Below are 72,089 nucleotides of genomic sequence, written 5' to 3' on the forward strand. Positions count from 1 at the left end.
TGCTAATGAACTAAACCTCTGAAAACATGAGCCACCCCATTTAAATGTTTTTCTTTTATCATAGTTGCCGTGATCATGGTGTCTCTTCACAGCAATACGAGCCCTAACTAAGACACTATGTCTGTGAAAAATGACATTGATATTTTGATGGAGATTACATTAAATCTGTAAATTGTTTTTGGTTAAATGGCCATTTTGGCAATGTTGATTCTACCAACCCAAGAACATAGGCAGTCTTTCCTTCTTCTAGTTTCTTTGACTTCTCTGGAGTGTTTTAAAGTTCTCATTATACTGGTCATTTGCTTCCTAGGATAGGTTTATTTGGGTATTTTTAGAGACAACTTTGAATGGGATTGTTTTCATAATTTCTTCTCCATGTTATTGATATACAGGGACAGATTTTTTTATTGTTGTTAATTCTATATTCTACCACTTTGCTTCAAGCATTTATCAGTTTCAAGAGTTTCTTGATGGAATTCTTAAGGTCTTTTGTATACAATCATAAAGCAGATTTTTTTGTTTTGCTTTCTGTTAATCAATGATGAACTAGTTACATGTTGGAAATAAGTAGTTAAACTGAGTAACTGCTATGTTTCAAATATTAAGGAAGACATGATCCAAATTCTACTAAGTCTGATGTAAGCTATAGATTTTTATCCAGGTGCCTTTTACTTTACTGAGGAAGTCCTTTTTAATCTTAATTTTCTAAGTGAGTGTATATAAAAACGAGAGCTCTTTTGTGTCTCTTGGGTGACTCTATGGCTCCTTTTTCAGGGTCTGTTGGCACGGTGAGTTAATTCAACTGGTTTCTGAACATTAACTCTAAGTTGCATTCCCTGCATTAGGAATAAACTCAAAAACTGGGCGGTCGTGGCGCACGCCTTTAATCTCAGGACTCGGGAGGCAGAGGCAGGCGAATCTCTGTGAGTTCGAGGACAGCCTGGACTACAGAGTGAGTTCCAGCAAAGCTACACAGGGAAACCCTGTCTCAAAAAAAAAAAAAAAAAAAAAAAAGAATAAACTCAAGCTTACCCGGACAAATTTTTTGTGTATGTTGTTGTGGGATCCAGTTTGCTAATATGTTATTTTTGTTATTTGCTTATATTAGTTTGGAGATTGAGTTGTTTGTTCTGTTAAACCTTTTATCTTACCCCAGTGCAGTTATCTCTTTTTATAGGATTTATCCTAATACTATCTACTCAGTCTTCTGGGGTAAAACCGAGTGATCTGAGCTTTGCTCCCTTCAGGCTTTGGACTGAGTCACCACTGTGTCTGAATCTCGGCGTAGGACAAGCAGTCTGTCATTTCAAAATGTAGATACCCATGTCCCCAGAAGATAAGGAACCCGGTGCTAGGAAGCACAGAAATACTAAGCCGTACTCGTCTTTCAAGGAAAACTTTTAGAAAGATTAAGGAATTTTAAGTCGCAGGTCTGTTTTCCCACTCTGCCAGTCTCTTCACTTTGCAAAGGACTTAAACCCAAGTTCTTCGTGTTGCCGGGTGAAGTCTCCAGACCAGGTAGCAACGGTCACACAACGCTGGTAACTGTTTAGATAAGGCGTGTTGGGGGGATTTCAAACACAGAAAAGTGCACACTGCTTATTTTCTCCATTTAAAATCCCCGCAACTCTGCCCGGTCCTGCGCACAGGCTCAGGAGGAGGTCCGGTCACTAGGAAAACCTTGCCCCGCCCGGAGGAAGTGGGCGGAACCTGGCGTGGCGTCTCATTTGCTGCGGTTCCTCCGTACGTCCTACGTCACTGCGCCGCGACCCGGAAGTGGGCGTGTGGCGGGGCGGTGAGCGAGTCCGCAGGCCTTCGGCGAAGGAATGCTGCGTTCCTAAGGTACCGAGTCCACCCCCCGGTACCGCGTGCTTCCGAACGCGCCCGTGGGAGATGGCGGGAGGTCGGAGGTGCTCCCCTTCTTGGCGACGCCCGGTCTCTTCCCTGAGCCGTGGGATCCCGGCGGTTTTCAGAGTTGAGCGAAAAGCAGGCGTTTCAGACCCACGTGGCCTGCTCGAGCGTAGCTGTTCCCCGCGGCGCCTCCCTTTCCTCGGGGTCCTTTAAGAGCTGCCGTCTCGCGGAGATCGAGCAGAGGGCGAGAACTGCCGAGACAACCCCGCCAAGTTCCAACTTGGGAGGCAGTACAACCCTGAGGCCGACGTTGGGTGGGGAAGGAGGGTGATGAGCACATGTAACTGACGTATTCTGGAGACCTCGCTGTACCTGCCAGTCTAATGTTTCATTCTCTGGGACTCTCATCTCCTCCTGCTTCCGATATAGTAAACGTTATCAGGAGTACAGAACTGGGTAGCTGCCACCCGAGAGGTTTAGCGTGCTTTAAAGGGTCACTTCCAGGTTCTTATCAGGAGAGATGAGTTTGCTAGTGAGCTTTCTGACAGCATTTATTGGTCTCATTTTGAAGTTTAATTAGCGTACCCATGTGTTTGCCTTGTAGATGTGTGGTTGGTGACTGTCTCCAGATGCAGAGGTGCCTGTATCCCTGGCACAGGCAGGTCCTGAGCTGTAGTTGGAGTAGATTGTGCCTTCTAAAGCGATACCTATTTACAATGAAGTTGCAGTCTCCAGAATTCCAGTCACTTTTCACAGAAGGGTTGAAGAGCCTGACAGGTGAGAGCACAGCTTTTCTATGTCTCTAAGGAATCCCATTTACCATACATTATGTAGTGAGACCCAACACCTCTAGATGTGTGTTCTGCACGGAAGAGGAATCACATGCTTAGGAAGTGAAGTTCCTTATTTCCCAAGTAACTAACTGAAGGAGTTGGATTTCAAATTTGCAGTCTGGTGTCATCCAGTTTGTAAACAGTGAAGTTACGTTTCCTTTGTATAATTGCTTTCTGAGAGAACAGAAGGAAATAAAAATTGTTTCCTCTTTTCCCTGTGTGCACCTATAAAGCTTGTCTTGGAGGCAGACAGAAAATTGCTGTTGCCACAGTTTTGTCAGTGTTGGTCTTTCATGTGAGCAGATGATGTTGAAGTAGTCCACAGCTGCAGTTGAAAGCCTGTGGGTATGTTAAGAATGGCTTCCAGCAAATACACTGAGTTGTGGGAGTGTAAATCAGCTAGGATGTACTTGAGGTGCCTTTATTATTGGGGATGAGCAGGGTGCGTGTTCTGTGTTGAGGTCAGAAGAGTACTTGTAGAAGTCAGTAGTCTCCACCATGTGTGTTCCAGGAATGCAACTCAGGATATCAGGCTTGGTGGCAAGTACTTGTCCCCACTCAGACATCTCACAGGCCCTTGAAGTATTTTAAAAACATAAAAGCTGGGATTCTGTTCTACATCCCACTGACTCTCAGAAGGATGAACCTCTATAGCTTTTGTTCTAACTCCACAGACTAATTCTGTTGAACAGACTGGGGGAACCATTGCTTTAAAATTACTGTGTTATTCCCAAGAGTACTTTTGTGTTCTTCACATGAGATGATGGTATTTTAGGTACCTACTGAGGAAACACATCCTTTTAAGTTCTTTAGGTGAAGTAGAGGATTTAAATGCAAGTTTATGGTACGGTTTTCACTGTGATTTAATCAGTGAAAAATGCTAGAGATTTGCTGTCCAACAGAAATATGTAAACCTGATAAGCCTGCATATGATAACCTTTTCTAGTTAGATTATAAATAAACTAAAAAGAAATGGGTGAAATTAATAGTTCTCCAGGTGTTATATTTAACCTTCTCTAACTTATAGGAATATGATTTTTGTGAAAATGATTATTCTTGTCACATTTATGCATGTAGGATACATCTAACAGGTACATCATGTCTATTCAGACTCACACATTTCAAATGCTCCATAACCATAAGTGGCTATCCGCTGCTGCTTGAGCACTGCAGACCTAACAGCTCTAATTGGGGCTGATTGAACCTGTTCTTTTTCATAAGCTCTCCCAGTCCCTAGTTTCCCATTCTCTATCACCCCTCCTTATAGAAACAATATTTAAGATGTCAAATATTATAGTTTCTTGAATATCTTTTTTAAAAGATAACTTTTATCCTTTGAGAATTTCCTACAATTTGATCATAATCATCCTAAGTCCTCTAGTTCCTTCCTTCACCTTCCTCCTCCCCCAGCTTCGGTCCTTTTTTTTTTTTTTTTTTAAATATATATAACCCATCAACTCCAATTTGTGCTGCCCATACATCCCTAGGTACAGAGCATAGTGAGCTCAGCCTCTGAGGAGTCACACCCTTAAAGCCCATTTCACTGCTGTCTGTAAGCATTCTTTCCTAGTTGATGGTACTGGACAAGAAGTCTGACCACTGGCCAATGAGCTGGACTGAACATAATGGAAAGGCACTCGGAGTGATGTGCTCAGTGCAAACAATGGTGGAAGTAAACTTCAGGGAGTTTGGTGGAGGCAAAGATTAGAGAGAGATGAGACAGAAGTTAGATATGGGGCCTTTGTGTATTGTGCTAGAGAATTTGGACATTGCAGTGCAAGTCTGTAGGAGGAGACATTGCCTAGTATAATGTATTCTGGTGCGTTAGAGTGATCCAGCTATGGAGGCTGGATTTAAGGGGCCAGTGGCTTGGTACTGGACAAGGAGATGAAGACACTCGAGAGCCCTGTGTCAGAATAAGCAGAGTTTAGAGGCCTGGTTTAGGGTTAAAGGAAATAGATCCCAGTTTGGGTAGCTTTTCAGTTGTTTGGGACATGGACTCTGCTTAGTCTTATGAAAGTTGTGAACATGATTTTTATATTTTAAAGACCCTTAACAGCAGTATTTGTTGGGAGACTTGATTAGAAATTAAGGGAGCATGAATGCTTATTGGAGAGGGCTTATGGAAGTGGTATCTTGTTCAGGAGCCCACGTTTATTCAAGGCAAGGTTGCTTAGTCGAGCCATTTTAGACAATCTACAAAGTGAGACTGCTCAGTTTGAAGAGAGTAGGTGGAAGGACAATATGGAGGAAAACAAGTTGAGGATTACATTTTGAGTTGTGACTAGGGATGGATTTAACTGAAGGCATGATCCCCAAGGACACGCCAGGCTGCTCTATTCAGTAAAGGAAGAATATTGCCTATGGAGAGCCCTGCGGCCTTGCCACAGAGGGCTTTGGAACTGACTTTACAATATTAGGGCCTGGATTAATGTGTTTTGGAGAGTTGAGGAAGTGGGATCTGAAGAGGATTGTATGTTTTCAGGAAGAAGACATTATGCTTTGGTTATCAACTTTAAAACCTCAACTTTCATCTTACGGGGAGCCATTTGAGTGCCCATAGCCCAGGAAGACAGACTTAGGTTACCTCAGATTCCATTTTCCAATGTGAAAGCAGTTTCATTGTTTTATAGAACAGAGAAAGTCATCAATCAACACAAGTTTAAAATGCATTGGTGTGGTACATCAGAGAGATAGGCATAATGAAGTGAGCTCTTCTGTAGGACTAAGTTGCTATCTGCTGGCATTCTTAGCCTTTGGACTGGTAGAAGCTAGTTGCTTGCTAGGTTTTCTTAATTTGTAGCTAAGAACACAGACTGAAACTGACTGGAAAACAGGGTTCACATTCATGAACTGTGCAAGGCATGCCTTGGATAGTGTTTATACTTTGTATAGCACAGATTGAAATTGGTTTCAAACAATATATGCAGTTTTGTCTTTTAAGAGTTCTTGGCTATAATATTTATCATAGGTTTCATGCATAAGTATACTGTCTTTACATTTTTCCCAAAGAAATAGAACAATCTCCATTCTAAAATATACACATACATCATAGAGAAGCAAGCAGAATTGTTCATTGCTTTCTTTTCTGTTGTAATTCATACTTACAGTGATGATCTTAAGGCATCTTCGAATTCTGAACTATCTGCTGGATCAGAAAGAAATTCTCAAAGTTCTTAGGGCCAGTCTAGTGGAGGAGACCCATTTCAGATGTTTGGACTTTTTTTTGTTCTTTTGAGACAGGGTTTCTCTGTGTAGTCATGGCTGTCCTAAACTGTGATCTGTAGACCAGGCTGGCCTTGAACTCACAGACATCTCCCTGCCTCTTCCTCTTGAGTACTGAGATTAAAGGTGTACACACCACTGCCTGTCTATTGTTTTCATTCTCATATAGGGCTGCTCAGTGATCTCTACTCTCTGTAATAGATGACAAGACCTTGTGCTTGTCTCAGTTTTAATCTTCAATCACATTGTGTTAAGAAACAAACAACAACAAAATCTTCTTTCCTCAGAATTATTTGCCAAAGAGAATCATGAATTAAGAATAGCAGGAGGAGCAGTGAGGGATTTACTAAATGGGGTGAAGCCTCAAGATGTGGATTTCGCCACTACTGCCACCCCTACTCAGATGAAGGAGATGTTCCAGTCAGCTGGCGTTCGCATGATAAACAACAAAGGAGAGAAGCATGGGACGATCACTGCCAGGGTGAGTGAAAGCTCTGCAGAATGCTTTCAAACAGTATCAAATTTTTAAAAAGTATAACTAGAAATGTCAGGACCTCCTACCCTCTGAAATCTTGCCTGTTCATCCGTTGGAGCTACTTATATAAGTTTGGTACTCACTTTTACAACTTGTGAGGTAAAACCAAGTAAGTCCTCTGTTGTAGATTTTGTTTTTAATTTGCAGGTTTAAAGAGGTTCTTGATTTCTGTGATTCAGCTTCCTTGCCACCCCTCTCCACAGCAAGCCTAGATACTTCTCATTTCCCCATCGTTCCAGGGTATGATTAATACCATAGTTTTTTGGTTAATTCACGTTCAGTGTTTGCATTTCGGACTGCATCATTTATACAGTGTTCTGGGAGTGTATTTGACCAGATTGAGGCAGGTCTTTCTGGATATACTCCACGAGGTACTACCCTTGTCATGGAGGAGACCAGCTTCACATGTGCCACTCGGTGAACTTGCCAGTAGGATAAGGTATGGGGTGGATCCTCACTACCCCCTCTCTGGTAGAATTAAACTAATTTGTGTCTGGTTAACAAAAAAGTTTTTAAAAAGAGTAATATGATTTACAACAGGATATTAACTATTTTATAGCTGTATCTTATGTTTCAAATGTTATTGTAAAAAGTTTAAAAACAATTAAATTGTTAATGAAATTGCCTAGCAACAGATTTCTTAGAACATACCTCCTTTGTTAAATGAATGACATGTGACTTACATTAAAATAACTATAAATGAGTATGATAAATACAGAAACTAGTAACATAGTTGTTTGTTATCATTAGTAAAGTATGTCCTGCATGTTACACTTTTGCCACAGATACTGTAATATGTGTATAATATGATATACCAAGCAAGGTCCTTTGTTAAAGTGTTCTTATATGGCATAGGACTATATTTCTTTTACAGTGTTCAGTTCTTGTTTCAGAATGAAAAATTTTCTTTTCCATAGGCTATTAGTTATAATTATTTTGACAAAGTGTTTCTTTTAAGTATTTTCTGTTTGTCTTAATGGTTTTCCTTAAATGTGCATATTCTATAGCTTTCATTGTATTTGGATGATGCTCTTAACGAGGCCTGGCCTGGGTCTCTTGGACATGTGTCCCCAGACAGCAGTGAATGCAGTCCGTCCCATTTGCAGATGACAGTGTCATGTCACAGTGTTAAAAGGTTGTGTACTCATGCTCCCAGTATTCAGCAAATTGACCTATGGTTGGTAGTCTCTGAAAATGTGAGCTAGTACTCCTGATGCCCTTAAGAGTTTTCAGTAATGATCAGAATTCCGCAGAGTTGTGTGCCAAGGGATAAGCTCAATTGTGTAATATTTTGAAAATCAAATGGGAGAAAAGACAAGGCTTGTTGATTTCCACTTAATCCTGTTTTCATTGTGGTGTTTCGTTTCTACTACCAACAGTTTCTGGTGCCCCAAATCTTGATTATTTTTGGTCCACCCTGGTTTTACATAGGGAGGGAAAGTATGTTGTTTCTGATAATTTCACATAGTTTTCCTACTTCAAGTCCATTTCTTTTCCTTTCATATGTAATTGTATCTCAGGAGCCTTAATTTATAGTAGGATTATAGGTACAGCTTTGTGTCTGGAAAAGTATGTGAAACTGTGATGAATGCTAGAACAAACTTCACAGTGAGGAGGTCCTAAACTCCTCTTCGATTGGAAAATCTCTGTGCTGACTATTGCTAATATGGCATTTGAAATGTGCTTCTTCTCACATCTCATGTCCAGCTCCTTCTTAATGTTCGGCTCACATCATGTTGTTACCAGCCTTTGCAGCTGGAGGTGGTCTCCTTTCAGGATACACAGTACTTCTTTCAGCAGCTGCTGCTCAGTGGTGTATGTTCCAGAAACTGGTCTTTGCCTCTCTGTAGACTGGAGCTGTTACAGTGTTTCAGAGACTAGCTTGCTCTGAAATGGAGTAACTGGAGCCCAGTGCATTGAGTGCTCTTTCGTACCACATACTTCTCCCAGTTAGACATTTGTCTCTGAAACCGATCTTAATCACAGTGGGTATTTTAAAGAAACTATGCTTTTGCATTTTGTTTTTTTGAATTGTATGTTTCTGTACAAAGTTATATGTTTAAACTCATGGACTTTAAAAGACATACAGTAATTGGCAGGTATCACAGCTTCCTGCCTTAATGAAGACAAGTTTTTAAAATACTTGGTGATACTAAAAACTAATTAAAAAGAAAACAAAAAACTTTGTGGGGGCTCAGTAGGTAAAGACACCTGCTGCCCAACCTGACAGCTTGAATTTAGTCCCCAGAACTACAATAGTGGAAGGAGACAACAGACTTGGGCAAATTGTCCTTGGCTGTGGCACACACATGCACACTCATACTTGCTAAAATTTAAAACAACGAATTTGTGTTTAATTGCAGCTTCATGAAGAAAATTTTGAAGTTACTACACTCCGGATTGATGTCACCACTGATGGAAGGCATGCTGAGGTAGAATTCACAACTGACTGGCAGAAAGATGCTGAACGAAGAGATCTCACCATAAATTCCATGTTTTTAGGTAATCTCTTGAGGATGAGATAGCATGTTAATTCAGTCTATTAGAGTGTTTCCTTTTCTTGGTAAACTTGTGCTATGGAAATGTTGTGCACCCTTTAAGTTGCACTAACTTGGGAGAGCCAGTATATCCTGTTGGCTGGCACCAACATCTCTGGGCTCAGATTCTGTGTTATGCACTAGCTGCCAACGGGAGTGTTTGTCAGTTTCCCTTGTTCTACTATAGTGATGATTAAGTGTGGGGCGTTTACCCACCACCCCCATAGTTCCCCAGAGTTTTCTTGAGTGCGAGCAGCAGGAAATATTAGATAGAAGGATTTATTGCGGAGAATTTTGCGGAGATAAACAGATAGAAAATAAAGGATAACCTCGAGAGGGCCTGGAACCTTTTCCAACGGGCCCCGACTGTCTCTGCCCCAGGGTTTTTATAGAGACGCCAAGGGGTGGAGCAAAAGACCTCCTCCCCCAGCACAGCCAAGTGCAGACCATCTCAGACACCTGCACTCAGGCCCGTGGTCTAATCATCCTCTATGCGGACCTGCTGGGTAAAGCCACGAGGAACCCGAGAACGGACTCCCACAATTAAGGGGGTAAATAACGCAGTGCTAACAGTAGTGCTGACACATTTGCACATTCAGGCTGTTAACTTACTGTATCTAAACAGTGCAAGAGAAATGTGTAACACGCCCCCCCCCCCCCCCCCATATCACTTTCTCTCTGCAATGTGTTTTATACACGTGTCCAAAACTGTTGTATAGAATGGCAAGTAACTATCAGATCTTTATTACCGCCTCTACATACAACCTCAAAATCTCTGTTAGCATCTATCTTAGGAAGCAGCAATAGAGTTATCCTAGATAATGAAACACCTGTCAGCTTAATCTTCTGTGATATTAAAAGTGAGGAGAAACATTAGGACTTGGAGTTGTGATAGTATTTTGGTACATCTCTGCTACACCAATTTTTATACTTTAAATTTTACAGTCTCTTTGTGTTTGATTATTACTTCAGAGAGAAAGTAAGTTTAGGCAAGATGGATATATAAAGCTGCAGAATGCTAAGTGCTGTAGTTCAGGTTAGTGAGTGATGGTGGGAGCTTCCAAAGCCTAGACATTTATGACAGTAAGGAGCCCAGAAAATGAATGCTCTCTCTATAAAATATATAGAAGTGTTTCTTTTTATGTAATTCAAACTGAAACTACTCCAGCTGGTTTAATAGAGTCTTGTCCAACAGGAATATTTTCAGTATACTTCACTAAAACAGAAAAAGCAAGTCTTTAAAATAGTATTTCACATAAAACAAAGCTACTCTTGGTGCTGTTTTGCCAAGTTTGCTGAGCCTTATCATGTGCCCAGCACAGTAAGCACATTGAGTAAATTTAATCTGCTCAACAGATCTATGAAGCCATTTAACTCATGGTAACATGCCTGATGTGTGGCTTGGAAATGGAACAGTTAGGACTCTAGCTGAAGCAGGAGCCAGGCTGTTTGTATCTTTAGTCTCTCTCTCTCTCTCTTTTTTTTTAATATAGTAATCAGCAAAACAATAACAATGCTTGTATTAGCCTAGCTTTCTCTTCAGTTGTCCTTGAATTCTTACTGGTTCAAGCACCTCCCCCTTTTTGCAGTATTAGAGATGGGAATGAAGGGATTATACATGGTAGCTGGGAAGAGTTAGCCATCCTGCCAGTCTTGCATTAGAACATGATCTTAAGAAAGATACACTCTATAGTCTTATTTTGCTTACTTAGCATTCTTCTCTTTCTATTTTTGCTTCGTTTTCATATGGAGCTTTTGCAAATTGTCATATAAATCGAAATTCTGGTACAGTAGTTCGCTTATGTATAGATTCAAAACAGCTTGGAAACACAGACTTAAGTTTGAGCTTGCCAGTGTTGTTCCTTTTAGAATAATCAAACAGCATTTAATGTGAAACAGCTAAATTGACAGTCATTTTCCAAAGGTGGTAGCAGTTTCTCTTGTTCCTGATGGCACAGAGTGAAATATCTTACAAGGACTGGCCAATATGCTTAGCTAATTGATTTTAGCATTCAGTTTCTTTTGAGTTCTTGGGGTAAGTAGCTATCTATGTGGGTTTGCGATTTCCCCTGGAAGGGGAATCAAGATGAATGGTTCACTCTTAATACTGTTTCTTAGCTAGTTAGAGTACTTGACCAACCTCCCTCCCCACTTTTTAGTGACAGAGCCATCAGTGGGTCTTGTTACAGTGTGTGTGATTGCATAATCAGCTCACAGAGTCTGGTGTTGGCCCAGAGTAACAGCTTTGCCACAGTCTCTTGTTACCAGATAGATTTTACCCAGTCAGAAAGAAATCTGAAAAGTCTTTCAAAAACTTGTGACTAAGGTTGAAATGTTATTAAGATTTCTGGATTTTATTTTGTTAACCTGTTTTTTTATTTATAAGGTCTGCTTTTTGTTTTGAATTTATGTGTTCAGGCCATCCTAGAAATGCTTCTCTTAGTGTCCCGAATGCTGAGGTAATAGGTACTTTACCATTTTGGGTCTCTTTATTTCGAAACAGCTTTTGCATATTAGGGAAATAAGCCATTAGTTTCTTTTGGTACTGACATATTTTTCCCAGAATATTATTGAAGCTTGTAATTTTCTGCAAGGTGCTTGCTTGCTTTTTTTCTTGCCAATAAGCACATTCGTATTTTCACATAGTTTCTGTCTACTATGTCTGTTACTGTGCTTTTGTTTATTTATTTTCTTATGTCTGAATGTATGCACAGGTGTGTGTAGCTTGAGTTTTCCTGCCTGGCCCACAGTCAGTACAAATCTCTCTCACCTGCCAGTCCCACAGCCGTCAGACCCAACCAAGTAAACACAGAGACTTATATTGGTTACAAACTGTATGGCCGTGGCAGGCTTCTTGCTAACTGTTCTTACAGCTTAAATTAATCCATTTCCATTAATCTATACCTTGCCACATGGCTTGTGGCTTACTGGCATCTTCACATGCTGTTTGTCATTGTGGTGGCTGGCAGTGTCTCTCTGACTCAGCCTTCCACTTCTCAGCTTTATTCTCCTCCTTGTCCCGCCTACACTTCCTGCCTAGCCAATGGCCAATCAGTGTTTTATTTATTGACTAATTAGCAACACATTTGCCATACAGAACATCCCACAGCAGGTGTGTATGCATGTACATAGAGGCTGGAAAAAGGTATTTAGTGTTCTGTATTACTTTCCATCTATTCCTTTGAGGCAGGGTCTCTCCTGCAATTCTTATTTTAGGAATATATGTTTAGAAGATTATCCGTTGCTGTTGCTGTTCTGTATTGATATGAAAATCAGCTTGTCTGGTGTCTTCCCCTCCTTCCCACTTTATACAAGGGCGGTAAATTAATTTTGTTCATTTTTCTTACACTTGTTGAATTTTTACTGTGTGGTAGTTTTCAGATGATGCTTTTTCCTTCCTACTAAATCCTTGATAATGATTTTTCTCCCCTTTTTTCTAATGAATAGGTTTTGATGGTACCTTGTTTGATTATTTTAATGGTTATGCAGATTTAAAAAATAAAAAAGTTCGATTTGTTGGACATGCTAAACAGAGAATTCAAGAAGATTATCTTCGAATTTTAAGATACTTCAGGTAAGAATTTATAAATTTTAACAGTAGAAAACTCCAGTGTTTTTTCCTGAGCACAGTCCTGTTTTGTGTCATACACATCAGCAGAAATATAAAAGAGAGACAGCCCAAGTACCTATCTTTAGTCATGAGGTAGCACCCTTTGACTTTGAAATATACATAATTAAGTCATTCTATAGAAAACCTTTAAATTACTAATGTATTTTCCTTCATTGATCCTGTGGTTTGAGTCCGTCTATGTACTGGGCTAGGTGCTCTGATCACAGTGAGGAATGATTTAACGTGTCTGCCTTCACAGAGCCTAAGAGTCTGAGATGCTCTGGAACATAATCTGATCAGATGCCTCAGCACAAAATGACACACTGACAGAAAATGCTATTAAATGAGTGGTAAAACAAATCAGAGTATAAATAGACATACTTAAAAGGTGGATAAACTTGGTAAGTTTGAAATGCATGGATAGATTTGTGGGTGGCAGTGGTTTTCATTTTTGCTATACATGTAATGTTAGGATACATTGTAATTTAAGGTAGAGCCCCTATCTGCCTCAAACACTTAGCATGTTTGTGATAAAACATTCAATCCCCTTCAAGCTTTCTTGTTACCTGTGTCAGATCATTGAACAGTCATCTCTAGCTTTGTCTACTGTTATAATTGACAGGATATTGCATCAAGAGTGGTGGCATATGCCTATAATCCTAAGACATGAGGGAGCCTAAAGCAAGAAGGTCATGAGTTCAAGGCCAGCCTTGGCTAACCACAAATTTGAGCCACTGTACCATATGTTCAGTGTGCTACATTTTCTGACAGTTGATCAGCAGTTTATTTTCAAAAGTGAGCCACAGTGAACACAGTGAACCTGATACTGACCTGACTTCCTGTCTGGTCTTCCAAGGAGTCTCCCCATTTCCACAGTGCCTGTACTATTTTATTTCTGCTTAGCTGTACAAGTGTGTTTCTGTATGGCTTCTTTAGCACTTGTTACTTTTGATAACAGCCATTCTTACTGGAGTGATTCATGTGCATTTCCCTGGTGACTAGTGATTCTGGACATGTTTCATATACTTTTTGACCATTTATACATTTTGCAGTTGGTTTTTTAATTTTTTCTGTAATCTAATGCTTCATCTGATATACCATTTACAAATATTCTGTAGGTTGTATCTTGATAGTTTCTTACCAGTGATTTAAAAAAAATCAAAATTCTAACCTTAAAAGAAAATAACCCTACCTGATTAGTGTACATCTAATAACATTCATTGTTCACTAGTTGGGACCACTGAGAATACTGTGTAGCAGAGCATAAATATTTTGTCAATAAACCAAGTTTTCTAAACAAGTATATGCAAAGTCTGTTAAAAAGAGACCAAACAGCACTGTCCATGCTTTGTTGATCCATCACCTAGATGTATATGGGACAACCCTAGTAGAAGTGGAAGATACTTTATGTGGTGATACATGCCTGTATAGAAGTAACAAAACTCTGAGGCTTATCTTGCAGGGTTTTTTTTTTTTTTTTCCTTAGTAAATTTAAAAAACCTTGAAGAAAAGAAAAAGTCACATGTCAAATGTCTTACAGGTTTTATGGCAGAATTGTCGACAAACCTGGTGAGCATGACCATGAGACTCTAGAAGCAATTGCCGAAAATGCCAAAGGTTTGGCTGGAATATCAGGAGAGAGGATTTGGATAGAACTGAAGAAAATTCTTACTGGTGACCATGTAAACCATTTGATCCATCTGATCTATGATCTTGATGTGGCTCCTCACATAGGTGAGAGGTTATACAGTTATGTATGAGTTTCTAGCAACAAAATACCTAGTTTAAAGTACATGAGGTAAAATGTTTTGTGTTACATAGCGAGGGAATTTTACGTGGGGAAGTGAAATTCTAAGATAAGCTCTGGATTAAGGATTGATCCATCTGATCTATGATCTTGATGTGGCTCCTCACATAGGTGAGGTTATACAGTTATGTATGAGTTTCTAGCAACAAAATACCTAGTTTAAAGTACATGAGGTAAAATGTTTTGTGTTACATAGCGAGGGAATTTTACGTGGGGAAGTGAAATTCTAAGATAAGCTCTGGATTAAGGATTAGGACAGTTTATGGGTAAAGAATAGTGCAGAGTGAACACTTGGATTTGATGAAGCTGTGCCACTTACTGGCTTTGCAGGTTGGGTGGGTTTATCATCACAAAGGGTTGGAAATAATAGCAGATAGACCTAGTTAGCACTTCTACAAGAATACTTAATATGTAGGAACGAAGTCAGTAATTATAGCTAATATATTCCAAACAGGAACACAAAATTACTGAGTAGGGAATGGGTGCAGACAGGAGCGTGACTGAGAAGGCATCTGCTGTGCACTTGACATGACCACAGCTCCTCAGCCTCCTGCTACATCTTGATGCAAGAAACAAGAATATGATAGGGTTTCCTTGGAGTTAAGGGAGTGACAGATGGGCTGATAATAAGCAGTGGAGAAAGAACACTACACATTCTTAAAAAACTGCATGGTATGAGAGACAAGTGAGGATTTTATAATTAAAAACAATTGACCTTTTTTTTTTTTTTTTTTTTTTTTTTGGCCATACAGGTTTACCTGCTAATGCAAATTTAGAAGAATTTAACAAAGTCAGTAAAAACGTTGAAGGCTTTTCACCAAAACCAATGACTCTTTTGGCCTCTTTATTCAAAGTACAAGATGATGTCACAAAACTGGATTTGAGATTGAAAATTTCAAAAGAAGAGAAAAACTTGGGTTTATTTATAGTTAAAAACAGGAAAGACTTGATTAAAGCAACAGATAGTTCAGAACCATTGAAACCATATCAAGACTTCATTATAGATGTAAGTATGTATTAGGTTTGGTCAGAAAAATAGTTCACTAACTGGAGAAGCAATTTTTCAAACTGTAGACTTTATATAAATATTTAAGTGGTAGAATGAAATTGTGAGTGTTTAATATGTGAAAAACTCTGTCACTTAGTCAAGGGAACCAGATGCAACTGCCCGTGTGTGTGAGCTGCTCAAGTACCAAGGAGAACATGGCCTGCTCAAGGAGATGCAGCAGTGGTCTGTCCCGCCCTTCCCTGTGAGTGGACATGACATCAGGAAAGTGGGCATTTCTTCAGGGAAGGAAATCGGGGCCCTGTTGCAGCAGTTGCGGGAACAGTGGAAGAAAAGTGGTTACCGAATGGAAAAGGATGAACTTCTAAGTCACATAAAGAAGACCTAAAATGAGCTCCCCAGGAAACAGGAACGTCTTGGTAAGACTGGATTTCTTTCTTCCATTTCTTACTTAAATCCTAAGAAATAGCAGCAAGAGTAAACTCAGTATGGATGTATAGAAAACTAAGCAAGTCTATGTCCTCTTCATATAGGTTTAACTCTGAATTTTCCAAGTCTGTAGGAGTAGTGCCAGTGAGAAAAGTGTAGCCGTCACTTCTTTAGACTGGAGGGGGTAACTCCAAAAGAACACTTGTGTGTGCTAAACTAACTAACTACTTTATGTTGCCTTAGCTGATTGCTGATTTTAAAATTAATTAGTCCACAACGCCATTCATTTACACTGGACTTTGATTTCCTTTTGTGTGCAAAGCTTAGATTGTTACAGGAATAACTGAAGGGCTAGCGTTGAGAGTGCTACCAGGTACCACAGAGAGTGAAAACAAGTGTTTATTTTACTAATTAGATGGATACAGCTTAGATTTAAACACTTGGTATCCATGTACCATATAAGCAAACAGCAGCTTGGAGTTTGATAAAATCACCAGTGATGAAGCCCAAATAAGAGGAAGATTAAACAGGGTTATGTTGCAAAAAGGAGAGCTCAGAACTCCTTTACACAGGTTAGTAAATACCTGAATTTACATCATTGAGTTCCTGCTGTTGTCATTCCACCTGCATAAATAGCAGGAAGGATACAGATGGAGTGATCTCAAAGCTGCTGTGTTGTGTGAGATTCCTATAAACATACTATCTGCAAGGAATGGAAAACTGTGTGAGTCATGAGATTACACTGCCTCACTGTGACTGCAGCTTGAATGAAATAGAAGTGGAACTTAAAAAAAAAAATGACATTGAGGAGTTAACATTTCTGTACTTCACTTTAAATTTTACTTGATTACTTTGATTTTTACATAATTTAACTAAATAGTGTAGGTTTGGACATAGATATTAGTTTGGTAAGTTTTATTTAAAGATGCCCTTCAATTGCTTTATTTCCTAAAGGGTATAATCCCAGAAATATATACTGTTCACTTAAATGCAAAATGCACATATACTATTATTTAAAGGGGTCTTACACATGACAGCGTTATCAAATAAATAGTGCAAATACACAAAATGCTATTTTTCCGTTCAAACTGCTTATTTTACTCTTTAATATTTTCAAAATTTACAAATCAGTATCTCAGACAAGCTAAAGAAAATTAAAAGGACTTTGTTCCTTTCAAAGTAATATACACTGCTTTGCCTCTGTCTTGTGCTTGCCAACCTAGCTCCTGGAACATTCATCATTTAGAGCAGTGGTGCCCTATCCTGTTCCCTAGCCTTTCTCATCATTGCAAATGGTGTTTTCTTATCCTGTCAATGCCACATATTCACCAGGATAATTAATGGCACCAAGCTACTGAAGTGGTTACTTCTGAATCCAACCTTGTGTTTTACACTGCTTTCTCATCCTCTGAGCAAGTGTGCTCTTGAACTTGGTAGTCAAATGCTGTAACCACTATACACATACATCAGAGGCAGTGATGTCTGGGGCAGATCTGACTTGAGGAAACAATCTGTTACACTTACAAACAAAGTATTACTTTGTCTGGACTTATTTCATCTTCAGTTTCTGGAATTGTGGGTAACAGAGCAGAGCGAGTTAAGCCCCAAAATTTTTGAGGTGACATATCTTTTTTGGTGGCTGTAAACTTCCATCCAATATGGCTTGCACAAATCTTACACTGGGCAATGGTCCATGCATACCTGTAAAATGAAGGAAAAACACAAGCTAAGAAAACCTATTTTATACTTTTGATCTAGGCTTGTGTAATTTCTCTGAAACCTCATAAATTTACAAAACTACCTTCTCATAATTTGATACTGTATTGATACTATGTTTTGACAATTTTATTACTATAAGCTTCTTTATATTGCTGTTTGCCAAAGACTACATTGCTCCAGCCTTAACCTCACTGCCTTCTACTACATTATTGTTAGAGAACAGCAATCCAATCTTGGAGCTATATAGATGAGGTAGAGGAAGGAGAGCATGAACTCCTCGAAAACAAGGCACTTCTGTTCTCAAGTTAGCAAGTTAGCATTTTCCTCAGGTAGAGCATTCTGCATTGAGTGTTTACATTAACATACTTTGTTAGTTTTACAGTCTTCAGAATGATGTCAAATATGAGGATTTTTTTAAGTGCAGGATAACAAGTAAAATTACTAATCCAATTTCAAAGTAAAAAGGTGACCCAGAATAAAGCAGGCTAGATATAGCAAGATTTACTAGTTTTTACATCTTGTTATGTCCCTGTTTAAGGCCTCTGATCCACATATTAGTAGATCAACCAATAGTTGTAGTTACAGTACATCATAAAGTTTTACAATGAGCTGACAAATATTTCAGTTTTTTGCTCTAACATATGCAGTGATATACACCACCACCATTCATTTCTACCTATTGATGGAATGAAAATTAGTTAAAATTATTCCTGTCCTGTTTGCCTCCTATCATTTCTAGAAGCTTCACTTAACACTAAAGGAAGAGTCACCAAAAAAACTGAACACAACCGTATTACCCAGGAAACCAGCTGTGTACTGTAGAAGGTCGACCTATCAGATTCAGGTTGGAAGCTTTATACACAGTCAGTGTCTCATGTACATATCCATGAGGATTCACATATGCTGCCATTGGACCACATAAGGATAAACTGCAACAAAGAAGCAATATGGAGAATAAGAGAATAAAAAGAAAAACAGTAATTCTAATTTTTTTTCTTCTTTGGGGTATGTTTTTCTAATTTTTGAATTTTGTGTCAGATATAAGTACAGGATACAGGAGGTTGGCAGATAACTCTATTTTTGCTTGAGAATTTTCTTTGATGAGTCCAAGGGAAACACTATTGTTTAAAAAGCCTAATGAAAAGGTCATGTTTATTCATCTTTAGACAGTTGGCTGCCTTGCAGACACATCAGTTTCCTTATTTTCTTGATTTACTGTCTTGTTTTATAAGTCTAATGAATTCATCAAAGTGTTAAACTGCTGTATCACAGCGTTAGCACACATTCAGAGATATGCCCTGTTTTGGTCCTGTCTAGCATAACTATTTGAAAGGTAATGCTTGAAGCACTCATTATGTCAGAAAATAAAATATTAAACAAAAATTGAGGAAAAACATATTGTATAGACATTGTGGATATTTCCAGCCTGGGAGACAGCCTTACCCCAGACCTGTGCTTATTTTCTTAATTGAGTATATTTTTTAGGCACTGGAGGAAAAATTCTGTAAGTTAGAAATGTATTGAGAGAGATATACTAAATGTAATAAAGATCTTACCTAAATATTTCATTCTTGGTTGTTATTTCTGTTTCTTGACATTGTTTACAGCAAAGGGAAGTACACTAAAAGTTGAAGTGGAAGAACAGGTATGTTACCCAAACCATGAATAAACTTCTCGAGGGTACAAATGTATATCACACTTCCAACTAGATAAATTTAGATGAACCTAGGATTAATATTTAAGGACTATAAAATTTCAAATTTTTAGGTTGAATATACCTTATTCAAAGGTATACACACACACACACACCCCTCCAAGACTTTACTGTTAAAACATTCGTAATCCCCCAAATTTGGAATGGTCTAAATTACAGAGCATTTCAGATTAGAGAGAAGCTTTTTAACACAAGTCAGAACAGGTAACCAGGTACTTCTCCAGTATATGACTATATTACTATAAAACAGAGGTATCTCCTGGTCTCAACAGTGTGTACTGTGTAGCCTGACCTACAATCTACACAACAGACATGTCATCTTTACTCACTTTATTCATGATATCTAATTCACAGCGAAGTCGTTGAATAGCACTACCAATTTTAAGGAGCTGAATTCTCAACACATCATCAATAGGAAGACAAGCAGCTACTCTGTAAGAAAAGTCTTAAAAGACAGGGTGAGGTTTGCACGCTTTAAACTTAGGAATTATTAATATGTACTTATATTCCAGTTACCTTCCTTTAAGTCAAACATATACTTGAATGAAGTTGACTTACAAATATAGAGATGACATATAAAACTAAGTTCTGGAGCCAGATTCACTTGTAAAGGCTCTATAAAGAACAGGAAGTGTCTAATGCAACTCAACCACTTCTGCAATTCTAATTTAGTTATTAGAAAATTAACAAAATATGAAGACTGTTGCTTAAAATACTAATTTCTTGAAAAAAAATTCAAAGTAAAAGATGCAAATGCCTTTTCAGAATTCAAAGGTTAGTTTAAACTGATTAATATTGAAGCGCCTCCCCCCACCCCGCAACATGCCACAGCTTGCTGTATTTGCCATACCTATTGGATTCGCAGGAAGAGAATCATCTTTGAGATTTTCATCCCATTCACGTAGCTGTTTCTTAATTCTATCCATTAATGTTTCCTAGTTTAAAATAAAAGTAGCCACAATAAGGTCCAGTCCCTTTAAAAATCATACATTGGTACTAAATCTGAGACCAGGTACAATGTCTGTTAAAGGCAGAACTGGCTGACTCTTAACTCCTTTGACTAGCAAGCAGGTCAACTTCCCAGGCTTCTCACTCTTGGCTATCTATCCCAAGAAGTATGTGATTCTAAATGCCTCTGGATGTTTAGGATACTCTTCTAGGCTGCTGCTTGAACTGGCCTCTCTTCGGACTTTTCTCAAGCCCTTTTCTGGCTCATTGCAAATGGTGGTGTACCCCTGCATTTGCTGTCTACACACCTCACTTAGCAACTAGTTTGTACAGAAAAACTGCTGTCTGTCTTTTTCCAGGCATTAACACATTTTTACAGTATGCATCTGTGTCTTATAAGGCTCATGAACTGCTGAAGGACAGAGGCCAACTGTGTTTTTCTTTTAGTCGTACATACATCATACATGCTCAAATTACTTGTTTTATTTTTTCCAGTTCTTTAGATTTCTGGGCAGGAATTCACTAAGAAATACAACTAGTATTTGTTTAATGTTTACTATGTGCAATAGCTACTATTATACCCATCTGCCTCAAACCACAGAGTAACTGATAGAAATTGGGTTTTGAAGACAGTCATTGTACTCCAAATCAAGATTCTTTAAGTTAGCCTAGTACTGTCTTTTGTGATTTTGTTAGCAGTGAGAGTGCACATACTTTTAACTGATAGCACAAGCCTGTGTAGATGCATCACTTAATAATGCTAGTGATGCAGAGATACATATAAATGTACTTGTTTGGAAAACAATATTGTGATGTTAGAATTCTTAGCTATAGTGCGACTTTCACATGACCCTTCATAATTTCAGTAATCAAAAATGTGTCAGCCTATTTTTGTTAAGATATAAGTCAGGACTATAAAAATTCTAATAAAAGACAAGTTTCTGGCACATTACTTACAGCGTCATATAATGAATACAGCCACCGAGGCCAGGAAGTCAGATTTGCACAGTGAAACTTTCTCTGAAACAAAAAGTGTCACTTATGAAAATTCAAGGAAAAGATTTGAATACTACAAATAGTAGCATCTAAAAATGATTAATCCTACAAAAACATTTTCTAATTTTAAAAAGATAATTACCAATAGATTATCTGAAATGGCATTCTTACAGATGGCAAACACTTTCAACACCTTAATGACAAGTGCACTCTGAGAAATGCTGGTCACAAATGGCACTCACCACAGACCAGGTGGTCTAACTACACCTAAGCTACAAGGCACAGCCTATTGCTTCTAGACGACAAGCTCACATGACATATTGCTGTACTGAGATTGGTAGGCAATGAAAACAAGTAAGTACCTGTGTATTATACAAACTAGGCTATAACAAGTACAAAGGAATAAAATGTGTGATACCAATATGGGGCACTTAACCACAGACGGATTATGCAGAACTGTTCGTTGTTGTGAGTAGATCAGTGGTAGGGAATGAATGATAAGACCTAGGATATTACTGTCCAAATATTGCTTTAGACTGTATATAATACATATTAAACATATAAAGTATTCTTCAGTAATCATGTCAAAGGAAAATTCTTCCATTAGAGGGTTTAGAGGTGTATTTCAAGGGAACATGATTCTTGTTTGCCAATATTAGGAATTACTACAATGGTAAAGATAGACTTTCTGAAGTACCATGAACTACACCTCAAACTAATGGATACTTGAAAGAAAAAAAAATATAGCCTGGCATAAATGTCCTATTTCAGACTACCTAAAAACAGTTTCCTATTCGTGGTTAGCTCAGGAGTCCAGCCAAATAGGCCAGAGCAAAAGACGTAAGTCCTCTCCAGTAAGTTATCCTTTACATCTAAGACCATATATATACCTTATACCAAGGGTTACTGTCATGGTTCAATTACAGATTTTTAAAGATGTGCTACCAACAACAATAGATGATTGACTACCTATAAGTCGCCATGGAAACAATACTATAGCAAGAACTATTAGAATACCACATGACTACTAGAAGCATCTCCATTTTAAAGGTAGGTGAAACCAGGCATAGGGTCACAGATTTGGCAGTGGGAAGTAGCTAGGATATGCACAGAAGGGTCTTACCCTAACATTTGTTCAATGTGCTGACCACTTTTATGTATTAAGAGATGTTATAGATGGCTAACAACAAAAAAGTGAAATCACAGCACACAAGGTTTATACTTTTGGGGAAGAAATCTTAAAATTAGAAATTCCTTAAGTTACAAAATTATAAGAATCCAAGGAAAAGTTTCAGCTTAGGTTGCTGACACGTGTCTGGCTAAGAAGTTAAACATATTTTTCACATTAAGATGAGCACTTCAGCCGGGCGGTGGTGGCGCACGCCTTTAATCCCAGCACTCGGGAGGCAGAGCCAGGCGGATCTCTGTGAGTTCGAGGCCAGCCTGGGCTACCAAGTGAGTCCCAGGAAAGGCGCAAAGCTACACAGAGAAACCCTGTCTCGAAAAACCAAAAAAAAAAAAAAAAAAAAAAAAGATGAGCACTTCTGGAGCATGAGACATTATAAAGTGTAGGGCAAAAGTGTAATTTTGCCACACATCAAGAGAAGCCCAAATCATTTATTTACATAATAAAACAGAAGCTAAGTGACATGTTAACACAGTGACAGGAATGCACCGAATGATGCCATCCTTTTGCATGGCCCCAACCTATAAGCAAACTAGTGTCTCAATTCCCACTGAAGAAAAAGACTTGTAAAAATCTTTAATCCAAAATCCTCTCAAAGTTCCATGTACAAACAGATGTTTAGTTTAAAGTGCTTTTAACAGTGAGCACACAAATGGAAGGGGGCAGAACGGTTGGTCTTTACAGAGCAACTGCCCAAACTCAGCACTCCAATTCCCGAGTCCCTCTGGACTTTCAGTGCTGAGTGGCTTCTACCTTCTGTGGGGAGGCTGCTGATAACATTCAGCAGTTCACTGAGCTGCTCCAAGGCTTACTTTGTAAAAGGGTTTACTTCAATAGCCAGAAAGTTTAGGAAATTAAAGGGGCTAAGGACTAATTCTTCACAGAGGTTACAGTCATTCAGGGAACAGTTTACTAGTGATAGCACACACAAAGGCCCTTAAAATGAAACTGCAAGAATTTTTAAAAACCATGAAATGAAACATAGAATAATGGGGGGGGGGGGCTAAAAGAAATCATCCCACTGACCTCTTTTACATGGGGCCCAGAGATATTTTTTGTTTGATCTGTTACAGCGAGCAAAGTAAATAATAGATGTTTGATCTGTTACAGCGAGCAAAGTAAATAATAGAATTTAGTTAAATAAGCTGGAAGTTGACAGCTTTTGTTTTTCTTTCATTTCCCAAATATCTCTTGGTAATGAACGCTGGTAGGATCTTTACTATTCTAGTGGCTTATAAACTAGTGGTAGATACACAAATATATATGCATAGTATGTGTGCAAGGGAAAAAACCACAAGTCTAATACCTGACTACACATATCCTAGAAACATATCTGAGAAAGTTTCAGTAAAAAGGGGCAGTGAGAAGGCCAGAGGCCCTATTAGTACTCACAGTACTTAGGGACTTCAGAATTGCTACAGCTGTCCAGTACATAGAGACTGACACAAAAACAGAAGAAGTAACAGATAAATTAACCTGGTCTGAGGTGGCCCCTCAAATCACTGTGAGCAAAAGCAAACTCAGAAACTAAATGGGACAAAGACAAGCCACCTGGAAACAGTGACATTAATACCAGGATAAACTGTACATGGACTCACGTTTATATGAAATCCATTATCAAGAGAAAAATTGTGCATGCTCTTCCTTAGGAAGTTATTCACTAGAATTTAGAACATGAAGGCAGTGTACTAAAATATAATTAAGATGAACACCTCCCCCCCACCATAAAACAGCACACCACAACCAGCACTAACAGATGACAAACAGGGACATGCTTGTGATTACAAAGATGATAAAGGTCAAGAGTTCTTAGAAGCCAGTGACCCAGTAGGAAAAAAAAATATATATATATAGGTAGAAACTTCATAAACAAAGAAATACACAAGTCCCGTAAGTAAAATGCTATAAGTAATTATGCAAGTTAAAATTAAATCCACAAGGCACACTTATCAGATCAACAAACATGATTGTACACTGTGAAACCATGACAACAATGAATACCAGCAGGTATGTAACTCCTTTATAAGGGGCTGTAAAAATAAAACTTCAAGCCCTTATTGGCATTTCACCTCACTATCAAGATTGAGCATACACATATACGTCCCTCTGTAAAGGGAATCTGTACATTTAGTGCAGGTGTCAGAGGACTAGCTGTGTAAATTACAATATAACCAGGCAGCAGCCTGCTGCAGCTTTAAAAAGGAATGATGCTGTGTCTATCAAAAGATACAGTGGAATCTCCTGTAAGACACATGAGAAAGTCAACAGTAGTGACCTTTCTTGTAGCTTCTGCATATACAAGAATGAGTATCTGTATCTTTATAAACTCTACAGCATTAAAAAACAGCCTGTGAGAACAAGTTTGAAGGCCATGCCTTTGTAAGTTTGTTCTCATTTTTGCCCTACTCTCCATGAGGAATAGGACAACCACATCTTGCTTATTTAGCACAGGCTGGAAGGATGAGCATCAAACACTACAGATTTCTAATTTCCACATTGCTTACTTTATATTTCCGTCAACTCTTCTAATTAACATAGCAAGCTTTATATACGGACAGGCTGAGAGCCTGGACAAAGGGAAATGCATTTCAAGAAGGATGAAAAAGTTTGCCATTTGGACAGTCTCTTCCAATCATTCTAGTGAGTTTAGAAAGCGGCCATGATTAAATAAAAAAATGTAAACACCAGTGTCAAAGCCTGAATCTCAGGGAATCAAGATCTCTCGTGGAATGGGTTTGAAGTGTTTCCCAATTAACTCAGCTAACATTTTCCCCTTCTCAACATCCAACATACTGAGTAGGCATATGTCTCTTGGACCTTCTCTACTGCTACTCTGTCAGAATGGGAGGCTGCATAGAACACTTAAGGAAGCTTCACTACTACTTTATGATCTGGGCAGTTTATATACTTTCAAAGATAACTAACTGTATCCCAGGAAGACCATATTCTCCTGGATCCTTCATCTTTCCTATTAGAAGTGTGATAACCACCTTTAAATCATACTAGCAATCTCCCAACTCTGCCACCTTAATTACTACTCAGCCATGGAAGAAGGATGCATCTAGTATGGCCTTACTTTGTGGTGGGCTGTACAAGTGAGTGTGAATAAATTCTATGAAGAGGACTGAACTGACCTCAGGTCTGTCTAAACACAAGCAATACACGGTCCACTTTCAAAGTAACAGAATGTCCACCTCCAAGTTCAGTATGCAGTCTCAACAGGAAGTCCGGGCCGACCATCCCTGCAGCACTTCCCTGTTTTAGAGTCTATATTCTGTTGGGCCCAGAATGGGTCTAAGAGATACAACAGAGTTTACTAGTCACCTGGGTACAACATACATTTGCTAGCAACATTTTTTCTTTCAACCTAGTGAACGAGATTATAAATTTCAGAACCTAAGACATTCTAAGCTTAAACAAGGAAACCATTGAAACAAATCTGAGAAATAAAAAGGCTGAAGGCTTTTGAAAAACTTTCTTAAAACCTCATGTGCCTTCCTTATTCCCTAGTTCCTTCTGTTAAGGCCTTGGCAACTCTTCTCACAGTGAGGGCTCCTGAGTACAAACCTATGATGACAGAGAAGACTCAGGAATCCAGGTCACACGTCCCCAGGCAAGCAGTGGCTTCCTTGCCCATTGAGCCAGTGACAATACCTAAAAATTCTAAATTCAATGTAAACAAAGCGAGGCACTGTTGTCATAGAATATGAAGAATTTAACCAATAAGTAATACAAAAGTTAAACTTCACAAGTTGTGTTATTTGCATAACTGAAGTTTAGGTTTAGAATTTCAAGGTCTTATGGCCAGGACAGGATTTGTTATACAGGGCCAATATGTCAGTTATGAACTACAGTCCCATCCTATACTTAGTAAATTTCAAAGAGTAGTAAATTTAGAAAATTCAGATAGTTAAGACTTCCCATTACCGTCCCAGTATGAATTAAAAATCTCAATATAAGTCCTACTGAAAAGATAGCAGTCACTGAAATGAACAGCTAAATATTGACATGACATGTAGGGAGCAAACATCTTGATAGGATTAATCTGCCACATAATCACTTCTTTAGCAGACATGTGACAGTACTAAATAGCTTGATTAAATACAAAACAACACTCCTTGAAAGAACTACCTTTTGACATACTTATTCTAAGAATTATGCTTAAAATCATCATGAACATTAATTCTCCACTGTTGTATTGACAAATAAGGGTAGATATATTGAAAATCTCTATACCCAGTTTGGAAAAGGAAGTACTGTACAGATAGACCAAAGCTGCCTGCAACAACAATGTCAAAGTTTCCATAACATTACTTTCAAGGTTCTTTTAGCAAGTGTTTAAGCAGTCTAATTATACTCTATAGAGCATTCTTAGAAAAACTAAGTAAAGCATACTGTACTGTGCATCAATGTTAACAGAATGGGGTAAAACAGTATACCTTAACAGTTATGAGACCATCAAGCACCCACTCTGCCTCAAGTTCTCTAGAAACTGAAGAACACTAAATGTGATAGAGCAGTGAAAAGGAGAGTGAGCCTGTCATGAGAATTATATACTAATTCACATCACTTTAGGATGGTATGCTACCTACAACAAAATGTAAACCTTCCCTACCCTAACTTAATGAAGAGTAAGGGAAGATTCACAGAACTTTTATGTTTACAATGGAAATAACCTTCTTGTATTTTTATTAAGTACCAAAAAAATCAATTTATTCTAAACTTAGAAATTAGTACATTTCTCAGTTATGGGGAAATCATCAATTTAGAAAGCAAGTTTTATACCTAAAGGTATTTACACATACATCCTACAGTGAAGTACATATCTCACCAATGAAGCAGAACGGTTTTCACTTTTATCCTAAGAGGTGAACTTGTTTAGCCAAAGGAATACCTAAGTTGTAATGCCCAAACAAGCACCCTTGGCTTTCTTCCATGCTGGGAATCAAACACAGGGCCCTGAACATGGTAGGCAAGACCTCAACCACTTAACTACATTGCCAGCACCAAACAAGCAATACTTTACCCTCTCAAGTCAATTTCTGTTGCGATCAGCAGCATGCTGCAAAACAACAGACAAAGCTTTCCTCTGAAAGATCTAAGGACAGCATTCTTTTCTGCTGCCACTGAATGGCAGCCCAAACAATCCTGTTCCTTCTTCAGGGCTGCATTTAACTCAAAAGCCAAATATGTGATTAGAGTTTTCTACGGTTCCTATGGAATCAAGAGCCACAGGCCGTTAATACATACATGATAAGAACAGTATCAACAGTGTCTTACAATTGTGTGACATTCACCACTACTGCAAGTTATCTTTCGTAAATAACTGCCTGTGAATTATTTTTAAATCCATCTATGATCAAGCAACTACAGTGTCTAGAAAATGTCATGACAGTTGTGACTCTTTTTAAAAGCAACCAGTCTTCACTTCTAGAAGACGCATAAGAAATTAGTGTCTCACCTTCTGGTATTTCTGCCACCATTTACACGAATACTGGTCTTCCCAAGAAACAGGTTTTGAAGGGAATATCTGGCACTTATTGAGTGATTCTAACTGAACTGCAGACATGGTTGACGGCAACACACACTCTGGCAAAATTTGCACTTTAGCTTGCTGGATTCTAAAATAGAGAGAATCAAGCATGTTGTTCATTTTAAGATACACTGAGTGAGTTTCTCGATATAGGATAACTTTAAATACTAAGATTTTTCCAAGTTCCCCACTTTAAACAAATAGACCAAATGCTATATATGTATATAAGAAATTCTCAAAACAATTGTTTAATAAATCTTAATATAAGAGATAATTTAGATTTCAGTCTCACCTGTAGACTCAAAAGAGATTATACATTTCAGATAAATATGCAGGCACAAATGAAGCAAAATTTATTTTAAAAACTCAGCATACAGCCTACAGATTATCTTGACACATCTAACTCTTAGATATTCTTAGGTAATACAAGTCTCCATCCCTAAATCTCTAGGCTGTGAGCCTCACACACTCTTTCTTTGTCATTAATAGCCAGGTAGCAAAAACAGAAAGAAACAAACACACATTTCATTCTCCCTTCCTCCCTCCCTCCCTCCATCCCTCTCTGTTTCTAGACAAAAATTTATTGCACCAAAGACACTGTGGAACCAATGTCCTCTAGACCATGCTAGGCCTTTGTTTGCAGTACCAGCTTTCAGAACAGGGAGGAAGTGAGTCCTCATGGTCCCTGTTCAACATGCCTGGGGAGTATGTATGTATATGTGTGTGTTGGTTCTCTCCTATGTGTTTATGACAGTTACTTTATGATTATAACAACATGATTTTATAACAGGCTACACAAGAAATTGGGGGAAAAACTACAAAATTTAAGATTTTGCACTTACATTGTAATGCCTGTTAAAATGACCCACAAGTGTAGATGGATAATGTATAAAGAAAATCCAGGAGCATCTACATCCAAATGGATCTGCAAACCCAGTTCAAAGTAAGCAACTTTGTCTCTCCAAAAATCAAAATGTTACACTATTAGAATTTTCAGCTAAAATGTCTGTAATATATATATTTCAAACTTTTTTGACTAAAAATTACTTAACCCAGATGTGACAGATAAGAAATCTCAGAATTCCAACAGGATGTTAATATCTCTTTTTCTGTATACTTCTAAGAAACAGATTTCTGAAGAGTCCTAAACCAAGTCAAATACACCCTTCTATGTGTTGATATATGAAGTGTCATTTGGTCAAAAACAAAAAGATGAATCTTAAACTACAGCTTTCCTAGAGTTAAGTTCCCAATATGCTAAGGAATAATCCTGGTATAATGACTGACAGCTAGTTAGGAAGTCAGAATGTGGATGAAGTCAGCTGTATATACTTGCATAGGGCAAGTGACCTACCTCCCTGGGACTTAGTTGCAAAAAAAGAGACTGCCCTGGACCACCTTCATGGTTTCTTTCACTTGCCCATTTGAAGTGATGGTAGTTTCAGGACCAGGGTGGGAGTGGAGGCAAAGAAATCTTATTCCACAGTGGGCTTTCAAATTGAGACACGTCTTTTTGAGAGGCCTTAATATATAGTAGGTCTACAGACTGTTAGAGAGAATTGTCCTCTCCAAGGCCAGTCCACTGTCAGTGTGATGTTGATCTTCACTAGACTGCAACCATGTTTCTTGACTACTTTCTGACAGTGACTACTTCCAGCTTGTCTTTTAGAGTTCTACATAATTAATTATTAAAGTCACATACATACTTTCTCCCAACTCAATTTCTTTTGTCACTTCTAGAAAATAATATTCAAAGATAATCAAACTGTATCAAGAAGTATACAGGAAGTAAATTAAAAGCTGTTAGTATCAGCAAAATCCACAGTAACAAAACCACCAGCTAATTACCACAACAGACCACCAGATCACTTTGTGGTGATCACTTAACGCTGTCCTAAATGTAGACCACAACGTTTTCAGTCACTTCTCCAGCAACTTGTCTACTTAGGACCTCATACAACCTTATAAAGGTTTGGAGTCTGTACAATGAAATGTTCTAGGGAAGGTCCAGGAGAAAAGTAAGCCCCTCTGTTCTGGATACCCCACCCAATATCAGATGATTTCTTGTCCCAAAATGCTGTCTGACTCATACACTTTTGTAAATTAATATTTACAGCTGCTTACAATATGGACATAACAGACAACAAATCTTGCCCTCATGCAGCTTACATTCTTGTTGGTACCTAAAATCTTCAAACCTTCCTGTGCTCAGTCAGATGCCATACGAAATAAAAGTGGCATGACAGAATTTTCAATTCTGACCACAGACCATATTCCCTACAAACAGGCAGAGCCCAGAGTCCCTTAAGATACTACAGGTGCTTCCTGTGTGCCAGAAACAAGACATGACACCAGATAAGAGAAATGCTTGCTTCTACTTCATTTCCTTTTTAGGAGAATGGGCTAAATTAGCAGAACTTAATGGGAAAATAAACACAGTATTTTCTGATCGTATGAAAACCTAACCATGTGAACTACGCCAGGATCCTCAGGAAACTTCTAAACTTCACACAGTGCAGAGACAGAAGCATTTCTTCATTCCTCATATAAAAGACATCTTGGGATGATAGAAAACGCACACTGCACACAGTCCCAAACTCCGTGGCTGGCACAGCTCAGGTGTAGCACATGGCAGATGTCTTTCCTCAGTGTAGCTTTCAAACAGCAGAACAATGCTGCCACTTGCACACCTGTGCTGGTGAGCACACTGAGCACAGCTTTTGCCCTCTATTCTCCCATGCTGCAGAGAGCTCTTCAATCCCAAAGAAGCAATCCCTCAACAGGTACTTCTTTTGGTGCTTATAGTATTGTTTTCAAACCTGGAGGGATGTTACAATCACCCAGAAATAATTTATACACACTGTCACTCCACATTAAGTCACATTCTGGGCTGGGAGATGAAGCTGAAACTGAGGTCTCTACAGTTTTACACTTGACAGTGGCTCTGTTAAACATCAAGGTTGGAAACTCTGGACTTCCACCTTAGAAGGCAAAGAGAACAACTAATGAAGCTATAAAATATCAAGTAAATAGTAAATTGCCACAAAGTTGCCACCTCCCTCTAAGATGCCGGAAGTTTCTTACCCATCTGACTGTGTTCTAAGTTCAAGGACCTTGAACCTCTGCCGTCCAATTGCTTTCACTTTCACTACTTCAATTCCAAACTCCTGCTCTTCTCGATAAGCATAGATCTCTGCTGTTGTTCCGAACTGGGCTTCCCTTTCTTGCATATTACTTCCAAGACAAAAATTTACAGGAAGAGTTTTCAGCTTTAGCTTTTAAATACACAAAAGCAGCAAAAGCAATACGGACGGGAAAACAATTTACAGCAGTCGCCCTCACTGTAAAACTAGCACACAAGGCTCCAGAAAGCAAGCAGGGCAGTTTAAATAAGGGGAGGTTAGAGTCACTGAAATAACCTAGGGCTAAAGAGTTTTAAATTGTATTTCACAAAGTAAACATTCTTTCACTTTGTTAGACAATGATGGTCACTGCTAATTAGCAGCACTATGCATATATATAATGTGTGTGGAGGGGATTGGGGGTGATGGGGAGGCTTCCTGTTTCCATTTCCTGTCTCCACCACGTTTCCTTCATTTGCCAAAGGCTACTTGAAGGACAGCTTCAGTTTCCCACTGTTGTGTTGGCACAACTTGTGAGTTTTGAAAGGGAAAAGTAACCTCTGTATATAAAAGCCCAGCTGTTTTTGAATAAAAACAGTTCTGAACTCAGATTCCAGGCAGGCTTTCCATTAAATGCATGGAAGTTTTTCAAGAGTCAGACACAGCTAAATTGTAAAAGTAAATGTCTGACTTACAAAGTGATGAAAATAATATTAGATATTGACAAGATTGCTTGCTTCACACTCTTATCCAACATCTTCTGCAAAATTCCAGGTGGCTTTGGCTGCCACACTGACTTTGGCTGTGTCAACACAGAAGGCAGCATGGGGAGCAGATGTCCATCCTCCTACCTGTATGCGAGAACCGCAAAGGTTCTGTCTTTCTGAATTAAATTCCGCACCATGCTGACTTCTTGTGGGTGAGAAAGCTGCAGTGGTAACGTCTGCCCAGGAATTAGGATCATCATCACTTGAGGAAGGACTGGAATCACTTGACAGCTGTCATCATCATGCAAAGTCCTACCATGAAATTCCTCCATATCAGCTCCTAGGTACTAGTCAAGAACACACACAGAGTCAAGACAGACACTCAATACACCTTAAGAGATTAAAGAATAGTAGAGTCAGCTACATAGAGCACGCATTTACTTATATAAGCTTGGTTATAGAAGACACCTCCATCAAACTCTAACTTTTGATCTAGTATTTCCTACTAGAACTCCAAATTTTTATGAAGAATCTCTCATTAGCATTTTGTAGCTCAAAATATCTTATTTTAACCAGAAACCCCTCTGTGTCCAAATATGACAACTCATATGACAGAATGTTGGTATGTAGAATTCCACCCCACATCCCAGCAGTAATACACTCTTAATGGCTCAGTTACTAGTAGACTCATTCAGAAGAAGACAATTCCTCAAAGAGGCACACCCAGGATAAGTTTAAAAGTTAAGGCTGTCTGTTTGTATATTAGAAAATAGTATTAGAAAAAATATATTACAGCAGAATATATTACTACATTATTTCAATTTGTAGAATTACATGCACTGGGAAACAACAGGTCAGCTAATATGCAGGATCCTTCAGTCACTTGCATTTAGGAAATTCCAAGTACAGTTAAAGGTCCATCTACTGCATTAGCTCCGTGACTAAATTACATACTGTATGCGACGTTGGCAGACTGGTGTCAAAGTTGATGATGTTCGGTTTCCTGGCTTCTTTACTATCCTGGTCTTCTACTTCCATTTCAATTTCATCTTCCTCATCTTCACTCTCTGCTGAAGTAGAATAACAGAAGAAAAACAATGAGATTCAAAAAACAGCCACCTCTGTTCCCTTCCACACAGCCTGCCCCGAGGACAGACATTCTTCTAAAGAAAGCTGTGCAGAGGCAGCAGAGAGCCCGGCCTTTGCTCTTTCTGCCATGAGAGTGCTTTCCTCCTTTCTTCCCTGTTCTTCAAAATCAACTAATTTAGAATACTTTAAGACTTGCAGGAATGTTGGAAAAATAGAATTCTAGTATGCCAAGGTTTTCTCTTCCTCCATAGTTAGCATCATACATTCATTCGGTATTCTTGTCACAACTAAGTCATCAATACTGGCACATTACTATTAACTAAATTCCTGATTTGGATTTCCTTAGGTTTTTAGCTAATCTCCATTATTCTGTTATAGACTCCCCTCCAGGATCCACATTACATTTAGGTATCAGGCTCTTTTGCTGCCTCTGGCAGGCCAATTTTCTGTTTACCTGGCTGGGGAGGCCCTGGTCATTCAGAGTACTTATCTGGTGCTTTACAAAGCATCCCTCACGCTTGATGTAATTCTCAGGACTCAGCTGAGGACTGTGGTGTTTCCTCACCTCACATCAAGGGTACATACAGTCTACCTGACCTAGGGGCTGATGTTCCCCTTGATCATCTGGCTGGGGAATCAGCCATCTGGCTCCTTCACTGTAACATTCCCTTTTCCCTCCGTTCACACTGTACTTTTAGAAAGCAGAGCAATTGGTACAGCCTTATAAGGGAAACAGATAAACTATGTGCAATTCTCTTGTATGGACAATTTTTCTCTTCTCTATCAAAACTAATTCTGACCCCTTACATAATAAATTCCAACTGATTAAAGCTTAGCTTCCTCATCTGAAGAAAAAAATGAAGGCTTGACACAATAATCTCTGAGGAGCTTTCAAACTGTAGCTGTAAAGAGTTCCTCTGTGAAAAAGAAAGCAAGGGAGAAATAAGTAGGCAAGAAAGATCTGTTAACGTGGAAAAAGATTCCATTAAAACCTGGCAGAGGGCACTGCTTTCTTAGTGACTACTCTCCCAGCGGTCATCGTCATATTTAAAAATTAAATGTTTGCAATTATTTTCATACAAATATTGATTTGTCATTTTAAATTTAAAAATAATGTTGGCACAAAGAAAAATACATTTTAAAGGAGATTTAAGAACTGTATCTGCACGTATTTTTTTGAAATTATAAAAGGTAAGCTGGGGCGGTGGTGGTGCACACCTTTAATCCCAGCACTCTGGAAGCAGAGCCAGGCGGATCTCTGTGAGTTCAAGGCCACCAAGTGAGTTCCAGGAAAAGGAGCAAAGCTACAGAGAAACCCTGTCCCAAAAAACAAACAAACAAACAAACAAACAAAAATCCTTGCTACCAAGGGCAGAGATCAAAGCCCCAAACACCAAAACAAACTACTACTTTATAGAGGTGTTACTCTATTAAATAAGAATTGTTTTTTTTGCTACCAACTATGGGTCCATTTATGATATTTGATACTGTATTAAGATATCTTTGACTGTTACAACTAGAAAAATCCTGGGAATCCAGACTAGGTGTTGGCCTGGCATGCTGCTAAACACCCCGTACTGCTTAAGGTACATCTTACAAGGTGTTCTCCAGCTTGAAATGTTGACAGTAAGGTTGGGAAACACTGGCCTAAACTAAGAATCAAAACCCACTAAATCTCATTTCTGTTCATATATTTTTAAATGCTCCCCCCAAAAAACTTTTAAATGTATAAGGTTTGATTACAAATTGGTCAGCTTTTCCATTGAGAAAGTTTTTTTTTTTTTTTTTAAATATCAAACCACCTGTAAGTAGGTTCCTAACAGAAAATACAAAGATTTTACAATAATAAAGTAAATGCCTGGAACCTTATATTTATTATGAATTCCTAGATATAAGGCTCTGTTAAAGAGAAGAACATATTTCAAGACGTATGCAGGTAACTGATGTTTAACATTTCTGAACATGTTTTTCTTGACAATAGGGAAGTTTCATCAAAAGATAAAGACAAAACTAAAATGAGAAAAACATTCTGAATGTAATTTTTTTCATCTGCAACTCTAAAAACCTAGATTTTACTTGACATTTGGAGAGACCCATTCTCTTCTCTACTACAGCAAACTTAGAATATCTTCTATTAGCTCAAAGGCTACAGTTATACAAAATTTACTTGACATTTTCTACTTTTATTCTTTAAAGGCATTTGTTATATATGGTAGCTATTCTCGTAAACAAATTAAAACCCACTTCTCCCACTTGGAAATGTTTATCTTTGAGCATTTAAATTTGTCCAGTATAGATTCTTCATGCCTAAAATGTTAAACAATTTCCTTAGCACTTAAAGATGATCACTTTTCAAAGTAGCTTACACTACATAGCTTCAAGGGGCAAGCCAGAGTTTCTCCAGCAATAAAAACTTATAATTTGGACAACCATTATTCTACATCTACAACATCTGTGAGCTTCTTACTTCTAATATTTTAAATTGAGAAAATACACACAGACTTTTCAGGGCTACTGATGACTCATGCAGGAGCTTTGGTGAATGCCAACAAAACATGCACTTCCTCCTTCCGCTCCACCACTCTCCCTAAACCTTTGGCACATCCACAGTGGAGCTGATGTCACTAAAATCTCTTCTGTTGAAAGATGACTTACCTACCTTTATAAACTTTAGCGAGTGCAGCTTCACAAACCATCAGTGACTTAGACAAAAGATGCCTTCTATGAACTGGCACGGCACCCAGCTTTTCCCTCCTTCAGGCTAAACCACTACCAAGGAACAGATTCATACCCAAAGCACAGCTTTCCTGAGGCAACTAACTGAAACCTGAAATAATTTCTTCACAACCCACAAAAAAAACCCTCCTACCTCACGTGACTAAAGATGCAAGTTTTCAACAACTTACAACTCACCTAGTCCACAATTGTATCCTAAGTAAATCTGCATTACAAGATTGTTCTTCAAATCCTCTAACACCAGAATAATCCCTACCTCTGAAAAATTACAAGAGGAGTTGGAGACACAGCTCAAGAGTATCCAAATCAGCACTGCAATGAATCAAACACAAATCCCAACAATCCTAACAGCACTTGCTTATCTGGCCCTAAATGAATTGCACCGGAGATTATAATTACCCTCAATAGCCTCACCACAACTGTGAACCTCCTTAAAATAGAATGGTGTGTATAGTGATGGTTTTCATACAAACAAAAGCTAACACACTGCGTGGTTTATAACCCAAAGCCCTGGGGAATAGTCTGTGTTGTCTACAGCATTCTAGGAATAGTATGTACCACTATTCATGCCCTTTTAATATTCAGTACTGCAATGTAAGTTGTCACAAAGTACACGGACATAAAGAGAACAGGGCAGAGAAATTGGTAATACCACTCTCTTGAGTGGTAATATGCAAGCATATTATTTTCGCACCTGAAAAAAAAAAAAACCACCAAATATGGCCTCGACAGAGAGGTAGTTAAGCGATACCTGTTGTGCTGACAGATCAGCACACCGCAGAGCCCTGTCTCTCTGCAACTGTGTGTCCTTCCATGTCACTAAATTGTACACACATTTAACAATTCGTGAACACATTCTCTCCTCCACAAGCAAGGTACTGAACAGTAAAAGCGGAAAGGCATGCAAAGCATTCACTTCGTGGCGCGTGACGTGTTAAGTGCTTAGTACATATTAGCTGTCAGTCGTATTAAAAGACAGACGTGCAGGAAAAGGAATGGCTACTAATATGACCCGGTTTCCGACGTCGCCTGGTCCCAGAGGCTTGCTAAGGAGAAAGATGGACAGGACTGGGTCCCTGCTCTGGGAAACCAAAGTCCCTCGCCCCAACATCCCCCACAGCCCAGGAGACAGAGGCCGGGAGGAAAGCGCAGGGTTGCAGCGGTCGAGGCTCCTGAGAAGCTCCCCTGCTCGCCGCTGCACCCGGGTTGCTGTCCCCATCCTCCCTGAGGGGTCGGCCCCGGGCCTCGCTCTCCACCCGTGGCCAGGCGCCGGTCCCGGAGGTTACCAGGCAGCAGCGGCAGGTGGTTGCCCATGTTGTGCGCAGCGTCCCGGGGATCTCCCTCGTCGGCCATGTCTGTTTACCCGCAAAGGAGCCTGGGACAGGGCGGTGCCGGGACGCTGGGGGAGGGTCTGCGCCAAGCTGCCGCTACGCTTCCGGGCCACAGCGTCCCCTGGCGGCTCCAACAAGGCGAACAGCTCTGGAAACGATCGTACGGAGGCAGGAACAGCAACAGACCCAATGCTATCCACACCCAACCAAGAATTCGAGGCTGAGTTTTCAGGGTCCACCTTAAGCAAACAAACCTCCTTATACACCATCCCCTTCTGTCCGGAAGCATGGAAAGGAATATTCGGAAAACACATCGACTGTTCCAGGGGGAGTTGGAATACAGCTGACTTTTAAAAACAATTTCAGTAGTCCTCATATAGCCACAAATGAGCATCCATCAATATGAGGCGGAGACTTGCAAGAACAGCAAAAGGCCGATAATCACCTGGAAAATACAACTGTCAGGATATAAACTAGCCCAGTCATAATGGCTTCTCTAAGAGAAAACGGATCAATATGTGGTAAAAGAATTAAAATACGCCAGAAGAGAATTGTTTTAGCACTGACAATGCCTTACCAACATGTTTTCACTGAAGAAAGAAAACTGGAAAACACCAGAACGATATAAGATCCATTAAGAAGGAAGAAGTGGTGTTAGAGAATGAGAGGAAGGAAAAAACACACAGAGGAAACTAATGAATCCGGGCTTTTAAGACATCTGACCCCCAGAAAATTTGCCTCATCGAAAAGTCACAAGCTGAAAACCAGTTTGCAAGAGAGCCCCAGTCAATTCCCCTGAATCACTCTGTGGCCTTGGTCAAGCCACTTTTATATCCTCAGAACTCAGATTACCCAATGTCAAAAACAGAACAAAGAGTGTCCAAGCTGTGTCCTCTCTAATAATGTATGCAATATCGATGCATTGATCAATTTTATGATCAAGTTAAAAAGAACTGCATGAGCCATTGTGGTGAGTTAGTGGTGTTAAGGTATTTTTCTAGCTAGTGAAAAGGCCATTCAGTTCTAGATTGTTCTAGACTGCCCAAGAGCACATGCAGCAGAGAGCAAGGGGAATAGATGAGTGTTAAAGACAGAAGAAAGAGTTCAACCAAGTGATCCATAAATGTGCATATCTGTACACACATATATCTATTTTTGTTATCACAGGATCAATTTAGATAGAGTTTGAAGAATTTCAATAAACTGTTTATCTGTAGAATTTTCTACATATAGAAAGTGTCTGGTTTCTATTTTATGTCTATTTGTGCATGTGTGAATTCACTTTTTGGTGCATGGGGGAGCACGTGTGTCAGTGAGTGTGTAGGCCAAAATTCAACCTTAAGTTTTTTTAGGTTTTGTTGTTGTTGTTGTTGTTGTTTGTGTTTTTGAGACAGGGTTTCTCTGTGTAGTTTTGGTGCCTGTCCTGGATCTTGCTCTGTAGACCAGGCTGGCTTTGAACTCACAGAGATCCACCTGGCTCTGCCTCCGAGTGCTGGGATTAAAGGCAGGCGGCGCTGCCGCCACCCAGCTCAACCTTGAGTTTTATTTCTTAGGAGCCACCCACCTTGTGTATTAAGGCAATGTCTTTCACTGACCTGGGAATAAGCAATTAGGCAGGGCTAGCTGCCCAGTTAGCCCCAGGGATCCACTGTCTCCCTCTGCAGTGTTGGATGATATTACAAGTGAAGGGTACCACTATGCCTGGATTAAAAAAAAATATTTTATATAGATTCTTGAGATTGAACTCAGGTCCTCAAGATTGAGCTCAAGTCCTTGCGCAACAAGCACTTGATGGAATGAAATGAGCCCCCTAACCCTAGTATTTAGTTTCTATGTAAGGAAGCTCTTACTCTGACATGCTTCTCTCAAAAGTGTCCTTCAAATTGTCTGAACCCTAAGTCAAGGAAGAACTGTCTAGGCAAGAAAGGACCATTGTAATCCTTGACAAGCACAGGTTTCTCTCTCTCTCTCTCTCTCTCTCTCTCTCTCTCTCTCTCTCTCTCTCTCTCTCTCTCTCTCTCTCTCCCTCTCTTTTCAATGCTCTAGCATCACCAGAGTTCTTATTTATATTTATATGTCTTTTGCGTTTCTCTCTTCTTTCATCTCTCCTCCATTCAGATTCACCATCTTGTTTTTTCTTTATTTCATCCCTTTAGTATGGACTCATTTATCCATAGCTTCATCTTTCAATATCACTGGAAAAATACCTAAGCAACCATGCTTCTTGGGTTAAAGCCCTGAGTATTAAGAAACCACAATCATACGCTGGTGTATGTGCTTCTGGCAAGTGCTGGGTCAGGCAGCTATTTCTGTGAGATGTGTACTTCAGCACCTCCTACTGTAAATCCCAGTTACAGGTGGATAAAAGACACATCTTGTCTGCCCTACCCAGGTCTAGAGGGAAGAAAAAAGGGGAACCTGCTCTGTAAGCAGGAATAGAATCAGAGACAGCGCATCTTTCATAGCCTTTTCAGTGTCAACAATTTTATTAATGACTCTCATATTTCAGTTATATGTAGAATAATGCAAGGTTTGAAGAAATTGTTATAAGCAGCTTTCACAGCTGCTGTAATATTTTCTGGTCCTCCAGAGTCTACATAGGTTCCACAGAGGTTGTGTTATTTGTGAAAAATGATTGTTTGGGACAATACTTAAGGCTGCAATTTACTGAGACCTCCTACCACCGCATCCATCTCTGACTTGACAGGCAAAGTAGTGAAGATTTTGCAAAATGGTAAAATGTTGGGCAATTTATGGTTTTTAAACTTTTCTACAAAATTGTTTCCACGACTCACCTGGACATTCCCCATGGCATGTGACACTTCCAGCACAGCTGAGGATCACTGCAGAGAGGTGAGCACAGAACAAGAGGGAAGCCAAGGTTCTACTCTCTCCCTCACTTTTTACAACATAATTTCTACATCTTTCTCCTTGGCTCTGTTTTTATGGTGTGATGTTTAACAGTTGACTGTATCCAAGTCATCTGATATTTTGCTGAAATGACAAAATACCAGCAGTTCAATGCAACCAAGGTTTACTTTTTGCTCAAATAAGGTGGATATGGGGCTCTCCAGGACACTTTGTTGGAGGATCATTAGGCTACTTTACTATTGCAACACCCCCCCCCCCCCCTTACTGGAATTTTCTTCTATCACAATCATTAGCTGCCACAGCAGAAGGAAAAGGCTTAGAGAATGGATCACTGTCACCTAAATGCCTTCACTTCCAAGTGAAGCATAACAACCTCTACTCATATTTAATTGACCAAAGCAAATTCTAGGACTCTAAGTTGGAGATGAAGAATAATATTCATCACAGAAGTGGAATGAGTTCATATCAGCAGCATTTGCCACAGGGTAGGGCTAAACGCATGGTTTCCGTGTATGTGTGGTTGATTATGTTTCACTTAGCCATCGGAATAAACTCAAAGAATACATCTTTAAGTGATTTCAATTTTATATAAACCCAAGTAATGTAGTCTGCTATACATCTAGGCTACATGGTCCAGTCCATCACTCCTAAGCTAAAGCTTGTATACAGTGTTGCTGTCCTGAACATGATAGATAGGCAGTTATAGTCTAATGTGGTAAGTACTTCTGGATGTAATCAGAGTGACGCTATGGTACCACATATGGAAACTGGCACACAGTGCCAGGCCACTGCCCTGCCTGAAGCTTTCAGCACTTAGCTCTTCTGGGTGACTGGTGAGTGAGTGATGAATGCACATAGAGATGGAGACCTTATGTACACTCCTGTAGACTTGGTGAACAACACACACAAGACTACTCTGAATCTATAAAAACGTTTTCTTCAGGAATTAAAGTTTTAGCATATTGAAATCTTTTAACCTTATGAACTATTAAAAAAATCTTTTTGACTTGTATTTAAAAACAGAAGCACATTGTATTACCACACACTTCTTTAATCTGAATTTTATAATTTACTTTTACATTTTAAAGCTTATTTCTTTTTGGTTAAAACTAAGACACAAGCACACACATTACATGATGCCTACACAGGGTCAGGCTTACTACCATCACTGTGTTCCACTTCTGTATCATGTCCCTCTGGAGGGTCCTTAGCAGTAACTCTTGGAGTGTGACCTCCTATGATCACATAACCTCTGCTGGAATACTTGAGAAGGACCTGCCTAAGGCTGATTAAATTTAACTTAAAAGGACAAAAAAGCAAGCAGAAAGACTATTGTCTAAAATATCCATTAAAGTATATTACAGTAAATATATAAGCTAGTAATACATAATACAATAGTTGTCTATTAGTGATGATGTGACTTATGTGACTGGTTTGTTTATACAGGTGACCTGACAAACGTTAGCAAAGTATTGTGCTATGACACTGGAACAGCACTAGGTGGCAGTAGTTCTCTAGCTGCATTATGCCTTCACCAGGCCCCATCACAGAAGCCGCCCAGCAAGACTGTACTTGGGATTCCTGGCTGCCTGACAGGCACTTGATTCTAAGTTAGAAGTTACTTCTGGTCTGTCAGTCACAGGTGAGCAAGTGTTTGTTAAACACTTAACTCTGACTCAAAATTGATATGTATGCTTTGCATGTGGTTTCTTTGAATTTTGTGGCATTCTTGAGAAGTCTGTTCTCAACCTATCCCAATATGCTGTGATCACAAGTCAGTTTCTGCTCAACCACTGCCTAGATCAACCTCACACTCCTCCTCTTACTATTATTCCGTGACTATATTCTGGCTTCTTGTTGCCCTGTGTGCCATTCCTTAGCTTTGTTTGGGATATGCCATTCCTTAGCTTTATATAGGACACCACACGAATGTTTCACTTAAATCACTGTTTTATGTTTTGTTTTGTCTTTTAGCATAAACTATTAGTCACTTTTCTCATTGCGTTGACTCAACAGGAAGTGCCTTAAAGGAGGCAGGTTATTTTGTTGGAGCTTTGAGAATACAATCCATCATGGTGGATAAGACATGGTGGGACCATCTCTCAGCTGTGGCATCAGGGGCAAGTGGAGCTGCTTGATCATATCATTGTGGGTCAGGGAGGAGAGATGGGACAAAAAGTGGAACTTCAAGGCTTGGCATCTGGTGATCTACTTCTTCCAGCCAGGCTCTACTTCCCAAAGATTACAAAACCTCCCAAAACAGCATTCCCACCTGGGGACCGAGTGTCAAAACACACTAGCATACATACATATATATATCTCCACTCACTCAATAGACCATGAGGCAACTATTGGCTCCAAGGGGGCCTTCTCAGACAGAATGAAAATATATCATAGACTCTAGGCTTTTCTTTGAAGATTATAGACTTTGATGGTTAGTGTGCTGTCAATTTGACAGGATGACAGGATGTAGAATTACCTAGGAGATGAACTTCCGAATATGTCTGTGGGTTTCTAATTAACTGAAGTGGGAACTATGGATGGTACCATTCCATTGGCTAGGGTCTTCTTCAGCACTGGAATTCATCTTCCTCTGCTTCCTGATTGTGAACACAATGTGACCAGCTGCCCCATGCTCCTGCTACCCTGACTTCCCCACTATGAAGAACTATACCCCCAAACTATGAGGCAAAATACCTTCCTTTACTACATTTCTTGGATATTGTGTGACCTACAACAGGAAAAGTAACCAGTAAGTAAACATGAGCTCACAGGTTATCATTTTGATGTTTAACTTAAAGACTACTTCTTAGTAACATTTACAAATACAGATGCTTTAAAATTTGATTTTCACACAGTCAAATTGGGGCATGATCAAAATTTGCTACAGACTTCAATTTTGCAGTCTGTCAAGAAGTCTGGCAGCCACCCAATGTTTTGGCAGTATGGTAAGTCCTCTACTGAGGATGTACAAGCCTGAAGCAGAAAGATTCCAGATACTTTCTGGAAGGAAGCTCTGCTTCTGCGTTTCTCACTTCTACAGCATCAGCACCTTCTTAAGGTGGATTAGTTCTAATTACTGCTCTTGCTGTATGTTGCTGAAAATATGCAAAGATTTGCTTGGGTTGATCACTGCTTGGGTTGTCCTGAGTCAGGGTCTAGAAGTGCTATAGCACTTCTCCTGTCCGCCATCTTCTCAACTTCCTTTGCTTTATAGAGCAGGTGTGTTGCATGAATCTTAAAAGGTCTTATTAATGAAAACAAACCTGGTAGCCAGGTATTGAGGTAAATTCTGAAAGATCTGAGAAGCAGAACAAGCCACAGCCACCTCACTTGGCCAATTCATCAGCTGATCCTGTTTCCTCAGACTGGAAGCCTCTGTGTCCTCATATCCGAATGGATCTCAGCTGAACTGCTGCTCTAAAGCCTAAAAGCTTAACCAGGCTCTAGTTCCTGGTTTTCACGCCTTATATACCTTTCTGCTTTCTGCCATCACTTCCTGGGATTAAAGGCGTAAGTCACCATGCCTGGCTGTTTCCAGTGTGGCCTTGAACTCACAGAGATCCAGACAGCTGTCTGCCTCTGGAATGCTAGAATTAAAGGCGTGTATGCCACCATGTTCTGGCCTCTATATCTACTGGCTGTTCTGTTCTCTGACCCCAGATAAGTTTATTAGGGTGCACAATATTTTGGGGAACACAGTATTACCACACAGGTGTGCACAAGGTGGGTTGAATTGGGTCTTCTGCTCTGCTGTCCCAAGTCAGGGTCTAGAGAATGAGAGAATCATGATTTGCAGCTCAGCCTGATGTCCTCTGAGCTTTGCTGTGTGGCCGCTTTCTTGTCATTGGGCATCTCCCCAGGCTGGCTCAAGGTACTTAGGAAGTCACCATATTCTCACGAATACACAGCCAATGCTGCTTTGGATTTATGCCATGCTGCCACAGGCAAAGCAAAGAGTCCTCTAATTCACTCTTCTCATGCACAACCATTCTCTTTGCCAGGCTTGGGCTGGAAAAAAAAGTAGGGAAACTCTTATTATTCTGAAACAGTCATGCATGAATCTTGCTGATGACAGAAATTGGTCCAAATGCCTCAGGTAGGGATATAATCGATGAATACAGAGAGTGCAAAATGCTTATAATCTAACTCCTTTCCTAAAAAAGTTACTTTCTGCCTCACTCAATTCAATTGGCTCTTAGCTGGAAATCTTTCCTGATATTTTTCAAGGAAAAAAGACATTTCCTACATTATTTTGAAGCCCTTTTTTCCTTCCTTCCTCCATCCTCCTTCCAATTCTTCCTTCCTTTTTCCTTTAGTTTTGTGAAACAGGATTTTACTGTATAGTCCAGGCTTGACTTGACTACATAGCCCAGGATGGCCCCGAAGATCTGCCTTTACTTCCTGAGTGCTGGATTTATAGGCTAAAACCTCCATGCCACTTGGCATTTTATTCTTTCATTCTGCTTGTCTTGTTCTGCAGAAAGGGCATTGAGGATGGAGATTTTGCCTCATTTATCTTTGTATGCTCCATGAAGAGTAAGTATAGAATGTTGATACGAAATGGTTGAACTTAATTCAAGTCAGAAAGGGATGACTCAGAGGGAAGCCTCAACCATCTTTCAGGTCAGCATGGACCTCCAGACTCCAAGGCAGGATAGAAGCAAAAGAGACACTGATGCTAATTAACGACCTCAGTTGCCCAGATGCTAGGCACCTATAAGTCAGCCTAAATGTACCAAAGAGCTACTATCCCATGACTGGGCTGCCCCAGCCCTGAAGAAGCAGAGCTGGAAAAGCAAATCTAGGCCAGGCTGTCTCCAAAGAGAAGCTGCCCACAACCACTGAACATAGTGAAGGGAATTAGTGTAGGACAGGGAAAACAGGCAGTGTATGAAGAAGAGTTTCTTCCATGGAAATTGTAGGAAAGGATAAAGAGGTGAGACAGGGTATGTATTGGGATGAATATTGGCCCTCCAAAGATGTCTAGCTATAACTATGCTACCTTCCAATGCAAAGGGGGACTTGCAAATGTTCCAAATTAGAAATTTTGAGTTGGTGAAACTATCTTGGTTGTTTGAATAAGTTCCAGTAGTCTGAGGGGTCCTTGTAAGGATGCAGGAAGGTGAGAGTCCAAGAAGATGTGATGGTAGAAACAGAGGTTCAGAGGTATGAGACACTAGGAGCTAAGGATTGTAAGGAAAGTGGTGTCTCTCAGAAGCTTCCAGATTTTTGAGCTTTCCATAATGGAAAAACAGGATTTGTTTTCGAGCCGAATCACAAGCAGAGGAATGATGTGAGTGAGTGTGGCCATGCCCATTAACTACAAACCCAGCACTGCCAAACATCAAACATTGACCAATCAGATATGCCTTCATTTGCATGGCAGGAATTAGATGGTGAGAACTCAATCCAAAAGGAAGCTAGGTCCCAGATAAAAACCCACAGCCTCAAAGTCTTGGGGCAGAGAGTTCTTCTGACTCTACTCTTGCTACTGTTATTTCTTACAGTGCATTCAAAAACATTCTACTAAGATATTGACTTGTTGAATTCTTTCACTGTCCATGATTCTGTCCATGACCTAACACACTAAGGAACTTTTAAAAGAAGTTATTTTTTTGCCTCACCTTTTTCTACAGAGCACAAAGGAGCAAATGAGTTCTCTCATATACTGCTCAGCCTTTACAGGTTTAAAAAAAGGGGGAGATCACAATTATTGGTTAAAAATGGGGTTGGGGGGAAGCTATGAGTGTGCCTGTCCTCAGATGAGTTGTGGTCAAGCCATCACACAATGGCAATGAACAAACTACTGATACATGCAATGGGACCAGACTGGGCTCAAGTTTTGATTCTAGAGCAGAGAAAGAAGTTCTCACTCAAAGATGGTTATCGTCTGCAACAGTAAGTGCAGAAAACAAAAGCTGTGGGGAAACATAATCTATATCAACAGAGTCTGTGGTTATTCTCACATGCTAACAAAGACTCTTGGAATACCAAGTAAAAGTGGATAAAGACTATACAAACAGTCAAGGAAGAAATATGTTGATGTCATGTCTATATGAGCTCATGTGACCACAAAGTATTGATTACTGTAAAATTTCCCTTAAGTGAGGAGACCTCTTGTTAAATTTCATTTCTCATTCACCATAATCTCTTAGTGCTTTTATTTTTTTTACAATAAATCATCTTTATTTTTTAATTTGATCATGCTGATAAAAATGAATAAGAATTATCTCAGATGTTACTCACTGTATCTGGCCCTTCCTGGCTGTATGTCCCTGATAGATAGCTTAAATCCCTGGCTTCTGTTTCCTGATTAAATCTTTCAGTGGAGATGATATTTCAAATTTAGGGTAGGAGGTACTAGGACTGGAACCCAATGCCTTGTGCATGCTATGCATTGTTAATCCCACAAATTCGAAGAGAAATACCAATGATCCAAATAATCATGGTCAAATTAATTAAAGCAAGCTTAAAAAAAAAACTCATGTATACAGGCTATCTTTCCCTAAAAGCAGAGTTCAAGAGATCAGCATTGGATATGGGTAAGATAAGGGTTTTTACAGATCAGGAGTAGGGGATTTCCAATGGGGTGTTTGGCAGGCAAATAGGTGGAATTACAGAAGCAGAATACAAACATAACAAGTTGGTCATAACAACCCCATGAAACAAAGACACAGTTGCAAGGTGGTCATAACAAGGTGGCTATAACAACAGGTGGTTATAACAACAGGTTATTATAACAACAGGTGGTCATAATAACCTTTTGAAACAAAAGCATGGCTGCCATTTTCTGGAACAAGTAGTACAGAACTGTTTTGTAGTTAAGGTTATAGCTGGGGCATGGACCAATTCTTAAGAAACAGATGTTTAATCATAAGCAGGAATGAATCTAGTTTGCCCTTACTATAAGATGGTTTTTAGCTTAAGATGGAGGCAGGCTAGTTTATCAGCATGGGATCTCCCACTGAATTATATCCAATTCCTGATAGTTCACATCTTCAAAGATGCTTGTGACATGGAATGGGATGAGGTGAAGAAACCTGAGAACAGAGCAGTAACCACCAAAGCTTTAGCTATTAATGACTGCTAAACAACACTTCTGTCAAGATGGCATCCCTCTGTTGAGTGAATACTTCTACTTCCTTGGCTTGCTTTGTTCTTTTGCCATCAGCTCCAACCTACTATTCTATTTGGTGACACTGGAGGCCACTATGGGGTGCTAGAGTGAAACTTAAGGATTCAAGTGGAAAGGACTTCAACCTTCTATTCTCCATCTGGCATCCAGGAGCACTACTCTAATTCCTCATGTCCATCACAATGGTGCCAATGTGTTTTCATAAAAATCATCTCCAACATTCACAGAAGTTGACTTGCAATCCCTCAAAGACTCAGCATTAGCTGGCCAGCGACAATTCTGAGTCCCAAATTTCAGTTCAACTCACCCTTTCACTAAGTTTCTGGTTTTTATAACATCGATCTTGGTTCACTTGGATGTTTAAGTGTTTCTTGCAAAATGCTGCCTCCAGAACGTCTTAATGTTTTCACTTTGGTTTTGACTTACCCACTTAAAAATCTGCATCAATCTAGCCATTATTCATGTTGAAATCTCTCTTTTCACATAACTGGTACCATATGTGTTTTGAGTCTTTATCCTGATTGATTTGTCTTTTGTGCATGTATGCTTACCAAGAATAAAGTGGAGCTCTTACCTTGAATATCACCCAACAAAAAACAGTTAAGGAAAATAAAATAAGAAGAAGAAAATTGAGTGAGAGACTTGAAAATTGAAAGACTCATAAAAGATGGTGTCTAAATGCCCCAAAATATTCAACTTCCTTAGTAATATGAAAAATGTTATTTCAGACTCACCGAAATACTGTTAGTATACATATACATTATGATATTAGATGACAAAAACATTAGATAAACTATAGGTACTCATAGTGCAGGTAATAGATAAAATACTGTTGAGTAAAAGAAGCCAGCTATAAAATAATCCATATAATTCCAACCAAAAGAAAAGTTAATAACTAGAAAAGTGAATCTGCCAGAGACCCATAGCCAAGCATTAGGCAGAGCTCAGTGAACCCTGTGGAAGAGCGGGGAGGAAGGACTGTAGAAGCCAGATGGTGGAAGAAACCAGGAGAACACATCCTACAGAATAAACTAAGCAGGGTTCTTGAGGGCTCATGGAGACTGAAGCAGCAATCATGGGTTCTGCATGGGTCTGTGACTGTTTAGCTTGGGGTGTTTGTGGTACTCCCAACAGGGGGAGTTGGGATGCCTCTGACTTTTGCCTGCTTTTAGGGCCCTTTCCCTCCTACTGGGTTGCCTTGTCCAGCTTTGATATGAGGGTTTGTGCCTAGCCTTATTGAATCTTGTTATGCTCTGTTTGATTGACAACACTGAGAGACCTGCTTTTTTCTAAAGGAAAACAGAGAAGCAGTGGATCTAGGGGAGTGTCTGGATGGGGAACTGGGAGGAGTGGAGTGATCCTGTGGTCAGGATGTTTTGTATGAGAGAATAAATGAAAGAAAAAAGGAAAAAGAAAGAAAAAACGAATCTGGTGTTGGGAATCAACATTGTAGTTAATCTTGATCTCATGTTAGGGTCACTGAGTGGGAGAAGAAAAAGGGAACATTGGTATTGATAAGATTCTATTTCTGGGCATGACTGATGGTTTTATACATGAAATGATTCCATTCACTGTATGACTGACTTTAAAAATTTTTGATTTATATATGTGTTAAATTCTATAAAAAGTTTTAAAGTATTTAAAGCCTGACATTTATGAACTTCATTTGGCATTTATTTTGAAAATTTATTTTCAAAGTTTCGTCCTTACTATGCTTTAACTTTCTTCAGAATGGGGCATTTGTCTTTGGTTTCTTGCAGCTTCCTAGGCCTAAGTCACAACACAAAACAAAGTGTGCTTTATTCATTGGTTATGATGTTACATATTGGCAAGCAGGCTCACAACTCAATTATTGAAGGATTTTAGTTGGTTTTGAATTTCCAGGGCCCAAGGCCTGACTCCAGCAACTGCTCAATAAATATCTGTTGAGTGAAGACTGGGGAATATTTGCCCAAACATCTCATTGCTGTTCTCACCACTCTAATATAGTATCTTGTATAGTGAAGACATTCAAACACATTTCTTGAGTGTTTGAAAATGAATTCTGAAACCATAATTCCAATTTAAACTACATGGTGCCTCACAGGAGAACTGACTTCAAATTCTTTTTTACTAGCCAGTGAACTGTTACCAATTTCCTAGGTAAAGTATGTCACTATCCAAATAAATTTTCTGCTTAAATGATTTTTTTCTGCTAACATTTTAGATAGCCAAGAAAATAAAGTTATTTGTTTTTCTATTTCCAGGATGTCTTTTTTTTTATAATTGCAGCACTCGAATGTTATGACAGAAGTAGTAGTGGCTAGGCCAGCTTGATCACAGATCAGATCATTTATTCTGGCAAATACTGACCTTAGGATACTCTCCCTTAAAATGGAGGGGTCTGGAACTGCAAAAGAAAGTGACTTCTGTACCAGCTAGTCAGTCTCCTCTCTACTCAACGAAGACATCACTAATCAATAACATCATATTTTACTACCAGGTCCAAATACCACTTTAGAATTCTCAGCTTAGTACACATGATCCACACAATGAACTATACTTGGCAAATTAAAGTTGGCAAAGGTTGGTTGTCCACCATTACTGGGATGATCCAACAAATACTCCTTCAATCCCAAATTTCTATGACCTACTATAAGTCATTATCTCCCGTGATAACTTCAAGACACTGCACAGTCTTTGAGTGCATTCAGAACTTACAAAGAAAAATTACATTGTATTCTTCACATTTTCAGACTAGTTTATTAAATGATCAGTCTTTGCAAGTGATTATTTAATGTGCAGGGATCATTTAACACAATTCTTCTTAGTTACACATTTCATTTCCAGGATGAGATTTAAAATTAGCATGGGGACAAATAAGAAATATCCCCATGGAATGCTGACGCCTTCAGTCTGAAATCCCACTGCCCCTTAAGTATCAACAGTGAAATGAATTTTCTTGTAACTGTATCACTTGACAGGTAGAGATTTGGTTTGCTTCTCCTTTCAAGGACTGAATTTATTGAAATCAGGAGCAAAGATCTAGGAAATTGCTCCAGCAAAGGTCTGGGTTCTCAAGTATTTTAATAACATCTTTGTGTTAAGTTTAATATCAAAATGGCTCTGAATGACTAACTTTTATCTAATATTAAGTATATTACACTGAGTAATTGCTGAAAATGTAATAATATGGTATTATGTGAGAGATGACAAGAAAGTGAGAAATCCATAGTTTTCAAATACAGTGTGGATGAGGAGATGATCAAAGCACCAGCAGATAGTTAGGGCCTTTCATTTCATTCTCCCTGAAGAAAGTGGGATGTCTTTTATGTTTTAACCCAAGAATTAGGTGGAAAAAAAAAACCACTCCTTCTTTTACAAATCATGAACTCTCACCTAGGAAGCACATTCTCAGACTGAAGGTTAGACAATGGCTGTGCATGATGCCAAGTTATAAAAGCATTTTATGAGACTTTTAGGATATTCTTAGAAAGCCATCATCTAAACTCCAGTGAACAGTGGAGAAAGAGCCTGGGGCTGAGAGTTAACAAACACACATGAAACTCTAGCTGTATTGCTATGATCAACCTTTAACCTCGCAGGCTGTTTCCTTTTATATAATGTTGGAGACAAAATGATGTAAGCCAAGTTTCTCAGCTCTAACATCCTAGATGCCAATAAATGTTAACTGAGTGAACAAACACATCAGAGATAACATCAAAATTATCCAAATAATTTAGGCTGGAGTGACTTGTAAAAAAAACTTTAAAGGAGAGGTCTGCAGAGATGGCTTAATGGTTAAGAGCACTGGCTGCTCTTGCAAAGAATGCCGGTTTGATTCCCAGCATCCATATGGTGGCTTACAACCATTTGGAACTTCAATTCCAGGAAGATCTGGTGCCCTCTTCTGGCCTCTGTAACACTAGGCAAACAAGTGGCACTCGAACATACATGGGAGCAAAGCACACACACACACACACACACACACACACACACACACACACACACACACACACACTATAAAATAAAAGTTCTTTTGACAGTGTTTCTTATTGGCCTGGAGCTCCCTAGTAGGTTATGCTAGCTGGTCAGCAGTCCCAAGAATCTACTTGTCTCTACCTTTCTAGTGCTGGGATTAAAAGTATGTATGTAACACCACGCACATTTTTTTTCTTGTAACATGGGGTCTGGGGATTGAACTCATGTACAAATGCTCATGCAGCAAGTACTCTACTCTAATTTCATATGCATATAGGTGCTATTTTGAGCTTCCAAGTTTCACAAACTATTGTTTTTGTAATCCAAGGCTTAAGAATAAAGACTGCTTTCATCAGCATGGTTTTATACTATGTGTGCTCTGCTCACCCACCACCATGAGCTCAGCCTGGGTGGCATTTGCCAACTGTGTTTTTAGAGCATTCAGAATTCCCTGCCCCTAGAGCATGCTGAAAAATTAATCTCACTGACTGTATTTGGCTAACTGTGTACATTTGTACATATGCATGTACACACACACACAAATATGTGTCTATGTATGTATTTCCATATACATAATTTATATACATACATGTTTTAAATGAAGTACTTATAAATTAATACCAAAAAATCTAAATTTTGGAACCCTCATAAATATGACGCTCAGGCCAAACAACATTGTAGATATGTTTCCAATGGGTCTTGGCTTACCCAGTAAGCTGTACACAGTATTGGACTCTTGCTTACTTCTTGTAATTTTAGGATATGCTTATTAGTTTTTTTAGACTGCTATAATAAGAAATAACTATGACTTACAAGTTTAAGGAGTGAATATTTATAATCTTGTAGTTTCATTGGGCTATAATAAAAGTGTTGGCAGTTTCATTTTCTGGAAATTTCATAAAAGGCCTTGCCTTTTCTAGCTTTGAGAGGCTGTTCACATTGCTTGGACCACAGTCTTCTTTCTCCATGTTTAAGGCCACCAGTGTTGCCTCTCTTTGACCCTTCTTCCATGCTCATGTCTTCATCTCCCTCGGCTGCAGCTGAGAACAGTTCTCTTGTTTTGCGATTAGACTGTGATGAGGATTGACCTCATCAAGGGTGTAAAGTTCCCTGTGCCGTGTAAGGAAAGATATTCAGGGGTTCTGAGGATCAAAATGTAGACATCTTCGGGCAAACTGTAATTCTGACAGTGTAATTAGTGGAGGCCTGTAGAGCGGCCTTCTCTTTACATCAAAATGTGAGGTGTGGGAGCGAGGTTTAAAACTTCAACGATAAATAATATGCAGAGCCCAAAGGGCCATGGAAAGCACTTCTCCAAAAGGGGAAAGTAGGGCCCAGTCAAGTGCATTCAACTGTTGAAGGTTGCTCAACCAGTCACAGAGCCTTTTGACACAGCTTCCTCATCTGTGGCTCCGCTGACTGGACACTTACTATAAAAAAAAGTGCTTTGTTTTATAAAACCAGATAGACATCTCTGTTCTGCTGGATGAATAGTTTTGTACGAGAACAGAAATTTGTTAAAAGGTTTGAAGATGAAATGTCAGGATGGTTTGCCATTTTACAAAAGAATCATTTTTAATCCCAAGTGACAAAATTACTCAGTTGCCAAAGGGAGATGGTATTTCAAAAAAGGTCACACAAAATTAAGGGGCTCAAAATATGATGTACCAAAAATTGAAGAAGTCCCGAGGATCTTTGGACCTTGGAACCTTTAAGGTTCTGTCTTCTCCTCTCATGCACTCTTCAAGTGTGTGAGTTTGTGCTCTTTCATCCATCATCCACACCTACAAGTGACTCTCCATACAGACTGTGTGTCAGGAGGACCCACACTGATGAACAAAATACAGTGCTTGCTCTTACAGGAATAAAAGAGGGAGACCAAGGCACTCAAAGGCGTGCCCTATATCTCACCTGCACAAGGAATGCCAGGCTCCTTGCTTTTGCACATCTTCAGAGGTAGGAAGAAGCAACCTCTGTCTCTGCACTTAGCAGACTCCCAAGGCAGTATGCTCTTTAGAGTCAAGCGACAAACTCAATTTGGCTAGTAGACACCACTTTCTTGCCCTTCACACAGTTCTCTGGGATCTGAAGCAAGAGTTGGGGGAGGGGAGGGAGTGGGATGAATAGCCATTCAGGGCATGCCCTTCCATATGCCTAGGCTTCATTCCAATTGTCTGTGCTTTATTTATCTGGGGAAGCTGTCAACCTTCTAAAGAAATGGGCATTCCTCTTAGCAAACACCTGGGAACCTACAAACATGCTCTCTAAGTGCAATGACGTCTGCCAGGCTTAAATCACATGCAGTGTCAAATTTGAACCTATGTACAATTCTCTTTCTACCTTTCTGTCATGTCCTCTTGCTCACAAATAGATTCTTCTTATGTTCCCCCACCCTGTGTGTGTGTGTGTGTGTGTGTGTGTGTGTGTGTGTGTGTGTGTGTGAGAGAGAGAGAGAGAGAGAGAGAGAGAGAGAGAGAGAGAGAGAGAGAGAGAGAGAGATCAGCACTTATTGGAATTCAATCCAATAAATTGGATGTCATTAAAGGCATGTTTGATGTGACCTAAGTTCATATTCAAGAAGACAGACTTCCAACACTTTCTTTCTATGCACAGAAATCCGCTCGCTCATCAAGTAACGAGCTTCCCAGTGGCAGGGCTTAAATCGGTTATCTAAATGTCACTTAATAACCCCACAGAATCTGGCAAACATCAAAATGTGAATTTCCCAGCTGTTCTGACTTGACTGTTGATTTGGAGAGGTACCAGTTCATTGGTAAAGACCACAGCTTCTGTAAGAGGGCTTCTCATGACTAATGACATATCACTGAATAATGGATGCCTTATCCTAACAGTCTCGCTTTCAGCAACATGACCTGAATTGCTGCATCTTTTGAAATACCAGAGGTATGTATGTATCCAAGCCAGTTTTACTGAAGTCTTTGAGCAAGCACCAGTTCACATCAGTTACAGAGATTTTTCTAATTTTTGCTTTTCTACAACTGCTCTCATTTATTTTTATTTACAAGGTAAGTTTTAGTTATTAAACTCTCTTTATTAGTTATCATGATTTGACAAATACTTGTTGAGTGCCTATGGTGTGCCAGGGGCCATGGTAAGTGTTGGGCATATAATGATGAAACACACAAATAAAATTTCTCACCACAAGTAGTATATTAAATTCCTAAATAGAGCAGAGGGGGAAGCAAACTAATAAAAATGTGTAAAAAATAATCACAAAGAAACAAAGAGGAGACGATGCAGACAAAGATGAAGGGAAGTGGCGTTAGTCTGAACAGAAAACAGAGGCCTTTGTCGCTGTAATCACAGAGACGCTTCTCAGTTCACAAGCCCGTATTAAGGCATAAATGTTGAGTAAAGGTTTTGTATTTGATATCTTTGTAATTGTTCTTCGTTTCACAATAAATATTTTACAGTGAGAATCTAATTCATTAACACCGCAGAAGTTCATCTCATCAGAATTCATATTTTATTTAATGATTGAAAGTAATGAGAAATTTTAGTGTGTGCACAGTTCAAAATGTGACTTAAATCAGGAACACAAAGACCTGTAAGCCACAAGATGGCGTGGTTGATATTTACAGAGAAAGGTGCATGTGTGGGAGTGGTGGTGGTGGTGGTAACATTTTGAGAACTGTGATCTCTCTCTCTCTCTCTCTCTCTCTCTCTCTCTCTCTCTCTCTCTCTCTCTCTCTCTCTCTCTCTGTCCCTCTCCCTCTCTCACTTTCCTTTCTTTCAGCAAAGAACAAAATGATATGAAAGTACATAAGAAAATGAATTCAGTGAATTAAATTCAAATGAATTAAAATATTCAACTGGAAATTTAAAAGAGAAAAAACATCCCCAAACTTGTGCATAAAAACCAACGTGGATTGTGTGTGCGGTGTCACCTAGAAGATTTGACTCTACATAATGATGTCAATAACATGGATCCCTCCATTTCTAAAACATATTTGCCACTAGTAAAACCTTTCCCCTTTCTCTTTAATAAAAATTACTAAGTAATCAAAAATTAACAGATAAAAAAGGGAAAACATCTTGGACTTTCGTCAGTAGCATTGCCCTTTGGGGCATGTCCTTTTTATGGTCAAAATATGGCCAACGTGCCTTTGACCTCACCCTTCCTGGGCTCCCCTTCCCCACACTGCACCGGATGCACCTGCATTGCCACGCACTTGCCTGCTGGACCACCCTCACGGTTGCTCTTTCTTCAGTGGGATGAAACCCTTGCTCTTCACTCTTTAGCGAGTTGCCTTTGGCGCTGTGACCTCTTTTCCTAGTTGTTTCTGTAGGTAACTCCTGGAACTTTTGGGATTGCCTTTAGAACTTAGCATATGGATTTATTCTTTGTTCCTGAACCAGTTCCTTTATGTGGCCTCCCTTTCTATGTATGAGTCCCCCATTTCATTCCCAACACACCCCTGCTCTAGCCATTGACATCATAAAGCTTACTGCCACTATTGGTCTTGTTTTTTTTTTTTTAATTTTTATTTTTAAATTATGACCTTGGCCCTCAGCAGATTGTCATCCCTACAGAGCTACAAATATTCTCATGGTTATCCTTGCTCTGGATATACCTCACGCACATTTCAATTCCATTTCACCCATGTATCAGCGTGAACAACTCAATCTTCACATTTTGCTAACTGATTCTCTTCACACTGTGGAACCATAATGAAAGGAGATCAGGGTAGATTCACCTTGTTGCAGTCAGATTTCTTGATTTGGGGTTGAAAACAGCTAATACTTTCTACTTGGCATGTTGGAGTCTGCCTGACTAGTGTATACTCTGGAATGTGGCCACCAGTCATAACTGCTACATTAACTATGGGATCTTCTGGGTGACCTTGCAGGACCTCTGAGTCTTTTAGAGAATGAAGGCCATGGAACCTGCTCTATTTTGCTTCTAACATTTTATAATTCTGTAACTAGGTGATATGTGCTTTGCACAACCTCTTCCAATATCGGTTTTGTTGATGCCTAAATAATATGTACAGGGCTGCTCTTGTGTCTTAGCAAGGAATTTAAAGGACAGGGTGGTTGGGTAGAGAGACTAGGGATGAGCCCTTTAGTTCCCCCTTCGATAAACTCTGTGCCCTCCCCTCTTCTGCAAGTCACCTAGGCTTAACAAAATTAGGAATAACACCTTATCTTCCAAATCATGATTAGGTGACAGAGGGATTTCTTCAAGTTATTTTTAAGCCCCACTTAGAAGAATGGTAAGACCAAACAAGTTAAATACAGAGGGATATTAAAAATGATAATTTAACCTTCAAAGAACGGATAGCTCTCTTACTGACATTTCTCTTGGACAAAGAATAAAAGCAAGCCAGCTGCTCCCAAGAGCATGACAAGGACGGCCTTTGCATACCCCCATCTTCCCTAACCTCCAACTCTTACCCCAGAGCTTTGCATTGGTATTGTTGCCAGGACTGCTTCCAATTTTGCATGTTTAAGTACTTGCACTCTGCCAAGTCACCAGATGATGCTTATCCTGAATTACTGGCTCCCCAAGAACCTCCACGCTGAATAAAGCAGGCAGGTCTGATCCCACACCCTTCACCATTCATACTATGTGTTAATATCTGGTCATTTTGTGGTAGAAAACCCCACCCAGCTCTCAAGCCCTATGGTTATGTACACCATATGGCAATGGGAACTTTTCAGAGACCTGTAAGTGTCTTGAAGGGGGAAGGATCTAGGGCTGCATGTATGGGCCACTATAATCACAAGGGCTTCCTAAAACAGAGGTAAGGATGTCAATATGAATGAAAGGAGAAGCAGCAACAGAAACATGGTTGATGTGATGTGACAAAGGGACAATGAACCAAAGAATGCAAGAAGCCTGGACAAACTGCAAGAAACTGCAGGACGGAATCTGTCTTCTTGCTCCTTCTAGCTTCTTTCCATTGAGAGGCTGGGATGGGCTAAAACCTCTTTGTTAGTGGACTCAGGAAGTTGTCCCTGTTAGCAGCTGTCACTGTAAGCCAGTGGAAAACACACAGTCTCTAATCTCCCACTGAACTGTACTTATTTCATTGGTTTTTTGTTTTTTTGTTTTTTTTTTTTGTTTTTTTGTTTTTTTGTTTTTCGAGACAGGGTTTCTCTGTGTAGCTTTGCGCCTCTCCTGGAACTCCCTTGGTAGCCCAGGCTGGCCTCGAACTCACAGAGATCCGCCTGGCTCTGCCTCCCGAGTCCTGGGATTAAAGGCGTGCGCCACCACGCATTGCATAGCGTGCTGTGTGTCCTTACTCACTGAAAGATTTATGCACTTATCTATGTAAATGTTTGCAATAACCCAACTACCATACTTTGGAGAGACAGTGAGGAAACTGAGGCAGAGAAGCATTTTTCCAAAGGCATATTTCCAAAGGCATTTCCCCAAAGGTAAATGGTAAACATGGCTTCAAATCGGGGCCGACCTCTTAAGCAGACTTACTTGAACCACTTCATGTTAATAGGAGAGAAATTTCACCCATTTTCCTACAAGGTCAAAGTTGATCTGGATTGGCATAAAAGTGGAGCCCATTTAGTTATACCAGGCTTTTCATAGTGTGAGTTTTCAGGAAGACAGGCCAACTTTCTGAGGCAATGAGCATAGGGAATAGCGTAGCAACCTGGGACTCTACTTGGCTTGGGCTATGCACACACCTCTTCCAATAGTACCCTTGGTAGCACATGACCATATAAGACTGCACACACATGTACAAATGGCAGCACCTGTACTGAGCTGCACACACACATACTACACTCAGAACAATGGAGTCAATTTTCTCCTGTCTTTAACAACCATCAAACTTAGGCAGATTCTAGGATTTAGTTATATTCCCCTTCTGTCTGAGTACAAGAATGGAAAGGCCAATCTGGTCTGAACTGGTTTTGAATGCACGCACAGTAAGGTTAAATTATGTCCTAAAGTAAACTTCTAGGAAGAATTCCCTATTTACTGTCTTATGCATAGACATCATTAGGAAAACATATAATCAAAATTCAGACACATACAGGAAGGGACTTTCCCAGTAGAGGAATGATTATGCAACCTAATGTGTTAATCAAAATAGAGAACTTTCTAAAACAAACCTCTTAATATCCACCCACCTCCTTTAACCCTCATAGAAGGAAGCCCCAAACAATGATCAGGGCCCTTGAGTGTCTTCATTCATGGGGTGCACTGCTTCCTTGCAGTGTATCCTCAGTTGTCCTGTTGTTTTGCTTTGAATAAAGTTTCCTCTGTACTTTGCAGTTTGTGTGGGCTTTCATTTCGTTCTTGAATAAGAGGCTAAGACCTTGGACACACCAGCCTAGGCCCTGACCTGCTCTCAATAGAGATTTCTGCTGTAGAGAATGTATGGGAGGTAAGGCACCAAATACAATGTTTCCCAATAAGTCACTACCATAGCCCCATCAGTGAAGCACTTGGCAGGAAATCCATTTGTTTTCATTTGATACTCTTAAATTCTTAATTCTTACCATTTTAAAAAACCAATGAGTAGCCACAAGGTGCCTAAGTGTTAGGTAAAGGCATCTGCTATCAAGCTGGACCACCTGAGTTTGATCCCTGGGACCCACATCATAGAAAGAAAGAACCAACTACCACCCATTGTCCTTTGGCCTTCCCACAAGTGCCATGGCACACATATTTACACGCACACAAGCACACACATAATGAAAAGTTTAAGCACTAATGAACTAAATATTTCTAACAAATCCTTGATTATTATTGTTTGCAAAGCACACATAATTATACTCTGTAAGAACCCAGGGCTTTGAGACTCTTCCCCACTTCATTTTAGGACAAAGCTTTTGTTAGGTTTGCCTGGAATTACCAAGTTCCAAGGTTCACTACAGAAAGACAATAAAATTAAAAAAAACCAAAAAACAAAAAAACATGTGCAGTCAAATACATGCTGGTACCAAGTTGCAAAGCCATCTCTTCAATAAAATGTCAGGGCCTGCATTCCTTTCCCTGCTTGTACTACCTTCTTCTCAGGCTCCTGGGGTTCTGCATGAACCAGTATGGTAGCCACTGACTACGGATGGCCACTTAAAGGTAAAATACGACACTGAGTGTTTAAGACTGAGATGTCACTCCATTTATGGAGTCCTTGCCTAGCATGTACCACACCTTGATTCCCAGCACAGAATAAACCAGTTGTGGTGGTACGTGCCTTAAAAAACTAACACTTGGGATATGGAGGGAGGAGGAAGGATCAGAGGTTCAAGGTCATCTTCATTTATGTATGGATCTCAAAGCAGGTTTGTATTAGAGAATCAGTTCAATAAATAAATAAATACATACACACATAAATACATAAATAAAATAAAATAAAATTGAATGTATACTTCCTCATGGCATTTGCTGTGGAGGTTGAGCTGTACCAGAAAAGACACTGATTGTGCCCATCACAGAGAATATTTTTAGGTAGGGCTGCCTTAGTTGTTTCCTACTACTGACCAGCAAAAATCATGCATGGGTAATAAATTTGATTCCAATAATAAAATACCTGGAAGAAATACTAGAGTTGACCCAGTTCTTTAGTGCTGACATTGGCAACAGTCTATGGGTTCATTGCACTGAGGGCATAGAATTGGTCAACAGATGACCATTAGTTTAGCTAGGAGAATGAACTAGAATTCATCTTCTGATTGTTTACATTGTTTTATTTTTGATATTTTTGAAAACCCCATGATGAGCTAGACCATTTTAGAGATAAATAAAATTAAGTTCAGAGAATGTATATGATTTGAACAATGGTAAGCTACCAAAATTAAGAGAGCAATGTTTAATCACATTTATTAACATAGGAAGCTGGGATGCAGAACAGACGTTCTGGTGTGTGTGTGTGTGTGTGTGTGTGTGTGTGTAGGTTAGAGGACAGCCTTCTAGAATCTGTTTTCACCTTTCATCTTGTAGGTCCTGCAGTCAAACTGGTGAGGATCAAGCCACCAAGAAGTCACCTACAGAGCTCTTGTCATTCTCTATGTAGATACCAGCAGAACTAAAGGAAGCTGAAAGCAGTGCTGAGCTGGGAGCTGTGAATTCTGCAATCACGTAAGAGTTTGAGCTCTGGTTATTGCACATTCCTTAAACTGTAGTTGCTTGGGTACTAAAAAGTTCCAAACAGGTTTTCTGACAACCTGAGAGTGACTCTGACGAATTCTGAAATCTGATGAAGATTCCATCCACGTAGTGTAATGAAAACGGTGAAAGTAAAGTCTCCTGCCCTCATATCACTGATTTTTGATACCGGGTCTTGTCATATTGCCTAGGCTGACCTCAAATGCATGATCATATCACAATTCGGCTGCATACAAAGATGGTCACAGAGGTTAAAAAGTCAAGTTTGCCACAACCCAGATTTTAAAATCGTCTAATACTATCTAAATCTGAACTCAGATCAATTTTCCTATGCTCAGACTAGAGATTGGGGTATTTTAAAGCCAGAAGGGGAAATCCTCAGCTGTCTATGATGCCCTGATGCCCAGATTCCTCCAGGGATAGTGGCGGGGAAATGAATTTCTGCCGAGCTAAATGAGAACAGATTGCTCATGAAGGTCTGTTATCCCCTGCCAAACTCCTGTGAGACACTCTTTTGCTTTGTGATGTCCAACTCTGGAAATCAGGCAAGTACTTGTCTTCAGGTATTCTCAGGCTCAGGCACCTGATGAAAACATTTCCCATACCAAGTCACTTGCTGAGGGCATGCCTACGACTGGCAGAACTAGCAAGTTTATCCATTACTACTAGTGCAGCCATGTTGGAAGGCAGTTTTACAATTCCCCATAAAGCTAAGTATCATTTCACCACATGACCCAATATGGTTTTTGTAATCTACCCAAATGAAATGAAAACTGATGTTCACACAAGAACCTGAACAATACAACCTTATGGCGATTATATTCATAATCATCAGAACGTGGAAGAAACCAACATTTCCATTAGCAAAAGAATGGATAAATGTGAGTCAGGTATGGTGGTTCATGAGCGTAAAACTAACACTAAGGAAATGGAGGCAGGAGGATCATGTTTTTGAGATTAGCCTAGGCTGTATTACAAGACCCAGTTTCAAAACAAAACAGAAATATAAACAAATAAAAATACCAAGTAAAAAACATCAGAGAAAATGCTGTGTTACAGGCAGATAATAGGGCATCTATCTAGTAGTGCTGGATCAGAAAAAGACTATCAAAAGCCAAGGACAGACTTGGATAACACGAACTGAAAGATGCTGTGTAAGCAAGCTTTCCATTGCTGTTACAAATACCCAAGACAACAAGCTTAACAAGAGGGTTTATTTTGACTCACAGTTTTGGAGGTTATAGTTGGTGGTTTGTTGGTGGTCTGCTATTTGGGGGCAGTATATCATAGTGGGAGCCCATGATTGAAGGAGCTCTTACTTGCTGGTCAGAAAACAAAGAGAAGGGTACCAGAAACTCAATAAACCCACCAAGGGCAGACCTGCTATGATCTGTGACTTCTCACTAGACCCTTTCCCCATTTCTGCCTGTTTTTTTTTTTGTTTGTTTATTTTACAATGCAATTCAGTTCTACATATCAGCCATGGATTCCCTTGTTTTCCCCCCTCCTGCCCCTCTCCCCTTCTCCCCAGCCCACCACCCATTCCCACCTCCTCCAGGGCAAAGCCTCTCCCAGGACTGAGATCAACCTGGTAGATTCAGTCCAGGCAGGTCCAGTCTCCTCCTCCCAGGCCGAGCCAAGCGACTCTGTATAAGCCCTAGGTTTCAAACAGCCAACTCATGCACTGAGCACAGGACCCGGTCCCACTGCCTGGGTGCCTCCCAAACAGATCAAGCCAATCAACTGTCTCACCCATTCAGAGGGCCTGATCCAGTTGGGGGCCCCTCAGCCATTGGTTCATAGTTCATGTGTTTCCATTCGTTTGGCTATTTGTCCCTGTGCTTTATCCAACCTTGGTCTCAACAATTCTCGCTCATATAAACCCTCCTGTTTCTCGCTAATGTTTATCTTCTGCTCTTCTCTCTTCTTCTCTCCCCTCCATCTCCCCCCTCATTGCTTCCTTCCTCTCCTCTCCTTTGCTTTTCTCTATCTCATCACAATAGACTCTTATTGTATAGCCCATCTTGGCCTCAAACTCTTGATCCCCCTGCCTCTGCTTCCTGAGTGCTGAGATTTTAGGCATGTGCCTCTGTACCTGGTTAGATTTCATTTCTTAAAGGCTCCACCACTTTGTTAGATTCCCAAGCTGGCAATGAATACATGGGCTTTTGAAGGAAATTCTAAATTCACACTATGAGAGGTCAAATACTGTTTAGTTGTAGTGACATGAGAGTCTATAAAACACAAAACTCTTGATCCACCAGAAACAGAGATAAATGTCAGACAAAGCGAACTTGAATGAACACAGAGAGTTTAAGGGGTGTAGAACTACTCTAGGTGATGCTTAAATGGTGGGCACATCATGTGCATTGTTCAGACCTACTGAATTTACAACATGGATAGTGAGTCAGCATGTGAATTATGCACTTTGCTTGATAGTGTGTCAATGGACACTCATTCTTTCCCACTGACAGTGGGAAAGGCTGAACATGTGTGGCTCCAAGGAAGGCAAGGGAATTCCTGTATTTTCCATTAAATTTTTCTGTGAACACTAACCCCTCACAAACATCTCTGAAAATGTACATCTATGAAAAGACAGGAAAACGTTGAGCAGGAGGCAAAGAGGGTCTTTACTGATCTCACTTCATCTCTATTTCTCACACATCTTCAGCTTCCTTTGTTTATATCATTTACTTACTCAGGGAAGGAGAAACTGGGTCAGAAACAGTTCCGGTCTCTTGAATATCTATCTGACTGTCCTGAAGAAATGTGGAATACTCTCCCCACTGTGACCCACAGAGTCAATAAAGAGAACCAAGCCAATTTCCAAACACCAAGCAGTGACAGATGGGCTGTCCATAGACTGTATTCTGCCCACAAGTGCATCTAATATTTTAATCTGAACTACTTGACAAAGTTTAAACTTAATGGTTCTCCTTTAAAAAATCAGAAATGGCAACAAAGGACCCAGGTTTTCACAAAACTTTAACAAAAACTAACATGACATTACCGTGAAGCAATCAGGATTTAGAGTTCAGTTACAGTGGATCACATTTATTTAAACAGTTCTAGGTACTTTTAACTTATCAGAGAGTTGGCTTCGATTAAAATCATTGGAAGTTGAAGATATCACAAAGCCAGTCTATTCAACACACTCATTCAACCCAGTATCCAAGTTTAGCAGCCAGCAGCATAGAGTGTACTGCATTGTGTCAGCTGAAACCTCCCATGGCTTACTGCGTGCTGTGGCTGCCTGATACTGCCCAGTATCTCAGGAGAGTATTAACCACATATTGCTAGCTTGGGAAAAGATCAACATTTCAGCTATAATGTCTACTGAATGCATATCACCTTTTCTAATACGGGAAAATCATTGAGTTGAATCATACTAAATGGGGGTGTATTGATGTCTGCAAGTACATAAGGACTCTAATACTATAATATTCATGTGGGAGATGGAAAGCATAAACTAGAATATTACAGATCTCTTGGGCCCCACAGAAAATTTCCAGAATATTTAAAACAGTGGACTTTTTTCAAACGTGCCATTATCACAGATGTGTCTACAAAACAGGGACTAAACATGCACTGGGAAGGAAAGAGATGTATTCCTTACAAAAAATTATCTGCAATTTCAACTTTGAGTTACTTGGATGACCTCAGAAAAACAGAGCCTTTCTCCTTAGCTGTAGGATTCTAATGTTAGGGGTTGACAGAAGCAGGGTTTCCTAGAGAATGTCTTTAGAAGACCCATCCCTGAATGAGTTGACATGAAAAGCAAGGTTCTGTTTTCAAAGTATTTGGGAACTACCCCTCTGTCTGTCTGTCTCTGTATCTCTTTCCTCTCTTTGTGTGTGTGTGTGTGTGTGTGTGTGTGTGTGTGTGTGTGTGTGTGTATTCGCATGTGCATATGGAAATGCCAGATGAGAACCTCAACTGTCAATCCTCAGGCACTATCCATCTTGTTTTTTGAGACAAGGTCTCTTACTGGCGAGGACCTTGTTGCTTCAGCTGGGCTAGATATGAACCTCAGAGAAACAATGGTCTCCACCTCCCCAGCTTTCCAGTCCTTGGATTGCAAGTACATCAACAGATCCTGCTTTATTATTATTATTATTATTATTATTATTATTATTTTAACATGGGTTCTGGGTCTTCATGGTTGAAGCAAGCACTTTATGGACTAAACCATCTCTCCAACTCTTTATGTGGCTTTAGAGGAAATCTTTTGACTCTTAGCACATTCAGGACTATAGGAATAAAATTTGGTTAGTGTTGTTTAATTTAGTGCATTTTATATATCTACTTGCCAAAAGAACATTTGAAAAACAGACAGCATCTATTAACGCTATACAGAGCACACTTTGCTAAGTCACAGGTACAGAGATGCATCCAGCCCAAGGGTCTGTGCGTTCCAGGAGGGACCTTAAGTACAGGTTCAGAACTTCAGGGATTTGCATCTTAGGATGCTTCTAAATTAACTCATTTGCATTTTTCATTTTTTCCCCCTAGAAACAACACTCTCCTTTTCTCTCTTGCAAAGACAGCTATGAAACAAATTAGCACTGAAAAGTACATTCTCCTGCATTTTCTGAATTTGATTTTTTTCTGGGATCTTCCTTCTCTGGTTATAATGGGTGCTCATCCCTTCCAAAGTGATCATTATGCTGCTAAAATGCTGAAGTCTGGCAAGAGGCAGGCTACCGCAGAAACATGAGAAAACATAATTTCTGCACAATGGCACACCCCAACGCTGTATTGTTGAGAACACATCTCAACTGGAGGAGAAGCATTTTTGTTTTTTTAATATTTTCTGTATCATGATTTCTATCCCCTTTGTTTCTCTTTTACTCATGGGGCAGATCATAATACTTTATTACATACATTTGAAATGAGAATTTTAAAAGAAATCTACTTCCTGTGAAAGAGGCAAGCTTAATCTTTTATGGCACCTCAGGGGCAAGTTTGGAAGCTTGAAAAATACAACCGCTTCTGGAGCACTAAATTCCTTGAATGAGCTTATGGAAATGCTAGTCCCTCCAGGGGATGTGACATCCACAGCAGACACAGAGAAGTGTACCCTGTGAGCTGATTCTACCAGGTATTAAGCCAACCAGGACATGTTATGAGGCTGAATTTAGATTTATATGTTTAAATTGTTCTGAATGGTCACATTTAAATCCCTGGTATGAAGTTCTATCTCTTTCACAACCAAAGAAGAGATTGGTCAGATGTTCTGTTCAGTGCTGGACTCATTGCTGTGTTTCCTAAGGCTCTCAATGGGGATAACAAGTACCTTCTTACAGGGCTGAGCTCACCTCGGGCAGACCAGCAGATTGCCCTCTGATTAGAGACTTGTGTCTGGCATCTGAAAGGACTTGTTGTAGTGGTGTTAGAGTATCAGGGATTGAACCCAGGACCTTGGTGCTATGCATTCCATCATCTTCAGAACCTTAAATAAGGTTTTGATATTAACAAACCACAAAATATTGAGGAGTCCAGCACTAAAATAAAATTTGCTGGGGATGTGCCTACAGCCTCTCACTGAAGTTCAAAGGATAAAACTTCACAAATGTATCATGGATCTATAGACTAGGAAACTTGATTAATATGTGCTCATGCAAACTAACAGGTTCTCCGATTCTGTTAATAAGAGCACAGTATTTCCCTCACACCAGAAGTCCCTATCTCATCAGTTAGTGCTAATGCTAGCTTGATACCAAGTACTGTGTCTTCGTAGGGATGGTAGTAAGGCAGGATTTGTAGAGAACAGTGGTAGGGGAAGCTACCACCAGGGACCTGATAAGATGGGGACCATGGTCTCTTGAGGAACTATGCTTAAACATGTTCATATGGGTTATTTGAATGAGCTGAGAAAGCAAGCATGGACCAACAAAGAAAGCCTTAGGGAAGTAACAGTTGACTAGACTCTGGAAGAGCTTGACTTCCTCACGTCAGGGGCAAGAAACAGGATGGACAATCGCAGACCATTATTGCATGAGATGGCATAACACCTCATTGTGCATCCCATCCTGGGGTCTAATGTTCAAAGTGAACTCAAAATTGCCGAATGCTTTCTACTCCCTGCTCCTTTCCTGGCCATCTGCTCAAGGAAGTAAGCATGTCAATGAGACCTAGAATCATCTGTCCTGAAGTAATAGATGTACAACATGGCTTTTTATAATTGTTCCTTCCCGACTGCTTCAGCTAAATATTTCAGAATATGTCTGTTATTTTTCATGTTACCCCTGAATCCCCAAATAACTCCAATGATAATCGAAATGCAGATTGTCAAATAACACCAAGCTGAATTAATCAGTGACATGATAAACCTAGAGGCACCAAAGCATGAGACAACACCCTTCACCCGACTCTTCCATGTCCCTTTGGCTGTGTGGATTGTCATGGTGACTAAGGACAGCTATTGCAAATGTCAAATTTCAGCTTACTGTTTTGTGTGAAAGCCAGGCACAATACTGCACTCCTTATAATTCTAGTGCTCTAGAGACAGAAGCTGGAGGATTGCAAGTTTCAGGCCAGCTTGAGTTATGTATCTAGAGCCTGTCTCAGAAAGAAAAGAAAAGAAGAAAGAAATAAAGAATGGAAACAAAGAAATGGAAAGTTTTCCATCTCTAATTAGGCTTGAATTTGACCTTGATATGATTTCTGTTGCATGTGGGTGACATGTTAATCAAATCTCCAAAGATACTTTCAAATAGTTACTATCTGATTTTTAAAGTAATCTCAGGTTTTCAAAGGCACATAAACGTAAGATGGCAGCGGACAGGCTGTGTGTGTGTGTGTGTGTGTGTGTGTGTGTGTGTGTGTGTGTGTGTGTCTGCTTGTGTGACACAGAAAACACAGAGAAAGCTAATAGCTGCTAAAGTTTTAAACAGTGAGAACAGTTCAAGCATGTCAGAGCACTGATCCCCTGACCTCAGAAAGCTGTAAGCAAAGAGCCTGAAAATCTAGCCACAGCAGCGAGGAATCTCATAACATTAAAAAGGGGGATCAAAGGACCACTTTAGAGCTTTCTATTCTTCAAACCACTAAAAGGCAATAACCAAGCAAAACAAAGCATGGAAATCCTTCAAGCTGCTACCTACACAGCAAACCAATTTTCCAGTCTGCTAGCAATGTCCTTCTCCATTTTTCTGTTTAGCTGGTCATCCATGTTAATATGACCCAGAAAGAAAAAGTCTTCAGTTTCTTGGTCATGCTGACCTATCGTCTTCCCACCTCTAAACAGCAGTTTCTGGCAACAGACAAAAAAAATTAATGTGTGGGTGGGGAGTAGGTGGAGAAAGTCCGAGCATTTGTTTAGCTTTTGATTTGATCCAAGGAGCACACTGACACTTGAGGAGACAGAATTGCAGAGACCCTCCTCTGCGGGGACACAAAAATCTAGCTGAGGAGACAAACACACAGAAACTTAACCTCTCTCCCATTCTTCATGAGCTCCTCGGCCTAGTGTGAAGCTAACTGGTAAATTTGCAAATTTGCTCTCCACAGAATATCTTTTCTTCCTCTTTGCCTTTCCTTTTTACATCTATTAAAACACATTTTTATTGATATGTACATGTGTGAGTGTATGCCACACGAGTGCAGGTGCCCTTGGAATCCATAAGCAGGCATCAGATTTCCTGGAGCTGAAGTTACAGGCTCATGAGATGCCTAATATGGGTGCCGGCAACTGAATAGTCACTCTTAACTGTTGAGCCATCTCCCCAGCACCCTCAACTTCCTACATCTTGATGAGCTCCGATTTGTGCTTCTTGTCCATCAGACTCCTTGATTTGCTATTTCTAATGCTTCTAAGATTTAGATGCTCTTCCTTTCATCACATCTCTTTCACTTGAAAAACTAAGGGAAACTCCAGGCATTCTCTTCAGAATAATTTAAAAAAACCAGTGTGGCCATCGAGTCTTGCAATTACCTGCTCCAAACATCTGTGCCTTTGCCTACAGACAGGCTGTGTGTGTTACTTTGATGCATGCAACTTGTAGCCACCCGCAAGCCTTTTCTGGCCCTGTCCTCTGGCAGAGAGTCTTTCTATCTCTGCATATTTAATCCTTACCTTCCTCCAGGCCCTATTCAACTTCTAGTTTCCCAGTGAGCCAACTCTTACATAGGACTGCCTCCTTTATAGCAGTTTCACAATCCAGCCTGAAATATACTACTTTGCATGGAGTGAAACCAAAAGCGAGGCTATTTAAATTAAAAAAAATGTATTTAACAAATGATAAAATACTAAATATCAACAAAATATCTTAAATATATACACAATAGGCTACCTCATCTGCCACTCTATTCAATGGGCATGTGTTCTGGAAGAGCCCATGATGGAGATAAAAATGACCTGTTAGACCTTGTATTGATGCCAGCCTTTAGGGCTTGGTCTTACGAAACGTTGCAATATACTCATGGCTCTTTAAACACTAGTGTTTACGGAAATGCTCCCATAGTGAACCTAGCTGACAAAAGTGGACACAGCTTGGACTAGACCAAGTATAGCTCCCACGAGAGACATAACCCTGAGGACCACCCTACCCAGTTCCCTTTTCCTCTTCCCTGCCAAATAGGAAAACAAAAAGCCTGCCAATCCATATAGTGCTCAGTCAACATCATGACCACAGCCCAGCTCAACTTGTAGGGAAACTGGTAATGGTAGACATTTTGAGGAAGAAATATTGGTTTTCCATATGCCCCCAATCTTTTTTGGAGATTTTAAGAGGAAAGTTTGCTATGGGCTTTGCTCATTTATTTCTAAGCTGGATTTAGAAAGTGATCTCTGTATACTAAGTAATACCATGACACACACCTTAATACTGAGCAACACACACTTTGGGGAAAAGAAAGGGTTTATTTGGTTTAGAGATTGTAGTGCATCATCCAGGAAAGCCATGGCAGGAACTCAAGGCAGGGATGTGGAGGTAGGAACTGAAACAGAAACCAAGGAGGAATGATGCTCATGGCCTGCTTCCAGACTTACCTTCAGCTGATTTTATACACCGTGGAATACTATGGACTATAGTGGGCTGGACACTCCTAAATCAATTACCAATTAAGAAAATACCCCCCCAAAATGGCCACAGGCCAATCTGATAAAGATAATTCTTCTATTGATGTTCCCTCTTCTCAGGTGTGTCAGCTTGACAATTAATTATGACCGTCTCACAACAATACTCAGTCTACTTGGTCTATTTGAAAGAGAGGACACACAAATCCTCAAAAGAGAAGATATTGCAGGTAGGCATAGCCTTTGATGTTTTTAAATTCCAGGAGTAACAATACATTGAATCTGGCTCATATGGAGTCCATAAAACCCATCTCAGACATTTGTAAAGTGATTAGCTTGAAGTTGTGGTCTCATATATCCACATAGCCTCCAGCAAAGCTAACCCATGTCTCCCCAAATGCTACACTGAGGGATGGAACCAGATGTCTGAGTTTCCCAAGAATAACTCTTTAACACAATAACCTGAGACCCGTTTTCCTAACAGACAAACTGACAGCAGGCAGCACAAGGGCTTAAACACCCACAGGAGCCAGGGGATGTGCTGTAATCTCTTTCCAAGCTCTAGGATGTCCGGCACATCACATAAAACTGATTCACATTAACGACGTGGTGCCGCCGATGTCTCTTTCCTTATTTACCAATGTGCGGATCAGCCATTTATCATTCGGATGCACAAAGTGGGCTGCATTACAACCATGATGAAATCACCCTGGCCATATTTCAGTTAAGAAGAGACTGTCAACTCATTGAAAATATATGGAAGTAAATCCACCTGATATATACGTTTTTGATCTGTTCCAGCAGGACATGATAAAAATGTCTCTGGGTAAGTTTTATTGCTGATGAAAAGCAGAGGCTGACAGCCTGGAAGGTGGGGGTGGGATGGGGCAGGTTTTCAGAGCATGGAGTTCATAGGTTCCATCTCCTCCCAACTGCAAATACCCTTTCCCCCCTCAGATCTATCCAGTTAAATCATAGAGTGTGAGAGTTGAAAGGGAACTGAGCCGTTTCCAAAGCTTTGAACCTGAAATCCAAAATCTTTATAGGCTGTAAAGCTTATAAAGCTCCCATGAGTACATTTTTGGGGAGGCTTAGAGTACCTCTTATGAAGAGATCCATGAACCTGTAAATAACACACAGACATTAAAAAATTGTGATACGACACACATAGTGTACAATTACTATTTTACCTTGGGTTTTCTGTAACAGATGTAGAACTCATATTTACTGGGTAGCCCAGGCTGACCTCAAATTCACAATGCTCCTGCCTCAGTCTCCCAAGCACTGGCATTTCAGGCATATGCTACTATGTCTGGCTCATATTAATGCTTGTGTGTGTGTGTGTGTGTGTGTGTGTGTGTGTGTGTGTGTGTTTGTGTTGTGTTGTGTGTGTGTGTGTGTGTGTGTGTGTGTGTGTGTTTGTGTTGTGTTGTATGTGTGTGCAGTACACATTCTGTTCTGTCACTCTACAGCTTACTCCTTTGAGACAAGAGTCTGTTACTGAACCTGGAGCTAGGCTGGCTATTAGCAATCCCCAGCCCTCCTTCTGTCCCCTGCCCCATACCTAGGGCTATAAGCCCACTCATGTCCTGCCCAGCTTTTTTATGTGGGTGCTTGTCTTAGTTAGTGTTCTATTGCTGTGAAGAGACACTATGGCCACAGCAACTCTTTTAAAAGAAAGCATTTAATTGGGGCTCGCTTACAGTTTCAGAAGTTTAGTCCGTTTTCATCAAGGTGGGGAGCATGGTGACACAGGAAGACATGGTGCTAGAGACTTAGCTGAGAGTTCTACATCCAGATCTGCAGGCAACAGGATGAAAGAGCCACTGGGCCTGGCTTCGGCCTTTGTTAAAAACCTCAAAACCCATCTCTAGCAGACACATTTCCTCTCACAAGGCCACACCTCCTAATCCTTTGAAACAGTGCCACTCCCTGATGACTAAGTGTCTTAGGGTTTTTATTGCTGTGAAGAAACACCATGACCATGGCAACTTATAAAGGAAAACATTTATAAAAAAACATCATAAACATCTTATAAAGGAAAACATTGAATTGCGGTGGCTTGCTTACAGTTCATAGGTTTAGTCCATTATCATCATGGCAGCAGGCAGGGCAGCATGCAGGCAGACATGGTGCTGGAGCTGAGAGTTCTTACATCTTAACTCACAGGCAACAGGAAGTGAACTGACTCACTGGGTGTGGCTTGAGCATATATGAAACCTCAAAACCCACCTCCACAGTAACACACCTCCTCCAACAAGACCACACTTACACAAAGCCACACCTCCTAATAGTGCCACTCCACACCTCCTAATAGTGCCACTCCCTTTGGGGGCCATTTTCTTTCAAATCACCACACTAAATATTCAAACATATGAGCCTATGGGGTCATTCTTATTCAAACTACCATCATGCTATAATGTGAGCTCAGGTTCTCAATACTTGGGTAGCAAATGTTCCTACCCATTGAACCACCCCCCAGTACCCACCCTATCTATTAATTTCTTTCTCATAGTTTTAAAATTCTATTTATTTATTTATTTACATCCTGACCATAGTTTTCTCTTCCTTCTCTACTCCCATCCCTTCCCCCTACCTCCTCTCTGCCTCCCCTCATCCACTCCTCCTCCCCGCCATGGATATCAACGAAACATGGCATATTAAGTTGCAATAAAATTAGGCACTTCCCCTTCTATTAAAGCTGGACAAGGCAACCCAGTATGAGAATAGGGTACCAAAAGCCAGCAAAAGAGTCAGAGACAGCCCCTGCTCCCAATGTTAGGAGTCCCACAAGAAGACCAATTTACACAACTGTAACATATGTGCAGAGTACCTAAGTCAGTCCCATGCCTGCATTGTCCCTGGTTGTTGATTCAGTCTCTATGAGCCCCTATGAGCCCAGATTAGTTGATTCTGTGGTTTTTTTTGTGATGTCCTTGACCCCTCTGGCTCTTACAATCCTTCCTCCCCCTCTTCTGCAGGGTTCCCAAGCTCCACCTAATGTTTGCCTGTGGGTCTCTGCATCCGTTTCCATCAGTTGCTGGATAAAGTCTCTCTGATGACAATTGGGCTAGGCACCAATCTATGAGT

At 39.9% G+C, this 72,089-nt stretch overlaps 2 protein-coding genes across 4 annotated transcripts; one reads left to right on the forward strand and one right to left on the reverse strand.

Moving 5' to 3' along the window:
* Positions 1-1,759: 1,759 nt before the first annotated feature.
* Trnt1 (tRNA nucleotidyl transferase 1) lies at positions 1,760-19,120 on the forward strand. 2 transcript variants are annotated; one of them, XM_052719598.1, is made up of 9 exons: positions 1,760-1,842; positions 2,456-2,628; positions 6,197-6,390; positions 8,808-8,946; positions 12,429-12,555; positions 14,132-14,325; positions 15,151-15,404; positions 15,544-15,823; positions 18,292-19,120. In XM_052719598.1, exons 2-8 carry the CDS (start codon positions 2,481-2,483, stop codon positions 15,790-15,792), a joined length of 1,305 nt encoding a protein of 434 aa, XP_052575558.1. In that variant the 5' UTR covers positions 1,760-1,842; positions 2,456-2,480; the 3' UTR covers positions 15,793-15,823; positions 18,292-19,120. The 2 variants fall into 2 exon arrangements, with proteins under 2 accessions (XP_052575558.1, XP_052575559.1); XM_052719599.1 differs by lacking the exon at positions 1,760-1,842 and adding an exon at positions 1,891-2,020.
* On the reverse strand, positions 16,203-36,995 carry Crbn (cereblon). Of its 2 annotated transcripts, none has more exons than XM_052719596.1 (11): positions 36,870-36,995; positions 32,713-32,828; positions 31,903-32,105; positions 31,014-31,163; positions 27,858-28,017; positions 21,172-21,234; positions 20,117-20,201; positions 19,596-19,711; positions 19,109-19,173; positions 18,350-18,481; positions 16,203-17,534 (listed from the first exon to the last, which is right to left on the reverse strand). In XM_052719596.1, exons 1-11 carry the CDS (start codon positions 36,934-36,936, stop codon positions 17,354-17,356), a joined length of 1,338 nt encoding a protein of 445 aa, XP_052575556.1. In that variant the 5' UTR covers positions 36,937-36,995; the 3' UTR covers positions 16,203-17,353. The 2 variants fall into 2 exon arrangements, with proteins under 2 accessions (XP_052575556.1, XP_052575557.1); XM_052719597.1 differs by having other exon boundaries at positions 32,713-32,825; positions 36,870-36,954.
* Between the last annotated feature and the right edge of the window lie 35,094 nt (positions 36,996-72,089).

The sequence above is a fragment of the Peromyscus californicus genome, unplaced genomic scaffold (assembly GCF_007827085.1).
Source record: "Peromyscus californicus insignis strain IS unplaced genomic scaffold, ASM782708v3 Scaffold_6__1_contigs__length_162567912, whole genome shotgun sequence".
Lineage (NCBI taxonomy): Eukaryota > Metazoa > Chordata > Mammalia > Rodentia > Cricetidae > Peromyscus > Peromyscus californicus.

What these genes read in the sequence shown, in the direction of transcription:
- Crbn (XM_052719596.1), bottom strand. Translation starts at nt 36,936, where the DNA reads ATGGCCGACGAGGGAGATCCCCGGGACGCTGCGCACAACATGGGCAAC. An exon ending in TTTGCGGTTCTCGCATACAG is followed by an intron (nt 31,164 to 31,902) that starts GTAGGAGGATGG and finishes TTGTCTTGGAAG; the next exon opens with TAATATGCAAGAAAGGGAAG. An exon ending in GGTGGCAGAAATACCAGAAG is followed by an intron (nt 21,235 to 27,857) that starts GTGAGACACTAA and finishes TTTTTGTTTCAG; the next exon opens with AGAAAGTTTCACTGTGCAAA.
- Trnt1 (XM_052719598.1), top strand. Translation starts at nt 2,481, where the DNA reads ATGCAGAGGTGCCTGTATCCCTGGCACAGGCAGGTCCTGAGCTGTAGT. An exon ending in CATAAATTCCATGTTTTTAG is followed by an intron (nt 8,947 to 12,428) that starts GTAATCTCTTGA and finishes TCTAATGAATAG; the next exon opens with GTTTTGATGGTACCTTGTTT. An exon ending in CGAATTTTAAGATACTTCAG is followed by an intron (nt 12,556 to 14,131) that starts GTAAGAATTTAT and finishes AATGTCTTACAG; the next exon opens with GTTTTATGGCAGAATTGTCG.